The sequence below is a fragment of the Rattus norvegicus genome, chromosome 16 (assembly GCF_036323735.1).
Source record: "Rattus norvegicus strain BN/NHsdMcwi chromosome 16, GRCr8, whole genome shotgun sequence".
Taxonomy (NCBI): domain Eukaryota; kingdom Metazoa; phylum Chordata; class Mammalia; order Rodentia; family Muridae; genus Rattus; species Rattus norvegicus.
Window position 1 is genome coordinate 7274188 of NC_086034.1, and position 55934 is coordinate 7330121.

At 46.6% G+C, this 55934-nt stretch overlaps 2 protein-coding genes and 1 non-coding gene across 10 annotated transcripts; 1 reads left to right on the top strand and 2 right to left on the bottom strand.

Moving 5' to 3' along the window:
- Positions 1–20392: 20392 nt before the first annotated feature.
- Positions 20393–25809, bottom strand: Dph3 (diphthamide biosynthesis 3). 2 transcript variants are annotated; one of them, NM_001134850.1, is given in 3 exon segments: positions 20393–23359; positions 25128–25202; positions 25610–25809. In NM_001134850.1, coding segments are annotated over 3 exon segments (249 nt in total). In that variant the 5' UTR covers positions 25718–25809; the 3' UTR covers positions 20393–23293.
- On the top strand, positions 25568–54637 carry Oxnad1 (oxidoreductase NAD-binding domain containing 1). Of its 7 annotated transcripts, none has more exons than XM_006252624.5 (9): positions 26107–26247; positions 29763–29869; positions 30863–30997; positions 31302–31365; positions 34160–34266; positions 35408–35549; positions 49827–50069; positions 51816–51924; positions 52976–53914. In XM_006252624.5, the coding sequence occupies exons 3-9, from the start codon at positions 30885–30887 to the stop codon at positions 53128–53130; spliced, it is 933 nt and encodes a 310-aa protein (XP_006252686.1). In that variant the 5' UTR covers positions 26107–26247; positions 29763–29869; positions 30863–30884; the 3' UTR covers positions 53131–53914. The 7 variants fall into 7 exon arrangements, with proteins under 7 accessions (NP_001100765.1, XP_006252686.1, XP_006252687.1 ...); XM_006252625.5 differs by having other exon boundaries at positions 30877–30997; NM_001107295.1 differs by lacking the exons at positions 26107–26247; positions 29763–29869 and adding an exon at positions 25568–25766 and having other exon boundaries at positions 30877–30997; positions 52976–54637.
- Positions 42917–42989, bottom strand: Trnav-aac12 (transfer RNA valine (anticodon AAC) 12). Its single transcript has one exon. It is a non-coding gene; the product is annotated as a tRNA-Val (tRNA).
- Positions 54638–55934: the final 1297 nt, after the last annotated feature.

The following is a 55934-nucleotide window of genomic DNA, read 5'->3' on the forward strand; positions in this document are numbered from 1 at the left end:
ACACACACACACACACACACACACACACACACTGGAAATGAGCAAATAAAATCTTTTTTAAAAATCACAGTAACAAAACTCTGATGCCTGGCTTTCTTTCTCTAGAAGGAAGGCTTGCAGAGTCCAGGTTCTGGTTAGAGAGGTTAAGGACACACACTTTCCTAACAAGACAAGGCGTTTTCTTGGTTGGTGATAGATGGGAAGGGCCCAGCCCACTGTGGACAGTGCCATCCTGGGCGTGTGGTCTGGGACACATAATAAATAAAACTGAGCAGGCCAGGGCGCAAGCCAGTAAGCAGCACTGTTCCCTGGCCTCTGCTTCAGTCCCTGCGCTGACCTCCTCGCAGCACGGACTGTAATCTCTCCAAGTCGCTTTTGGTCACGGTGTTCATCCCAGCAGTAGAAACTGAATGCGGACGGTGAGTGGTGTCTGCCTGCTGTCACTTCAGCACTCTGGAGGCTGATGAAGGGAGGCTCGAAAGTTCCAGTCAAGCCTGAGCTACATAGCAAAACCTTGTTGCTATAGCGTTGTTGTAAATATAAAAAATATAAAAAAGTATTGTTGTCTTTTACCTCGCTTGGTCCAGCACCATGGTGCCCCAAGATGTCTGCTAGATATCTTGGCAGAAACACATCCCAACTCCTCGGCGGCCCAGCATCTCCTGCCGCTACACACTTTCCTACACTCAAACTGTCACTTAAAAGAACACAGGACACTGGGGGTTGGGGATTTAGCTCAGTGGTAGAGCGCTTGCCTAGGAAGCGCAAGGCCCTGGGTTCGGTCCCCAGCTCCGAAAAAAAAAAAAAAAAAAAGAACACACGACACAATAATCTTAGATCTAATTGATAAGCTATAATTGCCCACTTAAACATACAAAGCCCGATACCATCCATCCCTTAGGAACATTGATAACAACCTGTAAATATACAGAGAGAGATCTTTACGTCAGCCTCCGTCGTCCTGCCACGGCTTCTCTCTCTCCCTCTCCTCTGTTCCAGTCTCCTCCTCTTCCTTCAAACTTCTCTCCCACCCATCCTTCCTTCTCCTCCAATGACAGGCTTCCTTCTATCCTGTACCTATCCCTCACCTGTACTTTACAAATTCAATGGGGAAAAGGTTCTGGTGAAGTCACCTGATTCCTGAGTCCTTGACTAGGCAGCTGTCCCTGGGGCAGTGGAATTAGCATCAAAATACAGACAACTCCAGGGCAAACTACAACACTATAGTTAACCTTTAAAATTATTATGTTTATTTATTTGGGGCGTGTGTGTGTGTGTGTGTGTGTGTGTGTGTGTGTGTGTGTGTGTGTGTGTGTGTCTGTCTGTCTGTCTGTCTGTCTGTCTGTCTCTCTGTGTGTGTCTGTCTGCGTGTGTGTCTGTGTGTCTGTCTGTGTCTGTGTGCTCAAGCTCTCAGTCACACATGTGTTGGCCATGGCACAAGTATGTAGGTCAGAGAACAACTTGTGAGAGCCAATTCTCTTCTTCCACCACCATGTGGGTCTCAGGGATTGAACTCAGTTCCTTGGGCTTGATAACAAACCTTAGCCATCTTGCTGGGCTTATCTTGATTTTTCAACTTGATTGGATCAGGAATTAACTAAGAGCTATGCTCTCGGAAGATCTTCAAGGGTATTTCCAGGAAAGATTAACTGGGTGGGGAAAGACCCTCCACCAGAGTGGCTAGCACATCTGTCACAGCCCAGATACAAAAGTTTTCATAGGAAAAAATAAAAACAGAGCTGCTTTGACTTCTCGCTGTTGAGTGCATTGCTGCTGCTGCCGCCACCGCCGCCGCTGCTGCTGCAGAAGCCACGGTTGCATTGCCCAGCCCACACCTGGTAAGCCACTCTGATAAACCCCCTTCATAAAATATACTCATCCCATTCACTCTAATCCTCTAGAGAACCCTGATAAACGTCTGTATCTAAATAAGCAAAAACAAAGCATCAGGGAACAGCAGTAATAAGGAAGAAAGTGTTGTTAAGAGGCAAAGTGTAACCTGGCATCAAGCCCAGCCGAAAGGATTGAACTCCACTAACAGGTTCAGGTTGATGCTTTAGTTCTTACTGTGTGAGGACGTCCACAGCCCTGCCCACCCACACAATCCCTCTGCATTTAGGGCTTGAGGAGATCAAATACAAACTGTTACGTGTGCATCATTGTAAAAACCCTGGCATCCAATTGAGCCAGATCTCAAAACAGAGAGTCAGAGCCCAGCCAAGAAAAGGGACTTCAACAGCAGGGCTTGAAGCCAGGACCACATAAGGCCAAGCTAACTTCACCAGCCCCAGACTATACAGCGTGGTTAATGGCCAACCGTGAAGTAACTGCTGCCTGCTACATCCCAGCGCAGCATGCCTCTTCAGCTGCCAAGGTACTGTCCTCTTCCCAAACTCACAGCCAGCTCCAAAGCAATCCAACCCCATCTCCACTGCTATTGTACCCTTGCCAATGTGACAGACATCTTGTGACCTCCCACTGACATGCATATGCAATAGATGTTAGAGATCTGAGGACTCTAGGGAAGCCACATGTGAGACCTGTCAGACTTTTAGGCTGGAGAATTTTGTTTTCCTCCATTAGATGCTCATTGTGGCAAATGGAGGCCCCTATTCTTACTACTCAATGGGGGAACCCTTCCTTGACCACCCTCCATGGAAGGTGTAGCACAGCTCTAAATGGTGGGCTGGTTTACCTGGTGATGGTTCTGAGTCTGTGCCCTTGACAATGATACCCCTTCATAGGGTTAGACACTACCCTCATAGCTGGTCAGGTCTCCAGAACTCTCCTGTCATCCCCTGTCACCCCCACACATAGTTTCCTAAATAGCTGTTGCCTTACAGATGCAGTTGGACACTTGGTACCTGTTATTCAATGATTCACATTGAGACATGTAGAGGAATTTTAATTCAGCAACATGGCTGCTCTGGCAAGGGATCACATCCAAATAACTTCTAGGTCTGTATGATCCAACTGGAAATAGAAACTTTTAATCCCTCTGGCTGGAATACAGACATGCCCTTAGTACACCCCTTTAATACCAAACAATGAAGGTAAAGTTGGTTTGTAGAAGGAAGCAGTCATGTTTGAAAGTGACATCTAATTGGACAGACAAAGTGACAAATCAGAGAAAGATTTGACAGAATGAGTCAGAGATAGTATACGCCCAATTCTCTCAAGAACAGACAGGAAAGAGAGGTGCAGAGAGCACCTTAAGAGAGCAGTGCAGAGAGAGGGGGAGGCAGTTTTACTGGGACAGCTTTACACAGGTTGCAGATGAAGACAGAATGAGCCATAGAATGAGAAGGAGCCAGAAAATTAAACCAAATTGCCAGAATTAGTTTGAGACCAAGCAGAGCAATTCAGCCAGAAGCCAAGAGAAGCCAGTTTGAATCAGTCAGCTTGGAGAAGAGTTTTGACCAAAAGAGCTGAGTTGAACCAGCCAGCCAGAGTTCAGAAAGAGTTAAAAGGGGTGAGCTTATTCAGCAAAGGTCTCTGAGACAACAATTACCTCTGCCAAATAAAGGATACTTTTACAGAAACCATCTTCCAGAGCAGGCAGTAAGCTTCTTTTCACAAAGACACAGACTATGTTTCCTTAGTTCCACTTTGGCACTCACCAAAGGGTTGACTGCTAGACTTCATAGAGTCTGCCATGGAAGAGAAAAAAATGACATTTCAAGACTTTGAAGAAAAAGTCACAAGGGAAAAAAAATGAAGGTATCATGGTTGAGCCACAGATGGCTTTACTTTTCTGACTAAACATCCGTACCAATAATCAGAAAATATATAGATAGATAGATAGATAGATAGATAGATAGATAGATAGATAGATATAAATATCCAACATATATATGTATATATATACATATATATGTGTGTGCGTGTGTGTGTGTGTGTGTGTGTATGTGTGTGTGTGTGTTCCTATTATTACTCCCATTTCACATTCTCTATTTTAGAGTTAAATGTTCTGAAGACCATTCAACTAGAAGGTACTGGAGCTGGTTCCAAGACCTTCACTACGAAACTCCTCACTTAACTGCCCTCCTTGGATTCACAAAGAAAATAAAGCAAAAAACAGATACCCTCCAAATAGAAATGGGCAAAAAATAAGTCCCATGTTGTTTTAGACGCAAGTAACAGAATGACCAACTGGGACTTAAGGAACACCAGTGGCCAGCTATGCTCAATCTGAAGGTAAGTAACCCCATACTTGGCACAATGGATCACAGATTCCTGTGATTTAAGCTTGTTTTGCTCATTTTTTTACCTTTTTTTGAGGGTCTCCCTCTGTAGCTCAGGCTAGCCTAAAGTTCACTATGTAGCCTAGGCTGGCTTTGAGCTTCCCAAATGCTGGGGTTATAGACACAAGTCACTACACACAGCTATGCGTCTAACTTCCCATTCACCAGCCCTGTTGGCTTTTGCTTTGAGGCTCTATCTCTTTATTGTGGCTGGGATGAGAATGGCCCTCATAGGCTCATATATCAGAACGTTTAGTCATCAGGGAACGTTACTTGAGTAGGATTAAGAGGTGTAACCTTACTGGAGGAAATGTGTCACTGAGAGTGGGCTTTGAGGTTTCAAAAGCTCAAGCCAGGACCAGTGGCAGGCTCTTCCCCCTGCCTGCAAATCCAGATGTAGAATTCTCCCTGCAAGCTGCAGTTCCCCAGCATGGTGATAATGGACTGAATGTCTGAAAATGAATGCAAGCCTCAAGTTAGTGCTTTCCTTTATAAGAGTAGCCAAGGCCGTGGTGTCTCTTCACAGAAGCAGAACCATAATTAGGACATAACCCAAGCATGAAAATCAATCAAACTCTATCCCTGTTTCTATACGAGTCCTAGAACAAACACAAAAACAAGCAATCAGGGTTTACAAAATAGGGGAGGGGTGGAATTATGGTTCAGTGCTTGCTGCTCTCACAGAAGACCCAAGTTTGGCTCCCTGCACCCATATCAAACAGTTGTAACTAACTCCGAGGGACCCAATGCTCTCTTCTGGCCTCTGAGGGCATATGCACTCACCTGTACATACAATTTAAAATTTTAAAAAAATATATAAAAGTGAGGGAGTTTCACTGGGAATTTTGATGGTTTTCTTCTTTCATGATATGTACCTAGAGCAAATGACTGAAGAATTCACTTGAGGATCTTCCTTAAAATAAGAAGGACAGACTACTAGGCACTGTTTGCGTATAACAGGAAGAGGGCTGTTCCAGGTCATGTCCAGGGACCTCTGGATTTTCTCAGGCTTCCCCCATAAGACAGGTTACCTAAGATAAATCTTCCAAACCTTCAGTTCTAATTCTCCCCTTCTATGTGTTGTCATAAACGGCAGAACACACGACACCTGCCTGGTCCTAGAGGATGTGCATTGTCCTGCAGTCTCAATAGCTGTGCCATGGGTGGTCTGCAGAGCTCAAAGTCAGGATTCTAGATGATAGAGTTAATGTCAGCAGCCTGGGTTGTAGTGCTTTTCCAGAGTGAACTCTAGTTCTGGCGATGGCTTTCCAGATTACATAGCAATGACGACTTATGAGTGTCTCTTAGGCACCAACCGCGATCCTCGGTCTTTGCCCCTTGTACTTCCTGTGTCATTGGCTTGGAAAACCTAATGAATCACCCATAAATCAGAAAATTGGAAGTCTCAATCTTCAGTGCATTTTCTGTCAGGGCAAAGTGAGAGAGAACTGAATGTGTATTCTCTGGTTTCTGGGGGCGAAGGGCTACTTCAAAAACAATTCCAAGAAAGCAACTAAGTGAGAATATTCGTGCGTTTGCCAAGTGAGATGCAAATATCTCTAGACTTGTAAACAGTGATTATGTTTCTAACGTTGTCCTGAGAGGATGTCTGGTAGGTATGGGAACCCTTAAAGCACGTCTTTGTGAAGTAACCATCTACCCGCGTCCTGGTTGCTCCCAGGCACCGCATGGACCATGCTGGCACATCTTTGTGATGTAACCGTCTACCCGTGTGCTGGCTACTCTCATGTTCAGTACAGGCCTTGCCCTTGATTCACACACTGAAGCACTGCCACTCTTGCTGGGACCCCTGTGGACTGTTAAAGTCTTTCTCCCTGGACCCTCTTTAATGACTGCCCACCACAGTCAGAGCAGGGTGGGTCACTGAACCTGCTTGCCTACACACCCTTCCTTTCTGTGCTTGCTACTTTTTGTTGTAAAACACCCAACAGGGACAAGCTAGAGGAGAATGGGTTTATATGAGAGCTTGGCCCATGCTTGTCTGACTCTGTGTTCTCATGAGGAAGGCTCCAATGGCAGAGGCATGTGGCAGGGGACAGCTGTTTGCCTCAAGGCAAGCAGGAGTCAGAGAAGGGGTACAGGAGGGGACCAGAGCAACACGTAGCACCCGAGGACACACTTTCAGTGGCATGCTTCTTTCTAAGACTTACAGCCTCCTAAAAAAGACCCTGTTAGGAATCAAGTATCAAACATACGAGGTTAAGATAGACACTTGACATTCAAACCATATGACCACCCAAAACTCCACTCTCCTCTCAACACTCAGGGCATCATTCTGAACTAGAGCTTGCTCTCATTTTCACATACTTCTCTTGTCTGTTTAGCTGTTCCGTGTCCTGTGCCCACAATGTCCTTCGCCCATCACCATCTTCTCCGTCCTTCTCTGTGGTGGTTTGAATGAGAATGGCTCCCAGAAGTTGATATATTTGAATGCTTGGTCTCCAGTTGGTGGAACTGTTTGGGAAGGATTAGAAGGAGTGGCCTTGTTGGAGGAGGTGGGGCCTCATTGGAGGAGGTGTGGCCTTGTTGGAGGAGGGTGTGTCACTTTCTTTTGTATCTAGAATGAAGTAGAATGGAAAGGGAAAAAGTTACAGGACTGGGTTCAGACACCAGAGGGTTCTTGTCTGAGATCAAATTTTAAAAGCTTTGTCTCGATCACTTTCCAGGGGTATTTAGAGTCTCTTCGTGTGGCTGAACAATTCCAAATCTCATGTCCTTTCACTTTAGCATGGGAATTACCTATTGCTGTGTGACAAGCTCCCTTAAAATAATTGCTTCCTTATCATGGCTCCCAGAGTGGCTGTGTTTGGGCTGATTACTCTGATTCGTGCAGTACCAACTGGTATCACTTGGTGTTGCCTGGACGATCTAGTCTGGAAAGGCAAATGAATGAGACTCTTGATGCATTTGCTGATAGAAATATCCGGAATGCTAGGTGCAGCTGGGCCCTTTCTTTCCCATCTTCTCGGGGCGTTTCCTTTGCTCTCTCTAGCAGGGGAGCCCTGTTTCTCAACACAGTGGCTTGACATAACTAGAGAAAACAGCAGTCCTCTCAAAGACCCCAATGGAAGCCACCGTCCTCTGATGTAGTCTTCTATCTTCTTCTGTTGCCAAGGCAATGAAAGGCCAAGCCCACATCAAGGGGAGGGGGGAAAGATCTCATTATCAAGGAGTACCAAGTGCACGCAGCCTGCTTTAAGTCACCTTTACGGAAGCACCCATAGCTCACGCTGTCTACATCACAAATCCCTGCCACAGTTCAGTCACTCTGACCGAGCAGCCTGTGCCTGCCCTGAACAATGTCTAGGACCAGGAGCTTGAGAACTTTTGGTTGGAGCTGGAGGACAAACAATTCCAGTCAACATTATAGCTCAACGATTCTGTAGGAAGGACACAGAGGTAAAGATAGGCAGTGGTGATTTGAATAGGAATGGTCCCCGTAGACTCGTGTTGTGTTGATGCTTAGTCCATTGGAAGTGGCACTATGAGGAGGCATGGCCTTGGCTGAGTAGATCTAGCCTTGCTGATGGCAGTAGGTCACTGGGGGCAGGCTTTGAGGTCTCAGGAATGGCCAACACGTCACAATCTCCTTCAGCTGCCTGCAGATCGAGATGTGCAACTCTCTGCCCTTCCCGCACCGTGTCTGCCTGCACACTGCCCTGCTTCCCACCACGAAGATGAGAGACTGAACCTCTGAACCTGTAAGTCACCCCCAAACTAAATGTTTTCCCTTAAAAGAGTTGCCATTGCCATGGTGTCTCTTCGACAGCAATAAAAACCCAACTAAGACAGATGGGGAGCTGTCTTCACTTGGAGTAACCTAAGAACAGAACCTACAGAGGATAGGGATATGACTCAGTTGATAAAGCACTGGTCACACAAACACGAAGGCCTGAGTTTGATCGCCACCATCCACATTGAAAACAATAACTAGGCATGGTAAACCCTGCCTGTGATTCCAGCCCTGAGAGAGAGGAGACAGGAGGATCCCTAAGGCTTGCTGAATTTTTGAGCTCCAGGTTCAATGAGAGACCCTGTCTTGAGAATTAAGTAGAGTAATTGAAGATGTCCAATGTCAACTCTTAGACACCACATTTACAGGCACATAGTGGGGAAGGGATGGAGCCTGTATTAGTTATTTTTACATCTCTGTGATCATAATACCCAACAGAAGCAATGTAAGGGAGGAAAGATTTATTCTGAACCATGATTTCAATCCACCATGTCAAGGAAGGCATAGCCAAGCAGCTCAGCTCGTGGCAGTTGGAGTGTGTAGCAGAGGCCGTTCACATCATAGCAAACCAGGAAATAACAAGCGAGATGAATGACCTTCAAAAGCCAACTCCTAGTGACCCACTCACACAGTTAGACCTCCCCTCTTAAAGGTACTAGAACACCCCACCCCCAAAATAGCACCGAGAGCTAAGGGACATACGTTACAAACAAAATAAGCCTCACAGAAACATTTCAGAGTCAAACCATAACAGAGTCTGAACAAGGGGCTGGAGGCAGGTGGTTTATTTGGAAGGCGATTTCAGGAAGCAAGAATGAGAGAATACGGAGAATGGGATGGCGTGGGGGGTAAGAAAGGCCAATGCCAGGGTGTTGTGAACATTGTACCTTGAGTCTCTATACCCTAAGATTTCACAGACCATGTGCCAGAACTAACCAACCAATGAGCAGCAGGTTAGAGCGCTGCCCACCCACCTCTTAGCCCTTTTGGCTGAAGGCCAGTATGCCTTACAGCCTACACTTGCAAGGAAAGGCAGGCTTCAGAAGCTTCTGTGAAGGCTCCTTTGTAGAGAAGAGGAGAGGCTCAGTTCTTACCTAGACCTCACGTCAGCTGAGTCTAAGCCCCCGGGGAAGAGTCCTTCAGAGCAGAGGCTGAAATGAGGGGAACGAGGACAGAAAGATCTCCTCCAGTTAGGAACCAACCAGCAGGGGCACCCAAGGAATGCTTCTGTCCCTCCTTGTGTCTAGTTAATCAGTACCTGACTACCTTCCCCGGGGTACACATCCACCGGCCAGTACCACCAGGAACACAGCCGATTATTGATCCAAGTTGGGCTTGTTGGTGCTGGAATGAGGGCGACCACACACCATGGGGTACTGTGAGTATCTCATAGGAAGGTTTCAAGGGAGGTGCTCAGAGGACCGTTTGTGTTTGGTGACTTCGCATCATAGCAAGGGTAAGGATGAATGGTCTTGCTCTGAGTTCCGTGCTGTGCAACGGAACAGTTTTGTTAAGATAATTATCATCTTAATTATCTTAGTCTAGGAGGCTGTGGGAGAGTAGAGTGGGGCTAGACCCACAATTAATTGGGAAACACCATTTTTGTTTGCCTGCAGAATAAACTACTTATAGTTAGCCTATGTTCTTGCTTTTGTCTTTGCTTAGATGTTGTACGGGTTGGTTTTTCTTGCAACCTGACACAATTTAAATTTGAAAAAGAGACCTTAACTGTGAGATTGCACAGATCAGACTGGCCTATGGCCATGTCTGCAAGAGATTATCTTGATTGATGCAGGAGGGCACAGCCCACTGTGGGTGGCACCGCACCTAGGCAGGTGGAAGCTATTGAGCATGAGTCAGTGAGCGAAACGGTAGGCAGCGCTCCTCCATATTTCCGCTTCCATCTCCTGCCTTGAGTTTCTGCCCTGACATATCGTCCTGATGGACTGACCTGGAAGTGTAAGGCAATAAATGTTAAAAAAACAGAGTGGTTCACTGTGATAGTGAGATTTTCACCTGACAGAGTCAACTGAAAGGAAGAAAAGTTTATTGCAGTCCAAGGCTGGTTGGCTCTGTTGTTTCAGTCCTAAGGTGAAGCACAGTCGCATGGTAGAAAGACACAGGGGAACAAGGCTGCTCACCAGATGCTGGCCAGGAAGCAGAGGGGCGGGGCTCAGGACAAGAAATCAATCCAAGGCTGTAACTCCAGGGCCAATCCCCTTTAACTAGCTCGTGCTACTGTGCTCAGGAGATACACATCTCCTGTGGGTCTGGGGCACACCACCCACCCTGGGACCCATTATAATATGACCATATGGTTTAGTATAAGCAAGTTCCCAGCACCTTCCGGCAGGTCCTGACATCGTGAAGCCATGGATGAAGCCAGTCTCTTCCTAAAAGTCCCACTCTGGCTACTACTGCTGTGGGGACCAAGCAGCAGGAAGCAAACTAGGCATTATGGTCTCTGTGTCAGTCACAGCACAGCCTTGATGGATGTCAATGCAGTCGTGTTAAGTGAGGACAGGGTTTCAAAGCCACGCCCAGTGGCTGATGCCTTTTTCTTTCTCTGGGTTTGTCTGAGGCGGGCTCTGCACCCTGGCTAAGGTGGCAGACATGCACGTTAGCCCTGCCAGGTGACTCTAAGCAACACTCCACTCCTGGAGCACAGGGGGCACAAGAGTAGGGGCAGATCAAAAGTCTCTTCTGTCTCTAGAAAAGCTCTTTCAAAATCTGGCTGAACCATTTGGACAGCCTCTCTCCTTCAGTGACTCATGGTTGAACTCCAGAGCGATGCCAGTAACAAGGGAACTGACGTGGCTCACCCTACGCTTCCTGCCATTCATGCGAAGGCAACAGAGTTTGATGGTGACAGCTCAGATAACGAGTCTGGCCACAAGAACCCTGCTCAAGCTAACGGAGCCTGGTTGCTGGGGAGGAGAGTGACAAATAAATCTGAAATGTTACAAAATCTGCTGCTGGCTGCCACCTTTCCCAGGACAACTTTGCATATTCAGAATACACAGAGTGGTTCTGTGACAGCATTGCTATCCAGCCAGCACGATGACTAATGGCATACGAAGGCCAAGTTAGGGCACAAAACAGGCATCCCAATGCCATTGGGAGGCCAGAGGCTAAAGGAATTGAGCACAAGTGCACAGCGGAGGTTGGCTCCGGTACCCTGTGTCCTTGAGTAGACCATCAAAGTAGCAGGAGTATGTGGCAGAGGAGCATGTCCACCTCTCTACCGACAGGAAGCTGAGGAAAGACTTCCTCTAACTCTGCCGTACCTCCAATTGACCCTGAGGCTCTCCCCAGCTTCACCACCAGCACGCAGACCACGCAAAGTTTATCGAGGATCCCTACACCTCACTGAAAGCTCAGCTTTCACTCCCGCTGCAGACTGGGTTTCTACAGAGGCCTCCATTCTGCACAGGAGATGCACATCTCCCTGGGTCTGGGGCACGCCGTCCACCCTGGGACCACGCCATTTATAGTATGATGTGGTTTAGTAAGCACAGCAGACACGGAGGGCAGCACACTTCCCGAGCTTCCTCTGTTGGCAGTTCGGCCGCTGAGTTCCACGCTGGCTCAGATTTCCTCGAGGCCAGAGCCAGGGGTTGCCTGTGCTCAGCCATGGGGGTGTTGAAGGCAGAGCAGTTCGTGCAGTAACCGTGTTCCGCAGGTCTTCACTGCTGTGGCAGAATACTTGAGAAAGCCAACTGAAAGGAAGAAGGACGTATTTGGTTTCAGAGATTTCAGTCTGTGGTAGACTGGCTCCGTTGTTTCAGTCCTGTGGTGGAGCAGAACAGCATGGTAGAAGGGCACAGGGGAACAAGACTGCTCACCATATGCTGGCCAGGAAGCAGAGGGGAGGGGCCCCGGGCAAGAAATAAATCCAAGGCCGTAACTCCAGGACCAGTCCCCTTCAACTAGTTCGTGCCTCCTGAGTTCCCAGCGCCTCCCAGCCAGTCCTGACAGTATGAAGCCATGAACGGATTAATCTGTTGATGAAGCCAGAACTCTCCTAAAAGTCCCACCTCTGGTTACTACTGCCTTGGGGAGCAAGCCTTCAATACACAGGCTTTTAGCAGACACCCAGTCTCTTTCTTTCAGCTAAGGTGATTCTGGATGCATTCTGTGTACTTTCCAGGATGGCACAGCAGAGCTGGATAGCAAACCTTAATGATATGGCTTCTCCTCTGGCCCTGATCATTTGTCCAGTCCCATACTCCTGCTACTGAAGCTCATCTCCTGCCCTCAAACCACCGACTTCCAAGACCTCACCCCAGACTGCTGTCAGGGCAAACCCAACCTCAACTACAGATCAGCGCAGCCCTCCTTGACTGTGTCTCTCCCCCCAGCTTCACAAGCCGATGCCCTAGCAGCCGTTCTCCTACTGGGGGCCACACTTCTCCACTGGAAGCAGGGTACAGCTGTCCAGGTGCCTCTGAAATCCTGCCACACGGCACCGGGTCCACCATAGGGCTGGTCTCACCCTAACCTCACCAGTGAAGTCTTTCCATTGTCTGGAGAAGTGGGAGGAGCTCCCGGGAAAGGCCTTCTTGCTCAGTTGTCAGATTTCATTGCTGCTTTGATCGCTGTGGCCAAAGCCCTGACAAGAACACGTTAAGGAAGGAGGGGTTTATTTTGGCTCCCGGTTTTGGAGAGTTCTGCCCTGCGTGCTTGGGCAGAACATACACACAACACAGTGTGCGAAGGAGGGGCTGTTCACCTCCTTGCAGACAGGGAACAGAGAAAGGGGGTTCTAGCGAAGGGTCAGGGTCAGGGTCAGGGCAGGATGTAACCTCTACTGTCCCCACTTCTGCTGTCCCCCTCTCCATGACTTCCTGATCGTGCAACAGTCGTCAATCAGGTGGAGCTCTCAGAACGTACTGCCCGGCCACTCAACCCTCCGTACCGACACTGTGGGGAACGTTTCATATTTAAATCATAACAGAAGTCTTCTCTAAAGCACAAGATGTGGCACAGTGAGGAGCACGGACACCCTGTCAGCGTAGCCTTTGTCCCTTTGGAGTAGAAGGGCACGTAGATCCTAGATCGCAGTGAGCGTGACAGATGGGATGGGGGCTTTGTCTGCGCTTGCAACAAGGGCAGGTTTTTAAGTGCTTCCTTCCACCAGGTTAGAATTCACCCCTGCACATAGGAGGTATCCTTGGGTGCTGACAGCTAATGTCACCTCTTCTTCGAGGCCATGACGGTAGCATAGCTTCTCCAGTGCACACCAGGCACCAACCTTAGAGTCAGGTCTCCTACTCTGGGATGAGGTGATGAGTGGCAAAATCACTGGATTGTTGGGAGCGATGCCCTTGAAGCCCTCCATTATTGATGTTATTATTATGGTTAGAATTAAGTATGACTGGGTTCATGGAAAATCCCCAGCCAGCTGCAGAAGACTAATACAAATCTGGTGGTCAAGATAAATAATAATATGATAAAGTTCTCCTGCTGACTAATGATATGACAAACCTATGACCTTTCTGACATCCTATCAACATCAGCCGATTCCCTGACCACACGAATATTGTGTCCTTGGCCTGCGTAAATGTTTCACACTTCCCCCCTCCCTCTGTTACCCCTGTTATGGTATAAATTCAACCTTGGGGAAAAATAAAATTGTCGCTTTGATCAGACTGTTGTCTTGGCGTCCTTCTTCGAGTCTCTTGTCCCCCATTCTCTTCCAGGTACCCCCAGCCCTGTCGTTGACACTGGATTCCAAAACAACAGAGAGGTGCCCCTCTATGTGTGTGTGCATGTATGCGTGAGTCTGTATTTATATGTGCGTGAATTTGGGTATGTGTGTCTTTATGTGTATGTGTGTGAATTGGTGTGCGTGAATTTGTGTGTGTATTTACGTGTGCATCTGTATGAGCGTGTATGTGTATGTGTGTGTGTGCATGTCTATGTGTGTGTGTGTGTGCATGTGTGTGTGCAGTAGCAGGGCAGGACAGAACTTTCTGAATCTCTGGAGTGGAAGGATGTCAGTATTAATAACACAGTTTCTCCTAGCGCCTATTACTGTGCTCCACATAGTAGGTGCTTGTGTTGGTAGACTTGTCTCTGTGGTGAACACTTGAAACAGTTGAAAAGAAGGGGAGATCTTTGGTTCGTGGGTTCACAGGGCTTGGCCCATGCTCATCTGACTCTCGTTCCTGGGCCTGCAGGTAAAGAAAAGAATCGTGGCAGGACCGAGCTGATCTGCTCATGGCAGCCAGTAAACCAGGAAAGGAAGAACAAGACCCTCTTTAAGGTCAAACCTCTAGTGTTCTTCCTCCAATCACACTCTACCTCCCAAGGTTTCCATGGCCTCCCAGGGAGAGGGTGGCTCCTGCAGCCACAGCAGCCGCCACAAATCACGGCGTATGAATGTCTACTTGAGTAAGGAGGAACTGATGTCTTAACATCATTTGAGTGCTTAGGGTCACCATGTTGGGCAGTGCCAGTTTATAAGGCAAAGCCCTGATAGCCTTTGGGACATTGAGACATAAACATTGGCAGATAACACTGAAGCCAGTAGTAACTACCGGGCTGTTTGCTCCAGGCCTCAGGATGAAGGTCCAGCGAATGTCAGTTGTCCCAGGCATTCACATTAAGTAGGCTGTCCCTTGGGAATGAGAACACATAGGCCCAAAGATATTTTTGGGTGTGTAGGTCTGGTTGCCAGTGGGCTGGCCTTGAGCCGCCAACACAGGAGTCCAGTGGAGCTCTGCCTCCCTCTACAGGCCATAGTGAGATTGCATCCACTTCATTTCCTCCCTCCCTTCCCCCTCCTCAGGCCGCCACATCAGACAAGTCAGAACAAGGTCCAAGCACGGAAATCAGTTGGAAATCGCCTACTCAAAGTCACATCAGAACAGAGCAGAGAAGGACTTTAAATCATTTCTTTGGCCCTCTTATTACCATTTCACAGCAGAGAAACCAAGGCTGATTGAGGTGACCAGTATCTCTTTGGCTTCTTCGCCCCTGGCAGTGACCTACTGAGCCCACAGATGGGCTAAGAGCATGTGGGCAGCAAGAAAAACAGGAACCAACCGGTCAAGGTCAGACCCTCCTTCTGCTTCTTCTTTTTTTTTTTTTTTTTTTTCTTTTCTTTTTTTCAGAGCTGGGGACCGAACCCAGGGCCTTGCGCTTGCTAGGCAAGCGCTCTACCACTGAACTAAATCCTCAACCCCACCTCCTTCTGCTTCTTATGACCACATGGTAATTTCTTTAAAATGCTGATGGGTGAGGTGAGTGAGTGGTCAAGAGAACTGGACAGCCGTCCACTAAAATCCACAGAGAATGGGAAACAGGAGACCTGCTAATGATCCACAGAGAACAGGGCAGCCATCCCCTAACGATCCACACATATCTTTCGGGCACTCGTCTAAAAATACCATTCCAGCTTTATTTATTTTTAAATATTTCTGTGATAAAATTCTAGTTTTTGAAACCTCTCCTTCGGGGGGGAAAAAGTAAATAGTGAGATTCTGTCAGGAAAATGGTAAAATACAACAAGGCTGTGAATGGTGGTGCACGCCTTTAATCCCAGCAGGCAGGAGGCAATGGCAGGCAGGTCTCTGAGTTCCAGGCTGGCCAGGACTATACGGTGAGGCCTTGCCTCAAGACAAGCACCCAAACTGTTCCCCTTCTCCCACCCCTCCACCCTCCACCCTCACACCCATATACGTTAGGCTTAGCTCTTATAAACAGTAATGAAATGTTTTCTGCTTATTGATTGACTGAATGGATACTGCTTATCTATTTGGGAGTAACTAATAACATCCGATACTTTACCAAGCAGAAAGGTCTCTTTCATGTCCAACCTCATTCATTTTCGCTCTCCCTAGTCCCATAACTCAGTATGGAGGACACTTAGCCAAGCCAGATGGGCCAACCACTAGAAAGTCACACCCTGCTAGGAGTAGCTAAGCTACATGCTGCAAACTTTGTTCAAGGTCAGAAGTTCAAGACTTTACTGATGGTGGTTTCTTTTGCATCAACCTGTAAGTGAGTGGCTTTCCTGGTAGTATCTGCTTAGTTTGTTGTTGGGCACCAGTGAGATATTTCAGGGGATCAATGGCAACAAAATCCTGGACACGAATCATCTCAGCAACTAGGACGCAAACATAGCAGGAGCATGGTCCGGCCCCCACGTCCAGTCATGAATACTTAAGATAGACATTGCAGATGGTGACTTATTACTAGTGTATTGTGACGTGGTGCCCAGCTTTGTGCCCGTGTGCATGTGTGTGCCTGCCTGTGTGCTCATGCCTATGGATGCAGAGGCCAGAGAAGGACACAGGGTATCTTCTTCTATTGTCTTCTACTTTATTCTCCCTCACGGAGCCTGAAGTTCAACGTTTTGCCTAGGCTGGCTGGACTTCCTATGTCCCCATCACTGTGGTCCCAGGCACACATGGCCATGTGCAGCCTTTATGTGTGTGCTAGGGATTCAAACTCAGGTCCTCACACTTGCACAGCGACCTTACCACCTGAACCATCTCTTACTATAGAAAACACAGCCAAAGTTTCACTCATTTCGAAGCGAAAATGAGTGCCACAGTACTCCATACCATCTGCATTAATAGCTTTTCTCCACTGCCAGTTCTCAAGCTGAATTAAAATATAAAGGCAGGTTCAGTGTAGGAGAGCATCCGGCAGCGACAGGTGCTAACACAGCACCTCAGAGGAAGCCAGTGGAATTACCTGTATATTAACAGGGTTAGGGTTACGGGGCCTGGGTTTGAAATGCAACACACATGACCCTGGGTGACCTGTGATAGCCATGTATAAAAGGCCTGAAATGCACCTATGGCTTTTTCTCTTCTTCGTTACAACCACAACAGTGCCATCTAAGCGTGAAGTGTGGTCCCAAGCTTTTACCCAGCAGAGTCAGGCGAGGATGAGGTCTCGCGCACTCCAAATTGTCAGCTCTCCTACACTCAAGCATTTGCAAATGGTTCTGTGCTGCTCCTTGAGACCTCTTAGTCAGTACTGTCCCTGACTATTCAGACTCCACTCTGTACTGAAGCCCTCCTCCCATCACACAGATCTGTCATATGCCCAGCAGATTGCCTTCTTGTAAAAGAGATTGTCGGCCGTAGAAAACAATACAGAGGTGAAGGAGGAGGAGGAGGAGGAGAAGGAAGAGGGGGGAAGGGGAGGGAAGGGGCGAAGGTTGGGGAGGAGACGGGGAGACAGAGAAGGAGCCAGAGACAGGGAGGGGGAAAGGCACACAGGGTTATCAGCATTTCTACTTCTAGTTATATTCTAAAAAGAAACAAAAGCAGCTAGAGAAATAATTTTAGAGCTGGTAAGATGGCTTAGTGGGTTAGGGCATAAAGATCTGAGTTCTACCCCAGGGACTCACATGACAGAAGGGAATGGCTCCTGCTTCCGTGTGTGTGTGTGTGTGTGTGTGTGTGTGTGTGTGTGTGTGTGTATCTCAGAAGTCTACTGACAGCTGTTTTCCTCTGAGTTCTGGGTCTCCTCAGCAAATGTCTCTTGTGTCCAGAAAGGTGAGATGCTTCCACTCCTACTTCCTGCCCCCATTCTGAGCATTTTGACAAATTACAGGATGGTGGGTTGTTTTTTAAAAACTGCGATTATTTTTTTCTTTTCTTTTTTTCGGAGCTGGGGCCTTGCGCTTGCTAGGCAAGCGCTCTACCATTGAGCTAAATCCCCAACCCCAAAAACTGCGATTTCTTATTTATATATTCTTTGTTTTAAACTATTAACAAAAAGTAATTTGTAAAAATGGTTTCATAGTTAAATATAAAACCAGGAGCAATTTACTTAGTGGCAGACGAACTTAAGTTAAAATTCTTAATCAATTACACCAGTAGAAGTTGTCACTTTGCAACCTGTGTAATTAGTAACCACAGCAAATGCTAGGATGTGGAATTGTCTGTTTAAATAGAGGACTGGGCCCGAGGCTGGCCAGCCTGAGACCCTCCCACCGTGCACATCAGCCCAGTGTGAGTGATTCCAGCTGGCTCTTTGTAAAGGTCCATTCAGGACAATATGTGAAGTGTGTGGCTGACATGGGAGGCCATGTGATTGCTCCACATGCAAAGCAGGTATGACCATTTAAAAGCACATCCTGGGTTGTACGGACAATAGGTAGCTGGAGACAGACAATGCTTGCTTATTCCGATATGCTATAAATAGATGGCTGTCAAAAGCATCAGAGATCCACATGACATTTAAAATCATCTCATTATTAAAGGATGTTTTGACTGTGAGATAGTTCTGCTCCTGACAGTGCCCCCACTCCACTTCAAGGGAGACGATGAGCATCAGTACCCTCCACCTAGAGTTGCTTCAAGTGTGGCAAGCTAGCCACCGGGGGAAATGCCCAAACTTTATCTGCAGACAGAATGCTATCTAAAAAGCACAGACGCAGGATAGGCAATTGCTAAGTGTCGATACCTGCACCGACATGACACTGAGATCTGGGCGTAAGCCTGCAGGATTAAAAAACACACATGTGCGGGTCATTCGTGTTAAGAGAGAATGCCAATTCTGTAGCTTTATTCACCAAATATATACCTGAAGTTGACCAGGTGGAAAATTCCAGGAAGCACAGTGGGAACACCCCCCCCCCACCTTAAGGCTTCAGTAACAAAAGACTGAATTTGTGCCCCAAATTTACTGGGGAGAAATCCAGGAAGACCAGCCTAAGTCCCAGGAACAAAGACTGAGAACAAAAGACAGGAACGAATGGACCAGGTGTATGCCCAGGTGTGTTCCTTTGTTAGGAACAAAGGCTTCTGCATTCAGGGCTCAGCAGGGGTCAAACACTGCAGGGGACCCAGGAAGGTCCAACAGCTAAGCTCTGCCAAGTCAGGGTAAGCTAGTCCTTCATAATTCCTGCTTCATTTAAGGTCTGTCAGATGTTCTGGGATGGAAGGCTGTGAATGAAGATAGACACTCCAATGTTATAAGGAATATTGGACTGGTCAAGCAGTAAGCAATCTATGTTGCTTCTATGATTTTTGGGAGCTGGGTCCCTGTGCTTCCTGAATACTCAAATAATATTTATTTGTTCTCAAATGATAGGGTTGCAGACTACATAGTTATAGTCTCACAATTAAACTTGAGGTGTTCTAGATGTTAAAAGATGGTTTTAGGATGGTAGTCCAAGTTAAAAATCAAAGATGATACAGATGATATCAAAGATGGTACGGAATTGTAAACTCATTAAGTTGGGATAGATGATAAAATACTTTACATTGCCAAATATAATGGACTAGACATTATAAATATATATTATACCTCATAATTGTTATAATTGTGTTCAATTTATATGAGAGAAAAGAGCCTTTTATTGGACTAGAAAAGGGAATTTTTGAGGTTTGGTCTTTTGTTTAATGCTAAGACCTGGTTGCCACACAGACAAGAGTCTGCACAAGAGAGTCTACATGTAGACCCAAGTGATACCATATGACCCTGCCCCCCCAATTACTACTGATTGGTAAATAAAGATGCCAACAGCCAATAGCTGGGCTGAAGAGACATAGGCAAGTTTTCTGGTTCCTGAATCTAAGGGTGCCGAGAGAGAACCACAACAGAGAGAAAGACACCATGGGTTAGGAGTCAAAAAACATGGCCCTGAGGCCTGGCCAATTGGACTTAAGAGCAGTCCAGATGAAACATAGTAATAACTCAGGGAAATAGATTTTAATAGCATAGAAGATAGGTATTTGCCCAGCTCTAGTGCTGATTAAGGCTTATTATAAACATAAAAGTTGTGTGTGTGTCTTTTATCCATGAACAAAATGGTCAAAGTCAGTGTAGAAACCCCGGACCAGGATTAAACATTTCCACCACACTCACTACCCTGCAACTATGACAACATGGCCTGAACCAGTTTTGGGTGCACAGTAAAACAAGCTGTCCTCCAGCGAACTCTCAGTGATAATCCCCTATTTTACCATCTTAGAACTACAGAGCATTCAGTGTGGGAATGATTAAAATCACATACATCTGGGGGACAAGCACAGGAGAGAAGTGATTATATAATTTAACCTGTCAATCAAAGCAGGGAATCATCCAAACTGTTTCACTACTAACCAATGTCCCCCTTTTCAGACCCTGTGAAAAGAAGCCCTCACAATAATCTGCAGCTCCTGGGTATGTTGTCCCAAGTGGCCTCCTTCCTAATCAGGACAATGGCGTCCCTGCTGCTTTTGCAATGAGCCTTTATTTCAGTTCCTTGAATAAGAGGCCATGAACCTGGAAATCCAGCCTAGATTTCAACCAGTTTAACGCCCAGACTAGAAACCTATTTACGATGAAAAAGTTAAGAGTTCTACCTTATGTAAAATCGTGACACCAAAACCTTTTAATGTAAAATTTTAGTATTTGGTGGGATAAAAGCTTCAAGAAAACATGAATTTGCATGGTCTCATTTTATTAGCTTGGCGATGCAAGTCATTCTAATGAATTGATTCATTACAGTACTACAAAAATCATTGGCTGTGCCTTCAGACACATATGTGAACACAATGATGTAGGTCTTCTGTGATCAAAAGGGAGCAGAGTCCCAAGTTCAAGCACCTCAGGAAAGAAAAGCATGAGCATGAGAGGAAAGAACCCTTTGAAGAACTGACTAGAAACTTCACTCTGAAGTGTGTTGTTGTGAAAGAAAAATGAAGCTTCTACTCATGATAGTTTTGTGTTCTGACAAGGAACCACATCTAAAATGAGAACTGACAGCTGAGAGATCACCTGACCCCGTCCATCACTTTGCTGTACAGATGAGTTATCCATCCACAGGCCCTGTCAAAGACGACAGAGCTCACAAGCAGAGCAGATACTCTTACTGGTTCTCAAAGGTGTTCTGGAAGCGTCTGGGACTCCAGTCACATCTGAAAGACCTTGGGTTTTTCTGTTTAATACGGGGCTAATAGCTGGTGCTTCTATAAAGTTGCTCGGTTGCTTTAAGACAAAATCACATCCACCCCACCAGGCACTCACCACCAGTCTGTCCATGCTTTGTCTCCTGAGGTGTTTGAACTTGGACTCCTGCTCCTTTGTGTTCACAGAACACCTGCAACAAGACATCTGCTGTGGAATGCAACAGTAGCAGCAAGAAGGAGGAGAAGGAGGAGGAGGAGGAGAAGGAAGAGGAGGAGGAGGAGGAGGAGGAAGAGGAGGACGACGACGACTGTTAGTGGACTCTCCAAAACCATCGATCTGAGGAGCACAGACAATCTGTGTCTCCATGTAGCTCCTTCTCACCAGAACCACCTTGCTCCGCCTGTTTGAGTAGCGGCTGTTTTGTACGGTAATTTGGGAGACACCAAACAGCAGTGAGATTTCCTATGAGAACTGTCCGCCGGAGATGCAGCCCTGCACTGGAGCATTTGCCCAGCGTGAGCCAGGCCTTGGGTTCAACACCTTCCCACCTCCCCCAAAGAATGTACTGGACAACACACTTCAGACAACTTTTAACTTAGTCTCAGCCTAATGGTTGCCTAGAACCACACACTTCTCTATGGTTAAAAAACCTGGTTACACATTTTAATTTAAACCTCCAATGAGTGGATACAATGCATTTATTGGCCATTTCTTTTTTTTTTTTTTTGGTTCTTTTTTTCGGAGCTGGGGACCGAACCCAGGGCCTTGCGCTTCCTAGGTAAGCGCTCTACCACTGAGCTAAATCCCCAGCCCCCATTTCTTTCTTTTTAAGTACATTTTTCTTTAGTTGTATGGGTCTTTTGTCTGCATGTATGTCTCTGAACTATGTGCATGCCTGGTATTTAGAGGTTAGAAGAAGGAGTCAGAGCCCCAGGAACTGGAGTCAGGCGGAGTTGTGAGCTGCTATGTGGGTGCTAAGAATTGAACACGGGTCTTCTAGAAGAACAGCAAGAGATCTTAGCCTACCAGCCATCTCTCCAGTCCCTTCTGGCTTTTTTTAGTTGCAGGAGCCATACCCCAAACAATCTGCTGGATAAGCAATGGATTTTCAAAACTTTATGCATTCACAGCAAAGCTGTGTTTACAAGGGAACTTTTTAAATTTCTGAATGGGTGAATCTAACTTCTTGATGCTCTCAGACTGCAGTGGAGAAAGACTAATAGCCATCTGACATACGTCTCTTTCTTCAGGGGAAGAATCGCAGCAGGGGTACGTGTTGACTTGGGTTCTGTTATGTGCAGTGTTCCTAGGTGTGCATCACGGGCGTGTCTGTTAGAGCTCACCCTGTTGTAGTCTGCACTCCTTAGGCCTAACGCCGACACAGAGCTGTGCTACGTTACAACTACTGCGTATGAAGATCAGCCTCGCCCGTCTGAGATGGATCCCATCAGGCATTTCAAGAAATCAAGGCCGTGATACAGAAAGACTTGTTCCCACTGGCAACTATTCACGTACTTCCACTTGCCGAGTTAGCAGGCCTTGCGCCTCTCGCTGCCGCCAGGGGTACCCTCCGTCGGCTGTTTCCTTTACATTTGTCCTGACATAAGGATGCACAGGGCGTTAGGCAGCATTTCTTTTACCATTTCACTTCAGACGGTCTTTCCTTCTGCACTAACTGGAAGCTACGGGGAAACCGTGGCCTCACAGTCTAACAGCAGGACTGTACTCTGTGCATGAAAAGTAACAGAAGTGACCGAGCACAGGACAATGCGATCACGGCGAGCCCAGGCTGACTGGGTGTGGGAGGAACTGGAAGTGCAGCACTGGAAAGGCAGGCTGCCTCATCTGAACCCACCATGGGCTGGAGAGAGGGGTCAGAGGTTGGAGTGTGTAGTGCTGTCAGGGAACCAAAGTTTGGGTCCCACCACCCATGTCAGGTGGCTCCCAACTGCCTGTGACTCCTGCTCCAGGAGATCCAGTGCCTCTGGCCATCTTGGGCAACGATTCTCACATGATTCTCACATGCACATACCCACACACAAATGTACATATACACACAATTAAGAATAAAATCATAAATCTTAAAAAATAAAAGAACACTCTCAGGACTGAGCGGATGATGTTATTTTCAGAAAATGAATTTTCAGATATTCAAATGATGCAACCAATTGAAGGAAAAACCATCAGTTCACAGGGCTCTTCCTTAAATTCAGATGGACAGAGAGGAATCCTGCCAGTCAGGTAAGCATGGAATCCAGGGCTGATGTGTCACAGGCTCACTTCTTCACGCCGAGGTCAGTGGCTGATGTAGATCACACCCATGAGGCCATCCACAGGATAGTTGCCCACTGAGGAGGTTGGTAACTCTGCACCGGATCCAGCCACCTGGGCTCAGCCCCCGCTGTTCTGGATGTGGGTTCTGAGAGCGTCCTCAGCACTTAACTAACCCTTTGTTGGTTGAAGGAGCTGGGACTGTTTCTCCACACATGAACTGATCCTAAGAAGAAGAAGAAATGCTATTGGCCACCAGCTCTTTGTGCCACAAATGCATTAGCATCACTTTCCTTTGTTACAGAATCAATCTGGCTATAGTTTTCCCTGTTCTGTCACCTTACTTTCTTTCCTTCTTTCTTTCTTTTAATGCTAGCAATGAAAAAAAATCAAGATGTGAAAATTTGGGGAAAAATCCATTCATAATATTATAAAAATGCCAACAAACTTAGATTACAAAGTTTAAGTCTTATGTACCAAGAACTAACTGTTGTTCAGAGATGAGCTGTGTGCTGTATGATTGTAGCCCTCGATCTATCCAATAGATATCAGTAGCTATCCCAGTTGGCACAACTGGAGACAAAGGAACATTTTAAAGACTTATTTTTCTTTTTTACTTATGTGTATGCGTGTACCCCACATGTGTGTGGGTGCCTGTGAGGGAAGAGGAGGGCACCAGATTCCCTAGGACTGGAGTTGCAGGTGGCTGGAAGCCCCCATGTGGAAGATGTAAATGCCCACTCCTTTGGAAGCTCTTAGCCACTAATCCATCTCCCCAGACCCAATAACGCTTTATTTTTGTACAGAGAACTGGTGTCTAAAAGTATGCTGGTGTTTAGCCCTAAGGCCACTAGTTAATAAGCAGTGTCACATAAATATCTTAACTAGGGAGCCACCAGTTCCCAGAAATAAACATGTCACGCCTTCCAAGGTTTTACATTAATCAGTTCAATATCTGGTCATTCAAATACATAAGCTCTTCAAATGAGTAATAAAAAGAATGTCTCTGTGTTTCCCAACACAGACCTCCAATAGTAATTATTTGTAAATGAAGTCCAGGCTCTGATCTTTCATCCTGGCTTATTCCAGCGACCACAAGAACTTTCCCAGTCACTGCACATCTCCTACAGAGTGATCCCCCACAGAGTCAGCCCCTAGCCTGTCCCTGTTGGTCTTTGTCCCATAAACCATTTTAATATAAAAATGAATCATTACATTTTATTGTCTAAATTAATAACAGCTTCTCCCACAAAGTTCTGTGTTTTGTCCAACACTCATTTTAGAATTTACCCTTCAGACTCCAAAGCTCTACCTAAACTTTGGGTGGGAAATAAAGGCATTTACCCCTTTCCTATTGCCATTCTTACTGGATACAAAGGAACATGAAACTGTAACACTGCATCCAGGAATTATATCTCAAACTGGGTAGATTCTATACATAAGCCAGGCAATCAATATCATGCAATCTTCTAAAAATGTCCTAGAGCTCTGAACAAACTAAACTAAATATTAAATGCACGAGAAATCTCAAAAGGAAGAACATCAATGAAATAACCTTCATGATAATTTTTTATTCCTGATTAAGTCGCCAATTTCATTACAAAGCAATTTCTTTATTGCTCCTTCCAAAGTGATCATAAGTTACATAATTTAAACTTGAACAAGATTAGCAAACAGTTACTGGCAATTTTTAAAGGCTTTGTAAAAATAGCCCTTCGTTTAGCACAGGGTTAAGAAACACTCTTCTAGGCTGGGTGTGGTGGTGTATACCTATAATCCCAGCTTTTGTGATGCAAAGCAGGCAAATCTCTGTGAACTCAAGGCCAGCCTGGTCCACATAGTGAGTCCCAGTACAGCCAGGGCTACATAAAGTCCCTGTCTCAACAAACAAACAAACAAACACCCAACACTCTTCCACACTTTTATATCAGACAGGCTGCTTTAGGCCTTTGTCATTAGCTCACACCACCCATCCCTTTTAATAGACCCCTTACTTTGTCATAAATCACTTTTATAATGAGTGAGCAGCTAGGACACGTTGCCACATCTTCTCCATTTTCCAAATCTTCCTACAACGCAATCAAACAACATGTAGTCAGCATCGCCTTTCGTCAACTTCCCACAAACCTCTCCTACGTCTATGTACAAGTCTTTGGTTAGGTAACAGCACAAAAAACTTTCCCCCAAGTCTCATCTAGGGAAACAACAAGGGAGATTAGGTTGGTTCGATCGCCTCCAAAACCCTGGGGTACAAAATCGAGTTCTCTTCTTTAAAAAAACCTCCCAGGAAAAAAAGATTCTAAAGGTGGGGCTAGGGAGAACAGCGCCAGTAACCAGACCCTGTATCCTTGACAGCTCAGGTTACTACTTTAGGGGCGGAGGTTCAGAAGAACACGTGGATGACTGAGCCTTCCCAGGGACGCCGGAAGCGAAAATGCGCAAGCTCTAGGAGTCGCCGGCCAGCCCTTTAGAGTACCTTGGTGATGGAGAAGTTATCCCCACAGGGGCAGGGGTAGAAATACGTCTCTGTGTCCTCGTCATATTGAAAGTCCTCGATCTCCACCTCGTCATGAAACACCGCCATGGTCACCCGGTCCGGACCGCATCAGTTTGCCTAGCTGCGCCCAGGCAGGGTAGGCCCGGGCGGCCCTCCCTGGAGCAGGAACAGTCACTTCCGGACGCACAGGCGATGACGTAACTTCCACCGCCGCGGCCAAATGGGTGACCTGGTCGCGGTCACCATGGAGATAGCGCTGGAAAGATGGCGCTTCCTGCGCAGCAGGGTTGCGCAGTTCTACGTCCACGGCTGCCAACGACCAATAGGGTGAAGGGCTCCCGCACATGGGGGCTACGTCACTTCTGGGCCCGGGGAGTTTGGGCTTGGGATATAAACGAGTGTTTTATGCTGGTGGTGTCGTGTCCTCCATCGCTGACTTCAGAGAACATTTAAAGAGTTGATAGAGGCTACTCCCTCTTAAGAGGGGGTCAGTGAGACTCAGGGAGCCACACAGCGTCCTCTCCAGTCCTCCTCGACACACAGCGCTCCTGCAGTAGCGTTTCAGGCGACCTTGAGCTCTGAGTGACGCCTGGCCTGTTATGAGTTCCTGCCTGCAGGTACACCGCTACCTCTCTCACCCCAGCCACCTTCTGATACCCCGATTGTGTTGTAGAGGACCAAGATCTGCAAGACAGGGACGAGTTCTAGCCGTATTTTCAATATTCACTGCAGTGGCGGGTGCAGTAGCCATAGAAACATCACTTTTAATTATTGGGGTTTTTTTTTGTGGGTCGCCTATGCGTTAAATGTAAGTCTGTTGATCCTGGGGTTCAAAAATCCATTTTATCCATTCTTAACATAGATTCAGAGACTGGCATCTTGCCCCAGATTACATACCTAGGCCATAACGAAGGACTTGGCTGTCTCTAAAGCCAAGTTCTTTATGTGAACTTTAGTTCTTGGTAAAAGGAATGGTGTCCCTGGTAGTGTAGTCAGCGTGCAGCCTCTTCTTAGAAGCTAGAATCGAAATGCAGATGAGAAGCGCTTTGTTCTGAAAGCTGCGAGGGCTTGTTTGGGTTATGGCCAGGGACTTTAGAGCATTGTTGTAATTATTACTAAGCAAGTACTCATCTCACTGGAGGAGTGCAGTGTAACTGGATCAGAGTCTGACGTGAAAGGCTAGAAAATTACGGTTTTTTTGGTTCTTACTTCCTCTTCTGAGAATAGATCCTTTGGAATCCAACATTTGCACAAGAATTAACAGTTCAGCAATCACCTTTAGCTTATGTAGTTTACATTTCTAATGGATGCTGTATTTAAGTATGTACAGTTGTTTGCATGTTACCAACTTTGTGCATGTTGAAAGGACACTATACTTTGAAGCCTTTTTGAAGTGTGAAAACCTAAAGGCAGAAAAGCCTTTGGGAGGAAAAATCCAGAACTTAAACAAGTGTATGGAAGGTTGTCTCAAAGATCTCACTTCCTTTTTTTTTTTTTTTTTAACATAATTGGAGATCTACACAGCAATTAGATATTTGTAGCCTGTCTGAGTAGAAGAGAAATCCGGTGGAAGTCTTGTAAATATAAATACTTCACAGGTAGCCTCTGGGACACAGGAAGGAAACTGATTTTCTAGTGTCTATTTTCTGTTCAGATGATCTTTAGTTCTTCTGAGCCATTCTTGAATGTGCAGAAATGGATGCAGCTGTTGGTAGGGAATGGCTTGGCAAGTATATCGATCTGTAACCCTGCACTGATGCAAGCAGGGACAGAGGCACAGAGACGGGTGGATCCCTGGAGCACAGTGGCCAGCGAGTGGGTGAGCTCCACGTTCGGGAAGAGGCTATCGCCACGTGAGGCTCATAGTGTGTATAAGTTGTTAGGTCTTTTATTTAAAAAGCAAACACACAAAGGGCTGAAGAGCTGGGTCATCAGTTAATAACACTGGCTGCTCTTCTCGAAGACCCACGTTAAATTCTCAGCACGTACACTGAGGTTAGTTATGCGTCTAACTCCAGTTCCAGGCCACCCTTTTCTGGCCTCTGAGGGTACCAGGCATGCACATGGTGCACAGATGTGCATGCAGGGAAAATACCCATGCACATAAAATAATAATCATGGTAATAGCAATAATGAGTTAGAGAACTGGCACACTGGTTGATGGCACTCGTTGCTCTGCTAGAGGACCTGGGTTCGATTCCCAGCACCCACATAGAAGTTCACAACTGTAACTGCAGTCCCAGGGAATGCAACTCCCCCTTCTGGCCTCCACAGGCATCAGGCCCACACTCGGTACACAAATACACCTGTAGGCAAACACTCAAAATAATAAAAAGATTTAAATGATAAATTCTAAAGACATTTCTTTTGACCAGGATAGGAATCCAAACTTGGACCTTCTGCATGCCAGATGCATGCTCTCCCAGCTTAATTAGACCCCAAGTCCTGATCTAAGCAATCCAGACCCATCAAAAACAGTGTTCCCGGTCATCCTAAAGTCCGAAGTTACAGCCAGCTAGCTTTTCTTTGTAATTTCTCAACAAATCATTTGTGTGTGTGTGTTTAAAATAGAAAAAGGAAAACTAATGAGCCATTTGTTTATAGTAGCTGACACTGGGTTCTGGATAACTCTTAGGTGTATTCTGTCATTAGAATAACACAGTGGAGAACAGATGGGGTATGTCTTTAGCACCAGGAAACAAGGTTTAGGGACTAAAGAATTCGCTAAGGCAAAGCTCAAAGGCCATGATGTCAACTTGGGCCCCTTTAATCCTAGAGCCAGACCCTTACTAAATGACTCTGCTGTGCATAGTCTGATTCTGGCAGAATGAGAGCAAGCCAGCAGGGCAGTTCCCTCAGTAGGAACCTCTCAGCAAGTTGTAGGGACCTCATTCCCAAACGTTCTTTACACTGTCCTGCCATCGCTGGCTGCTGTTCTGCCAGAAGCTTAAACTAGAGTCTTGACTTCCTGCTTCTACTTGGGTAACCATTTAAAATACGAAGATCACGTCCTTGTTCTGAACTTCCTTTAGGTGCTTCAAGTGTTCTTCAGGTAAATTTCGTACCTGCACATTGGCCTCCTGTGACCCAGGACACATACACAGCTTCCCGTCCTTCTCACCCAGCTCCTCCCACTCCCCAGGGTTGTTTCTTGCTTGGGCTTTGTCCTTTCCAAGATCTCTGCTGCAGTGTTCTTCACGTCTGCCTGGCTGCCTCTAGGGCTCTGCCCTCAGCTCAGCTGCCATCACCCCCAGAGGCCTTCACTGATGCTCCCCGTAGTCCCCCATTACCCCTTCCTCCCTCATCATCACCATCATCTGTAGCCACCCGTTTACTGTAGTTCTCACCCTTCTTCTGGCCAGATGCTCTGGTTTGGCTGCAGGCACCTTCATCTACTGCACCAGCTTGCCAATCTGATTTATTTATTTTTAATACTTGGTGTAAGAACTAGAATAAAGTTCAGAAGGCAACAGTTTTATAAAAATACCTTTACTTACCTGTTGTCTCTCTTGGGCATGGTACTGTTATCAAAAATCAATCTTTGCAAACGAACAGCTTCTAAAAGTTAATTTTCCTTAGTTTTCAGTTCAGTTGAGAATGCAAAAATGTTTATTTTAGCAGGAGTTCTAAGACAATAAGCAGAAAGTGTCCACCTTTCACTGGAAGATAACTCAGTAGGGGATTTGGTCCAGAACGTCATATAAAGTGAATCGTCTTTCTAGGGCTTTCCACAGCACAGCACCAGGTCAAGCTGGGCAGAACCATAATGAGAAGCACTTGTGGCCAGTCAGGAAGGACAGCCACAGACAGCACATTGCAGCAGTGAGGGAGGTATTTCATGGGCTGGGTAGCCTGTGTCACAGGGGTTGACTCCGGCCAAGGGAAATCAAGGGGCAGCAGAAGAGCAATCAAAAAGAAACATCCGCACGAGGGAAGGCTTAATGATGGAGAGGAATTGGGAGTGGGGGCCTTTGATTGTAATGAGGCCACTCCCTTCGATTGGGGCTGGGACTCAGACCCAGGGCCTGTGTGCGTGCCAAGTAAGCTCTCTACCACTGGGCTTCACACTTTTAGTTCTAAAGGAGCCTTTTCTTTTGCAAGTAAGACTTGAGTTACTGTCTTCGTACTGCAGGAACTTTGTGGGAACTTCTCTGTGTTCTGGCTGGTGCGAATCTAGAGGTCTCAGTACAGCACTGTGTCAGCCAGCTGAGGACTCCCAGAACCTTATGGGTTTCTAAAGTAAGTTCTGCTTGCTTTCAGTGACTAACACACTGGTTTTGGGTTAGCACATTTAAAGGGGAAAAACTACCTTAGCAGTCTCAAGGTTTCCAAGTGCTGGAAAGATAGGCAATGTCCCATCGTGCCAAGACCAAATCATTGAGCAATTTTACTTTAAAATGTCATTGCAAGGGGTTGGGGATTTAGCTCAGTGGTAGAGCGCTTGCCTAGCAAACGCAAGGCCCTGGGTTCGGTCCCCAGCTCCGAAAAAAAGAAAAAAAAAAAAATGTCATTGCATTTATTTATTTATTTATTTATTTACTGTCTTAGGGTTTCACTGCTGTGAAAAGACATCATAAAGAAAAATGTTTAATTGGCGCTGGCTTCCATTTCAGAGGTTCAGGCCATAATCATCACAGCAGGCAGCATGGCAGCGTGCAGACAGGCATGGTGCAGGAGGAGGAGCTGAGAGCTCTATATCCTGATCTACAGACAGCAAGGAGGAGACTGGCTTAGCTTGAACATTTAAGACCTCAAAGCCTCACCTCCACTGTGACACACTTACTCTAACAAGGTCACCTCTCCTAATAGTGCCACTTCCCGTGACCAAGCATTCTCACACATGAGGCTCTGGGGGCCGGCCCTATTCAAAGCACCTCAGCTACTTACTGATTTGTGTGTTGGAAGTCAAAGGGCAGTTTGTGGGAATTGTTTCCTCCTTCCACCATGTGGGTGGGTGTTTTGTTTTCATGTCTGTGGGTGTTTTGCCTGTGTTTGTGTAACATGTCTTTGTATCTGCAAAGATCAGAGAAGGGCATCAGATACCCTGGAACTGGAGTTACACATAGTTGCGAGTTGCCATGTAGGTTCTGGGAATTAAACCCAGGCCTCTGGTAGAACAGCCAGTTCCTTTAATCACTGGAAAGCATCTCTCTAGCCCCCAAACTCTTTTTTACCTGCCCTTAACACAGTCTGGCATTTCTCTATTTGTCTGAAAATGATTTTAAATTTCAGTTCCATTTGCCCAGGCAGCACCATGGCCCATGTCTTGATTCCTGGGTTGTCTCGAGGCTCTGTGGGAGCCATCTGCACTCAGGCTGCTTCGTGGGCACTGCCTACCAGCACTCTGCGTTCCCTTACCTTAGCCAGGTGAGTTGTCAGCCTTTGGGGTCACGTGGGTTGATTCTCAGAGATCTGATGTGCTGATGGTTTGGGGGTGGGGGGGTCCTTCAAACTCGAGAGAGACAGATGGCATGCTGACTGCAGTGTGCATGCCATCAGATTGGAAACTGTTGGGTGTGCAACTTATCACTGGTAGAGTTTCAGTATTTCGTACAATCCACAATTAATGGTATTTTCAGTAGCCATGATTTGGCGGGGTGGCAGGGGAAGCTGGTTTTATTATTTTATAAGGATAATGCTTAATAACCTAATTTTTCCTTCTTTTAAAAAGCGTAATGAGATCCAGAAGGAAAACTGACCACCTAGAGAGAACCGCCACTGTCCTCCGCCGGGAGGTTTGTGTCTGTGGGGCATGGTGGGGTTCCTGGCTTGGCTGCTTACACACTGACTGGCTTATAGGAGAGGCTTTAGGTGAGGCTGGACCCCATGAAGGTCAGTCAGGGAGATTTTATCCTCCTGAGCGGAGCATTTGTAACTAATTAGAAAGCAACAGCTGAGTAGTACTAAGGTTGTCTGCTAAGTTTGGCATGAGTGAATGTTTCAGTGAGGGAGCCCAGCCGTGTCTAGGCCCCCTCCTCACAGATCCACTGAGGTGTGCTACAGGAGAGGGAACTTGTAGAGCCTACACATTGTGAAGGGCTTACCTGTTTTTCCTTTTTTTGCCATTGTGTGTCAAAGTCCTTGTTTATCCTGCTTTGGAAGCACCTTCTAGCTCGTCAGAGCAGCACTGACATCTGAGACAGAAAGGTGGTTGAGCTCATTGCCCCTCCCCTGCAGCCTGTCAATCATGCCCAGACTGTAGAAAGCTAAGCTGCCACCTGAGGGTGCCGAGGCCTGGGAAGTAGAGGATCCTCACCTTTATCCCAGTGAGTAGCCGTTTCCATTTCAAACACGTTTCTCACACATGCAGGTGTGTTTACTTTAGTGTTGTCCATCTCTGTAAATCAGGGAAAATCCTGTGTATGTGCACTTCTACAAACATGGTCAGAAATTATATTGTTGCCATAGTTTCATTTTATGTTTCAATATAAGGAGACACTTTAACAAACAGGCTTTTAGGCCCTACTATTAAAACAATTTTGCTTCAGAGAATTGCTTTGGTACTAAGGCGATTTTGGTTTTTTTTCTTTTTGAGACGTATGTAAAACTGATTCAACCGAGTAAGTTAATAGGCATATAGGAAATAGATGGGCAGAAGTGTGGGGACGTGGAGGAGGGTCCTGTGATCCTGGTGCAGGACGGAGAGAGGCTGCTGTAAGCTCTGAGGTGTGATTGAAAGGGAAGCAGCTGGTACCGAGGAGTCAGGAGTCCAGGACTACAGTTCTTCTCCTGGTGCTGTCTTGAGGGGAAGACATTTCCAACCTCATTTCCCCCTCTTTATGTCTAACTTTTACTTTCCCAAACAGAACGAGAAGTGGGAAGAGGGGGAGGAGCTAAGGAAACTAGATGATTCCTGGGGCAAGCACCTCAGCATTGTGGGTCAGGGGTGACCTCAGTCCCCTCCAGAGGGTCCTCCCAGCCACAGAGATGGGGTAGTAAAGCACACGGTAACAAACAACACACACTTGCTGTGGACCAGCAACGCTAGAAGTGCTTCTGTTTGTATTATCTACCTTAGTGCCTCTAGCAACCCTCTGAAACAAAGGTGTCACTGGTTCAGTTCAGAGATGAAGGCAATGAGGGCATTAGCCTGAGTTACTTGGTGGCCATAGTGCCAGCGTTAAAGTCTGGACTGCCTCACTGTGGCGCCCACTCTGTTAGCAGCTGTGCTCTGCTTCTTTGTGTAAATACTTCGGGGCTGTTCAAGGTAACGCCAGTGGCATCATATGCCATGTCTGATAAAACAGGAAGGTACTAGAGAACTGAACAAAAGGCTGGCTGGTAATGCAGACTATGTCACAGATAGAGGTTGGGATCGGGGGTATAGGTAGAAGGGACATTTCCTGGTGACGCTAGTCTGTAGGTTACTAAGGCGGAGGACAGCAAGCTCCAGGCAGCTGTGTAGGGAGACCCTGTCTTTTTAAAGCTTCAGGCATAGGGAGCTGTCATGAGGCTCACCCACATGTTCTCCAAGACAGGAGGAAGAAGGGTTAACAAGGAACAGAGAGAGAGGCAGGGGGTTTACAGCAGAGGACCGAGGATGAAAGTTCAAGGGCTATTTGACGTAGTAAGAGTTTTTCTAGTGGGATTTTTTAAGTGATCTCCCACCAAGAGTTGGTTTAGACCTGGGAGTCCTGTTGAGGAAAAGGCCAGACTGCGCTAGCTTCAGGGTCAGGGGTTTCCACAGCGTCCCTTGCTGGAGCTGGCTGGGGGCCCTCTGGTGAGGGGACTGTGTTTGATCAGCTCCTGCCCAGTGCCACAGGTGGGGTTGAACAGAAGGAAGTTGAGGGGAGTCATGTCTGTCTTCTGCCCTTGGTAATGCCCAGGTTTTGGAGAAGGAAGAAGACAGAGCAGAGTTGGGGAGAAGGACATGGAGACATCTTTTACATTTGATGGGTGCTAAGGATGGGATGACCTTCACTGAGTAGTTCCCAAGCCACTCAGCAAAATCATCCCAAAACTCCCAGGAGGAAAGGGCTCTGGGGTATTATTGTTTTAAGGTCACGAATGCTTACATTTTAGAAAAATAAAACAAATTAAGACATAAGCACATGAACCAACATGGCAGCACACATATTAATCACCGTTAGGGAGCGAGGGCAAGTGAGTTCAAGGCCAGCCTGATCCACTTAGTTTCAGACCAGCCAGGGCTGCATAGTGAGACCCCAACTCAGAAAACAAAAGGCAAGAAGGAAGCACATGAGTTCAAACCCAGTTTCCTGTTTCTTTGCTCTTTAAAAAGCGCATGATGCTTTCTGTGAACGTCTGCTGTTAGCCACAGACTTCTTAACTCAGAAGCAACTGCGGCCTCCCCTGGCCACTGCTGAAGGGGACTTCATCACATCACAGACTCTTACATAGTCCCTGGGAGGACACCTGTACTCAGAGTGAGACAGCACTGGAGTCTGTCAGTCTCAGGAAGTTCATTCAGTTTGCACACTTGGTGCACAGCAAAGCCATGTGTGCTGTGCCTTGTTGGGATGTTTACCAAAACCATGTGTCTCTAAGCCCCAGACCTCTCTGCCTCAGGTCATGGCTGCAGCTAAGGTGTGTGAGATCACTCACGAGTCTCCATCAGTGAAGAGCCTCCGTTTGCTTGTTGCTGATAAAGACTTTTCCTTCAAGGCTGGCCAGTGGTGAGTGCAGTGTCCCTTGTCAAGTGTGTGGTGTGTATATATGAAAGTGCTATCAGGCAGGAAGTATACTTTCTTCTGGAAAGGACTTCTCCACCAGCAGAGAGGAATTCTGGGTCATTTCTCTTTGGACATGGACAACTTGATTTCTTTTTTGGTTGGAACCCATGTGTCCCTCTGTCTGTCTGAAACCTACCTTTTGTAGTCCAGTTTCATACGAAGCAAAGTGCTGATCTGGGGAACCATAGCTTGACAGTTGTGTCTGCAGATAGTCACACTGATCTGCTCCAGTTAGGGTTGCTGGGCACTGATGCATTTCCAAAAATCAGTCTTTGTTCAAATAGAATAGACAGAGTGGCTGAAAAGGGCCCTGGCCTCAAACTTGGAGGTCTGTGTGCACCACCACGCCTGGCCACCTTATCGTTTTGAGAATCATCCCTCATTGAACCTAGCACTCAAGTTGATTAAAAAACAAATGAAGGGGCTGGGGATTTAGCTCAGTGGTAGAGCGCTTACCTAGGAAGCGCAAGGCCCTGGGTTTGGTCCCCAGCTCCGGAAAAAAAAGAACCAAAAAAAAAAAAAACAAATGAAGATAGACGTTAAGCTAGCCTTGCATTCTTGGAATTTCCTGTCTTTATTTAAACGGATATTGGTCCTGTTTCTGTTCAGTGACTGATTATCAGGATAATATCAGCTTCATTGGAGTAAGTGCCACAGTGTCTTGTCTCTCCTGTTTGGGGTAGTTTCTCAAGGGTTGCTTTTGATTCTACTTTAAGTGCATGTGGCAACTCCCCAGTGGTGCGGCCTGAACCCAAGTTCTTACTGTGATGTCTTATAGTTCAGTTCTTTGAGCTTGTGTAGATCGGATCAGGTTTTTCCATTTCTTCTTGGTGCATCTTTGATAGTTGATATCTTCTTAGTAATATGTGGTTCATCTAAATTACATCATATAATAATTCTTCATAATATTCATGAAGAATTTTTTAATTTTTGTAAGATTAGTTATACTTGTTCATCTTTTATTAATTTAGCAGTTGATGTTTTTCTTAGTCTAACTAAAGTGTTACCAACTTTGTCTCATCGCCTGCTGCTGACAGGTTTTAAATTATTGCAACAGTGATGGTTTGTTCGTCCGTCCTTCTAGGGTTGATTTCTTCATCCCAGGAGTTTCAGTGGTTGGTGGGTTTTCAATTTGCTCCAGTCCCCAACAGCTAGAACGAGAGAGAATAATAGAATTGGCAGTGAAATACACGAACCATCCTCCTGCTGTCTGGGTTCACAATAAGGTGAGCAACCACCTTAAACATAACTTTTTAGTGTGTGTGAGTACTGTACCTGCATGTTTGTTTGTGCACCATATGCGCGTCTCTTTCCCTCAGAGATGGTCAGATTCCCTGGAATTGGAGCCTCTGATGGTTGTGAGTTAGCACTCGGGTGTCCGGGACTAGACCTGAGTCCTCTAAGAGGGACAAGTGCTCTGAACTACGGAGCCATCTCTCTAGACCCTCAACTGACTGTTAAATGTGGAGGTCTGAGCACCTCTGCCTCTCACTAAGTTTGTGTTCTGCTCAGTGGGTTCACCTGTAACCTGAACCTGAGGAACAAGGGTCCTGAGTGGCGGGTGTCGAGTGGGAGGACCAGGGATGAGAAATAAACTTAGGCCAAGGTCTGCTGTCGAGTCTGTTAGGTACAGCACTGTCTATACTGATTGAAAGGGGGAAATGCCCCAGGTCAGCATCGAGCTAAGCCGGACACTGTTGGCAAAAAGGACACCGGATACCTCATACACAGCTGCCTGAGGACTGACAACCACAGCCCAGGGGGAAGAGTCAGGTTACAGAAACCACAACCTTGCCTCCTCCCAGGCACTGGCTCCAACCTCAGGCAGGCCCTAGCAAATTCATTCCTGTACAAGGACACAGAGTTAAGTTCCCTTTGTCCTTTCATCAGGGCCTCTGAGAACGGCTTGGGTCAGTCTGGTCCCAGTACTTGGCATGGGATGCACAGGGTGAAAACTCACACTGAGCTCCCCAGGAAAGGTGGGGACGCAGAACCTTGTTGGGGAACTGATTTTAAAGGATTGGTAAAAGTTTTACCTAGCATTCTATATGTGCTGAAAATGACCTTTGTTAAGTAAATAATCTTTCTGTGGCCATCCTAAAGTAAGGAACCCCGGCTGTTACAGACAGTAGAGCTGAGTCTGTGGTGCTCCCTCTGCTATGCCGGCCTCTTCACAGCCGGTTCTGAGAAGGTCCAGATCTCACCCTTGCTTATACACGGTGCTGTATCCCGAGGCTTACCCTTGACCCTGCACACAGTGCCCTCCATACCTGTTAGAACACCAGGGACAAAGTGAACTTCACATTTGACCTTCTTTCTTTCTGTCCCCCCTTGTTCCTTACCCTAGATAGCGTGGCTTATGTGTACATATAACCTCCATCCTATTTCAGCCCTTGATCATCTCTGTAACCAAAGTGTGCCCAGAAATGCAGCTCTGTCTCACTCCCCCAGCCCCCAGGAGGTATTGACAGTCAACAAAAAGAGAACAGAAAACAAAAACTAACTTTATTCTCATCGGCGTGTTTTGAGAGGTTGCAGAGAATTCTTGCTTGTGTGGGAACTTCGTGTAAGGAGAGGAAGGAAGCCAACAGGAGCAGATGTTACCGGAGCAGCAGGACAGATGCGTGCTGGGGGACGTGGAGCATCGTTCAGCAGAGCAGCTGGGAGAGCAGGTTGAGTGTACTGGCTGCAGTTCAGCTTAGTGAGGAGAAGAGCTACCCAGAGAATCAGAAACAAGCCATATTTGTAGCAAGTAACATGCCCTTGTTTTGGGCACTGAAACTTGCAAACTAGGTCACTCTCTTGATCCATCCTCCAGTAAGAATCATCAAAAAAAAAAAAAAAGTTGTAAAATTATAAAAGTTCTTTTACCCTGAACTAGCTCTGGCACCGCAGCGCCCCAAGATATCTGATTCTCCATCTCAGTCAGCAGAGACTCTCACCTGTTTGCTCCATCTCGTATCACACGCCGATGGCTTCTCTCTGAGCCCGGCAACAATCTCTCCACCCATCTAGTTCACCCTTTTTGTCTAATTAAAAAAAACTTTTCTCTCAGATATAAGCTGAGCACAACTATTATCATTTTGTAATTAAAAGAATAAAATATATCTAACACCTAGTCCAACATTTTATCAGTTAAGCAGAACATTTAGTTATCCATTCCAGCTTAAGGAAGGCTTAAAATCTGTATTATATCTTGGCTAGCTTGTATACTATCTGATAAGTATCCAATAAAATATGTATTTTCAGAGTTAAACACCCTGATAGGCTATGAGACTACAGTCTTCAACTCCATCAGAAATCTGGGAATAACCAAATATCTATACACAAAGGAAGCCTAACACGGCTTCCAGAACTGAGAGGTTGTAGAGACAAATCTCCACTAGCACAGTCCTCTGTTAGCAACATGTGAGGGCAAGTCTTCAGCCTTCTGGCCCAAAACCAACTGACAGACTGTTGAAATACAGAAACCTCGAAGAGCTGATAATTCTGACTCGGTAGAGATTATCAGTTAACAACTATTCTGCATAAGGTGTCCCTATTTGGACAGTGTTAGTCTATAGGTGGAATGGGCAGTTTCTGCCCTGTGGCTACGTAGCCACAAAGTATTACCTCACCTGGAGGTGGAGGTGCTCAGTTTGTTAAATCCGCCAGAGGGAACTGTTAAGAGCAGAAGTGTCTCATCCAAAGATAAATAACTTTAAACCTCATACTTTGTGGATTTCTGATGTTTTTGAAAACCACCTATCTATATAAGGTAACCTGGACTGTTGTCCGTTAACTATCTTATTACCTTGAAGCACTCTAACAAACTTAGAGCCATGAATTTGCTATTTGGCCCTTAACTCACATGTGTAATCAAATCAGAAGCTTGTAATGGCATCAATAGAAGGACTGGCTCTAAACCTTGTCCCTTTAAACTTTTTTTTTTTTTTTGGAGCTGGGGACCAAACCCAGGGCCTTGTGCTTGCTAGGCAAGCGCTCTACCACTGAGCTAAATCCCAACCCCACCTTTAAACTTTTTTAACAAATAAATTCTATACCAAAGTGCAGATATGATTTTAGCTTAGTTACCAAATGAGATTATGACTATACAACTCAATCTAGCTAATTCCTCCCTGTTAAATTACAACCATTTCTAAATTTCTCATAAAAACAACCTTAGAATAACCACTTTCAGTCCCCAAAAGCCCAGGGAATCGGGGTGATGACTCTTCAATAACTTCTTCAAGCTGTACATGGGCGTTGAGATATCCTTGGGGGTAGGCGGTAGGAAAAATGGAGCAAATGTAGCCTGAGGTGCCTGTCTTGACTGGACCCAGCTGAAAGGCCTTGAGATCAGGAGTCCAAGCAGGTACATTCTCCAATATATAATTCTCAAGATAAAAGTTTAGAATAGAGATATCTTTTTGTTTGATTCTCTTGAATTTAGTTCTTCAGGCAGTCTCCCTCGCTCAAATCTCATCCGTATGACTCTGAGGTTTCCTGAGCTTAATCACTTTTTAAAAACACAAAGGCAAAAACTTTCTCCCAGGGAGGGCGGCAATGGGGGGAGGATGGGGAGGGGAACACCCATGAGGAAGGGGAGGGGGGAGGGGGATGTTTGCCCGGAAACCAGGAAAGGGAATAACACTCGAAATGTATATAAGAAATACTCAAGTTAATAAAAAAAAAAACAAAAAAAAAAAAAACCAAAACTTTCTCCCAAAGTACTGTGTTCCTTAGTCTGTAACCAGAAAAGCTTGTATATTGCACTCTCTCCCAGAGCAATAATATAACCATAAAACTCAAAAGTCACACCCATTATGAAGGTTAAACAATTTTTTTAAAAAAGGAAGTAAGCTAATTAGTGTTAAACAATGCGCCTGATAGGCTTTTGTACTTTGTGATATCAGGAAATAAACCCAAAATTCTGTGGAGCCCAAGTTAAAAGAATCTGAGCAGGGTTGGGGATTTAGCTCAGTGAGCAAGTGCAAGGCCCTGGGTTCGGTCCCCAGCTCCGAAAAATAGAAAAGAAAAAAAGAAAAAAAAAAAGAATCTGAGCTTCCTGTTGTGGTAAATAACAAAAATAACCACAAACCCTCGCTAGCCGGCATCAACGAGCCATATGGCCTTTAGCGGGGTAATTCATAAAACAAACTAAACACCTTCTATCAATTCTAATATCAATAAGTAAGCAATTTATCAAACCAGGACTTTAGCCCAAAATATATTGATCTGTCAAGCTCTCTACCAGTAGCCTCAGATTTTTATATATTAATAACTTCTATGATATATGTCTGCATTCACTCTGCCTGGTGTCAGGTTGCCATCATGCCAGAAATACGCATCCCAATTCCCTGGCGGCCCAGTGTCCCCAGCCACCACACACTCTCTTGAACTTAAATCACCACATGAAAGAACACACAGCACAACATCCTCTGATCCAATTGATAAGCTATAATTTGCTCATCTAGACACACACAGCCCTGTACACCTCCATCCCTTAATATTCATAACAACCTGTAGAGAGGGGAATCTTAACATCCGCCTCCATGCTCTCTCCTCTGCTTCTCCCTCGCTCCAGTCTCCTCCTCTCTAAAACTTTTCTCCCACCCATCCTTCCTTCTCATCCCCTCATTCTATCTTGTACCTGCCTTCGCCTGTATGACATCATCCTACATTGAGACCTTTTGGGCAGTGAAAACTTGCAAACTAGGTCACTTTCTTGGTCCATCCCCCAGTAAGGATCATTAAAAACCCAAGCAAACTGACCTTCTCCACCCCGCATGGGTCAATGGAATCACGGCAGACAGTGCTCTTGGACTGGGAGACCCAACACCAGGAAGGCGGGTTTGTTGTAACGTTGAACAAGAATCAGATACACAGTGACTCTAGGGTTTAGGAAAGGCTCTAGCTGGCCCGAGAATGACAAGCATGGCTCTGGCAGGTTTCTCCCGACCCCTACTCCTGTGCTTGACTAGAAACCATTCCATTCCATTCCTAAAGTTACCCACCGAGGTCTGTTCCCTTATTTGGCCACTTCCTCCTTCTGAGGCTGATTACCAAGGTCCAGCTAGTGAAGTACTGAAGTCCAACAATCAAAAGTCCCCTGATTAACACGCCCAATTAAAATCAAACACCTCATCCTAACTCAGGATTTCCCTCTTCACCTTTATAAACTGCCATTTTCTCGCGGGCTGTGTCTGTTTTCTCTATCCAGAGACAGTCCTTTGTCCCACCCCTTCAGAGCAAATGAACCTTCCCCTTCTCCTTGGTCCTCTATCTCCTGTATTCGTCTCTTGTTCCCTGCTCTCTGTCCCCCTGGGGCAAATCAATCTCCTTTGTGCTGAGAACTTGGTCTTAGCCAGTACTGGTCCTTTCAATGTACTTGGCAGGGAAAGAACTAGAACAACTTTGAACCAAGGACAGGACAGGGAGGATGCGGATGCACACACGTGCATCTCAGCTGCAGGTTTATAGTTCGGGGCTAGCCTGGTCTACTCAGTGAGCCCTGTCTTAAGCTAACAATAACAAGAAGAAGATCACTTAAAATTTTAGGAGTAAAATAGCATAGTGATAATCAAAACGGTACAGTAAAGGGCAGACACAGAAGGAGCTCAGGAAGAGACTGACGGGCGCCACCATTTCAATTCGAGCCAACGTGCTAAAGAAGCAGGTGGAGAAAGGTTAGCTATTCCAGCAAGAAGGAGTTAGACCCCCCTAGTAGTGTTCTTCTCTGAGAGCCACAGTGACTGAGACGTCTTAACTGTAGACCCCGATGGTGTGTCATGGCTTGTCATGGTGGCAGTCTGCTGGCCCAGTGCCACACTTGCAGAAGCGACTCAGCTTAGTGACATGGGGTAAGCCTGTCAGATCCAGTGCTTCCATGGATCTGGAACCATCTGGGAGCAACATTTATAATTATAGGAAAAATACATAAAACTGAAAGGAAGCTCCCAGAATCACAATTCTCTGGCCGAAAAACAGAGGGGGAAGAAGGAAGGAGGGGACCCATAATTAAAGAATACTTCTAAACACTCAGGTCTGGGCATGTGGAAACACAAGATAGAATGAAGCACTCAGAGGACTTTATAAGCAGTTACCACAAATAGATATGGTCTGTAAGTGCAGCTGACACAGGGGACAGAAGGACACTCATGTCACCACCTAAGCTGTGATCTCCAGGACAGTGAGCAGAGCCCAGGGCCATGTTCCCACTACTTAAATTCTGGGGGGGTTCAGGTGAACTGAGGTCTGTGCAGGGCTGTCTGAGCTGTTTTGTGAAGTGACCCATTGTTAATCTTGATTGTGAACTTGATGGAGAAGAGAGTGTAAGACCCACGAGTAAGGCTCACCTCTGGATGCGTTCTGAGGCCATTCCCAAAGAGGATTAGCCAAGGGTGGAATAGACTCCCTGAATGTGGGTAGCCAGCACCCCATGGGCTGAGTGGGGGGAAAGATACAGTGCAAATGGGAGAAACCCCCACCTGGGCATTCTCTCTCTCTGCTTCCTGGCTGCCATGTGCTGAGCAGATTGGCTTCTGTGTCCTTCTGTCCACTCTGCTTCCCCACAGCCTAGAAACAGTGGTTCCGGCTGGTTGACCATGCACTAAGACCTCTGAAACTGGGAGCTAAGAGCAAATATTTGTACCTTTTCAGTTGTTTTCTCAAATAGTTGTTCACAGCAACAGAAACATTCGACTTAACAGATTTAGTCTGTGGCCTCAATCATTACAAATTGGCTTTTCCCATGTGAACAGTCTGTGGGTCACTCCGAGGTCATCCTGACCATCCTGTGCCTTGCAATGATGCCTTGTGGGTGACCTAGAGCTCCGAATCCTAAAAAACCCTCCGTTGTATTATGTGCAAATGTCTGTGTTCTGAATATTCCCACAGTGGCTGACTCCAAACTGCCAATAAAGAACAGCTCACAAAATCCCTGTAGATTTAGCATCAGTTCATTAAGAGCCAGATCCAGGAAGCCATCAGTTATATGGGACATCTAGCCCTATCCTCTGGGTGCCACTTAAGTTCCCAAATCACTGTGACAATGAAAAAAATGTGTCACAGGTTTCCAGAAGACTCTATCGAGGCATCTGGAGTCAAGTGTGCTGTAAGTGACTGTCCCGCGCGACCTCGCCAGCAAGAATACACAGGAACACACGAATCCTTCTGTAGCCAAAATGCTTATTATTTATTAATAATAGAGGGCGCGGGGCGCCAGCATGGTGCGGCTTATATACACCCTAGCGCGGCGCATCCACACCTGATTGGTTGCTTACCCATGATCTCATTAGGCACGCCCCGGAGTGGGCAAAGACCTGACACGAAGCCACTCTTGCACATGCGCACACAGTTAACTTCCTGAAAGGAAGTCGGCTGGCGCGGCGGAGGCCAGCGCCATCTTGTAATGGCGAAACTATCCCGGCCTTCCACGTGGGGCGCAGTGGAAGCCAGCGCCATCTTGTGGTGGCGAATGTTATTGCGGCCCTCTACATCTCCCCCTTATTATTTTATTAATTAATAACAATAAATTATTGTCTAGGCTGGTCTAGGTCCCTGCAGTTACGTCCATCTGCTGTGGCTCCTGTCTTTTTTTTTTTTTCTTTTTTTTGGAGCTGGGGACCGAACCCAGGGCCTTGTGCTTGTTAGGCAAGCGCTCTACCACTGAGCTAAATCCCCAACCCCTGTGGCTCCTGTCTTAGGTCGTTCCTCTATGTCACAGCCTTATCGAAGGGTAACCCTATCGCCACCGGGCCCCGTGTACCGTGCATGAGGAAAGTTGTCCGTCTCTGGATACCGCAGTGCTGTGTGACAGTAACTGTTAAATGACCTAGGGCGAACTCTAAAAAGAGGCCAGCCAGAAAATGAGTTAGTGGGGAAATCATGATCACCCTATCGCGTGCAATGAGGAAACCTCAGTGATGTGGAAGGGCTGATCAAAGAATCATTGAGTCTCTCTCATCCCAGTGCAATGGATCCACGGATCCATGGGGTGCAAGAGCAGAGAACTCAGATACCGACTAATTTTTGAAGATAGATAACCAAATTTCAGGGGAGGCCCCTTGTTCAATGGCCACAAGTGCTTGAGTGACGACGACCTTGTCACGTTTCTGTTGAGATCTGAGTTTGCAAACCAACCATAGCATGAACACTAATCCACAGCATAGGGCTGCACCAAACAGAGCCACCCCCACCCATTCTTTGAAGTACTAGGAATCCAAATCCAAAGAGGCAGTGTGAGGGCTAGAGGTAGTTTCCGAGGGATCCATCCAGGAGTCATTTCCAGGCATCAGAATTCTCCGTGTCAGTCATTCCGGTAGCCAGAATGGGTTGTCTTCTTCCTGTGGGAAAACACAAACCGCTCCCCTGGATCTTATTAAAATAGGATCCGGGCCTTTCCATAGACCAGTTAAAACATCTTTCCATTTTACCATCTCTTTTGGTCTATCAGGCTCTGAATAGTGACGTTCGGCCGCAGTATGGCCTTGGGCATCAAGATTTAAAAAATTAAGGGTGAAGAGTGCCATGGAAACAGCTACTTTGGTACTGAGGGTAGAGCCTCCTCGACTCCCCCTTTTTGTTTAATTAAATAGGATTTGAGAGTGCGATGGGCACGTTCTACAATGCCCTGTCCCTGAGGATTATATGGGAGACCAGTCAGATGAGTCACATCCATCTGGTGGCAGAATTGTTGAAATTTTTGAGAAGTATAAGCTGGTCCATTGTCTGTCTTAAGGAGTTTGGGTTTACCCCAAGCACTCCACGCCTCGAGGCAATGTTGAATTGCACGCGAGGCCTTTTCTCCTTTTAGAGGTGTAGCAAACATGATGCCAGAGCATGTATCAATAGAAACATGCAGATACTGAAGTCTTCCAAAAGAAGGGATATGAGTAACATCCATTTGCCAGACCTGTAGCGGTCGGATTCCTCGTGGGTTAACTCCCACATGGGGTACAGGCAGGAATTGACAACAATTTTGACATTGGGTAACTATCTCCCTAGCTTCTTTTCTAGTCAAAGCAAATCGGTGGTGTAAAGTTTCAGCCGTCACATGAAATTGTCTGTGAAATTCTTTTGCTACATCTAATTGAGGGGACAAGGCAACTGCAATCACTCTTGTAGCTTGGTCCGCTAGGTCATTTCCGCGGGACATTGGACCAGGAAGGCCCGAGTGAGCTCTAATATGTGTTATAAATACAGGGGATCTCCTGCCGAGAAGGGTAGATTGAATTTGTTGAAAAATTTGAGCAAGTTTGCTGGAAGGCCTGATTAATCCAGCCACCTCAAGAACCTTAACTGCATTAACCACATAGGAGGAATCTGACACAATGTTAAGCGGGCCTGGGAAGGTATCGAGGACCTCTAGCACCACTAAACATTCCACAACTTGAGGTGAGGTTTCATTATACTGCTTAGATACTACCTTACTATTGACCACATAAGCACCTATACCAGTTTTTGACCCATCTGTATACACTACAACCCCATCAACAAGTGGTTTCTGAGACATTATGTGTGGGAACACAATGGCTTGGCTTAAAGCAAATTGTAGGATCAGGTGTTTTGGATAATGATTATCAATCTGTCCAGCAAAGGAAGTAACTAACACTGCCCAAGCATTTGAGGTAGCAGCTAATGTTTGAACCTGAATGGCTGTATATGGTACTATCAAGGTTTTGGGATCTTTCCCAAAATGAGTAATAGCTGCCTTCAACCCGCGGAGTGCAAGCTGAGCAACCGCATCGGGATACCAGTCAATAATCTTAGCAGGAGATGCATTGGGATGGATCCATAATAAAGGCCCATCCTGCCACAAGACAGCTGTTGGTAATTGCATAGTTTTGAAAACACACAAATCAAAAGCCTTGGTTTCATCAATGCGCTGCAATTGAGCATCCTGTAAGACTTTTTCTACAACTTGTAAGGCCTGGTTTGCGGCTGGCGTCAATGCTCTCGGAGAGGAGATATGAGAGTCCCCTTCCAAAATATCAAATAAAGGTTTCAACTCAGCAGAGGAAATCTTTAAAAATGGTCTCAGCCAATTTATATCTCCCAATAATTTTTGGAAATCATTTAAGGTATGTAAATGATCTCTGCGAATCTCTAATTTCTGGGGAACTATTTTTTCAGGATAAATGACCGATCCCAGAAATGAACCAATTTCTGCAATTTGAACCTTTTCTGTAGCGACTTGTAGTCCCCATTGTCCCAATGTTTTGATTAAGATGGGATATGAGGTCTGTAAGGTTGTTAAATCTTTATCACACATTAAAATATCATCCATGTAATGAGCCAGCAGCAAAGATGGAAATTGCTTCCTTATAGGTTCAAGGGCTTGTTGTACATATAGTTGGCAAATAGTGGGGCTATTGGCCATGTCTTGAGGCAGGACCTTCCACTGAAATCTCTTATCAGGTTCAAGATGATTAGTAGCTGCTATAGTAAATGCAAACCTCTGTCTGTCTTGTGGACACAAGGGGATGGAAAAGAAACAATCCTTAATGTCTATAATTATTATCTTCCATTGCTTAGGTAAGGCGGAGAGTAAGGGTAGGCCTCGTTGGATCGAGCCAAATAAACGCATCTGTGCATTAATGGCTCTCAAATCATGGAGAAGTCTCCATTTTCCTGATTTTTTCTTTATCACAAAAATAGGAGTATTCCATGGTGAAATGGACGGTTCTAAATGACCAAGCTGTAATTGTTCATTAACCAATTTAGTGGCAGCTTCTAATTTTTCAGAGGATAGATGAGTATTCCATGGTGAAATGGACGGTTCTAAATGACCAAGCTGTAATTGTTCATTAACCAATTTAGTGGCAGCTTCTAATTTTTCAGAGGATAGATGAGTATTCCATGGTGAAATGGACGGTTCTAAATGACCAAGCTGTAATTGTTCATTAACCAATTTAGTGGCAGCTTCTAATTTTTCAGAGGATAGATGCCATTGAGGAACCCATTTTGCCTCCTCCGTGAGCCAGGGTATGGGCATAGAACCCTCAATGGCACCTAGGAAAAACCCAGGCCCTGCCTTCCTATATTACCTTCTTGTGGAACCAGTTCTAATTTTCCTTGTTCCTTTGTTCCTAATCCCTTCCCTTCCTCGTAGCCCATTCTCTTCATAATCTCGACAGCTTGTCGAGAGTTCTCGTTGGTCAATGTCAGACCTAGACCCTGTAAGACATCCCTCCCCCAAAGGTTAACAGGAAGAGGGAGGACATAAGGAATGAACCTTCCTGATTGGCCTTCTGGAGCATGCCAGATCAAGGAGCGTGAGCTGACAGTGGGGCTGGCCTCATACCCTAGTCCTTGTAAGGAATGGGATGATTGAGTGACAGGCCATGCCTTAGGCCACCACTTAGAGGAGATAATGCTCTTATCAGCCCCTGTATCTAGAATTCCCATAAAAGTTTTCCCTTCTATATTCAACTCTAAAGAGGGTCTGGAATTAAGGTCCATCATTAAATAAGCAGAATCAGTCCCGGAAGAGCCAAACTTCGAGGTGCCTCTAGGGACCCTGGAAGAAGGAAAATGATCATGTACGCTTGGAAGAATAATCAACTGAGCAATCCTGTCACCTGAGGAGATGGAAAAAACGCCTTGAGGGCAAGAGCAGAGAACTTGAAGTTCTCCTGTGTAATCTTGATCTATTATTCCAGGGTGAACAATAAGTCCCTTTAAGGTTAAGGAGGATCGACCCATAATAAGGCCGACACTTCCCACGGGTAGGGGGCCTTTGTAGTCGGTGGGGACAGGTTGCACACCCATCAGTGGCATTAATATGAATTGGGTGGTGGAACAGAGGTCCACTCCTGCTGAGCCTTTTGTGGCTCTGTGAACCATGGTGTCCGTCTGTTGTAAGCTGGAGTCCCATATGTTTTGGGGCCCTGAGACCTGGGACCCAGATACCCGTTTTTTGGAGTGTTTTCACCCCCTTCTGCCTGGGGAGGCCCGGGTTGAATAAGCCTGCCTCTGATATCTTTAACTGAGCGACACTCACTACCCCAATGATAGCCTTTCCCACACTTAGTACACAGTCCTGGTGCTCTCTTCCTTGTGCGGGCTTGACACTCCTTTTTCAGATTGCGATCACCTGTACCTGAGCACTTTTGGCCCTGTAGGATAGCAGCCTCGAGGCTGGCATTAGTAAGCGGGCCTCCAAGTTCTTGGCAAACTCTCAGCCAGTCCTGTAATCCTTTGCTCTTCCTAGGTGTAATAGCTGCTCTGCATTCCTGTGTGGCTTGCTCATAGACCAACTGTTCCACAAAAGGCATTGCCTGTTCAGGGTCTCTAAAGATCCTGCCTGCTGCCTCCATCATCCTAGCCATGGAGTCTGAGAATGGCTCCTGGGGGGCTTGTATGATTCTCATTAAGTGTCCCCCGGACTCTCCCTTCTTGGAAAGTGCCTTCCACGCCTTAACGGCGGCAGCGGAAATTTGAGCGTATGCTCCCCAGTCATAGTTAGTTTGATTATTGGCATACTGCCCTTGTCCTGTTAGCAGATCAAGCGTCCAGTCTCTCTGATCGCCTTCAGCAATGGCATTGACTTTGGCCTGTGCCTGAGAGGCGTCATACCATAAGGCTTTCCATTTCATACATTGTCCCATATTAGGGAGCGCAGCCTTCACTGTTGTCTGCCAGTCTCCTGGAGTCATGGCCAGAGTGGCAAGCCTTTCGACTTGAGCAATAGTAAAATTGGCACTAACTCCATAGTTATGGACCGACTCGGCAAGTTCCTTAATTTGAACATATTCTACTGGTGCGTGAACACGGCCTCCATCGGCGGCCTCAAACACCGGGAATGCCAGCTGTATCTTTTTCTGTTCCTCTTTAGTGAGGAAGGAATCTGAGTGGAATTTCTCCAGATAAGATGGAGGGGCGCTGGGGCTTATAGGCCGGGAAACCGCATGGTTTCCGCCTTCTACTTCCTTCTGTTTACCCAAGCTGTTAGCTCGTTGTTCATCTGTATCCTCCTTCTTCATAGCGAGCTGCCTCCTCTTCTAAATCCTCTTCCTCAGAGGAGCTAAGCTCGTCTGTCTCTGAGCTATCAAGCTCTGAAGCCTTTAATTCCTTTACCGGATAAAGACTTCTCCTTTTCAAGACCTTTTTTTCTCCCTTCTCTGTTTTATCTCTCCCGGGGCGTTTTTTCCCCAATCTCTCACCTCCGCAGATCTGAAGTCTTTAGAGGGGACTGTCTGCTTGTTATCTTTTTTCCTTGAGCTCTTTAATTTTTTACCCAACCCTGTTTCTGACATGCCGCCTTGCACCTCCTCCAGCGCTCTCTGCTTTGCTATTACAGCTGGGCGGCTCCCATGCGACCTCCGACGCTGTCTGGCGGTAGCTAGAAACTCAAAGGCCAATAGAGAAAGCCCGAGGGCTGCCAAAACGATAATAAAACCTTCTGCCACATCTAGCAGGGGAGTGAAGTGGAAAAGGTCAAGGCTAAGCATGTCTCTCAGGAGCTTACCCGCGTCCTGCAGCTTTGGATTCTCTCCACGTACGGAGGATCTCTCGGCGCCTGGCGATGGTGTGGCGTCCTGGGTTCTCGGCACCAAATGTCCCACGCTGTCTCGCCAGCAAGAATACGCGGGAACACACGAATCCTTCTGTAGCCAAATGCTTATTATTTATTAATAATAGAGGGCGCGGGGCGCCAGCATGGCGCGGCTTATATACACCCTAGCGCGGCGCATCCACACCTGATTGGTTGCTTACCCATGATCTCATTAGGCACGCCCCGGAGTGGGCAAAGACCTGGCACGAAGGCACTCTTGCACATGCGCACACAGTTAACTTCCTGAAAGGAAGTCGGCTGGCGCAGCGGAGGCCAGCGCCATCTTGTAATGGCGAAACTATCTCAGCCTTCCACGTGGGGCGCAGTGGAAGCCAGCGCCATCTTGTGGTGGCGAATGTTATTGCGGCCCTCTACAAGTGACCTCACTGATTACTGGTGTATTACATGGGCAGGCCGGTGTGACACGTGGCCTGCATGTACAGCCTCCTACTGCTTTTCTGGCTGCTAGAGGGAGATGTGTGCAGACAGCTGTGTGGGCCAAGCCTGCACACTAGTCTGACTGGGTACGCTCAGCTCAGGAGGGAACCCCGGGCCTTACAGTGTGAGGGCACACCAGTTCCATCTGGTCTTTCTCAGCTCAGAACATGGGAACGTGACTGAGGAAGGGATGCCTACCCCAGAGGTTGTCCTGCCTGCATCCACAGCGGTTTTGTCACCTCAGCCCCTCACCTGTGATGCCAATGGCAAATCTCTGAAGCAAGCCCCCTTGCTTAGACCAGAATGGCTATGTCGTAGGGATCACCAAGTTGGAGCGGCAAATGGCACACATGCTGGACAAGTAGAATCAGGCCCCAGGGCTCTGGGAGAATTGAGAACAAGCTGTGCAGATCATCCCAGACACTGACAAGCAGGCAGAGAGTCAGCCCGTGGTCTCACGTACATAGATGTTTAGTCTGACACTTGCCATGCACAGGACCAAAGGATCTTTTCTTTCTTGCTTCAGTGCACACTTGACTCAGAAGTGGCTCTCAGAGTAGGTGGAGAGTTCTTCTTTGACCCTCAGCCCACAGATGCCCCTCGAAACCTCGTCTTGATTGCTGGAGGGGTTGGGATTAACCCCCTGCTTTCTATCCTGCGCCACTCGGCAGATCTCCACCGGGACCACAAAGAAAAAAGGAGAGGCTATGATATAGGAACAATAAAACTGTTCTACAGCGCAAAGAACACCAGTGAACTCCTGTTTAAGGTAAGGTGGCAGATATGTCTACCGTGCACTCCATGCCCGTGTGTGAAATCGGGTAGTTCATAAACAGCAGGTGACATGACATGACATGACGGGTGCAAAGGGGGCTGCTGGGCTGAAGGCTGATGAGAGCTCGGGGCAGGAGGAAAGGAGTGTGTGCGGTGGGGTGCGCAGCCAAATTAAAGTGCATATGAGAAGGCAGTAATGAAACCTGTTACATTGTATGCTAATTAAACACTGAAAAGTCATACAGGTCATAGGACAAGGAGGCATGAGACCTAAGGGACTGACTGAAGTAAAGGGAGAAGGGTGGGGTGAATATGGCTGAGGTGCCTGATGTAATACCAGAATGTATAAACCAATCATCCAATGGAAATGTCTTCTATGAAGCCCATCACTGAAGAGTGAATATGTGCCAATACAAAGAAATAAACGTAAATGGGAACATGTTTTCTTCTGTAGGTTCAGATTTCTCTGCAAAGGTTCACACAGAAGGCTTAGCAAGGCTTAATCAATTCAAATGATAATTATTAGATAATAGTCCACCCAGGACAGTTAAAAAAGTCCCCAGCTAAATCACAATATAAGATGAGATTTGGGGCGTCGCGGTTACTTTTCTATTGCTATGATATAATACTGTGACCAAGGCAACCTGTAAGAGAAAGTTTAACCTGGAAGTTCTGGTTTCAGTATAGTTCATGACCATCGTGGCGGCAGGCAGGCAGGCAGCACGGTGCTGAAGGCTTCATCTTGACACAAGCAGGAAGCAGAGAGGGTAACTGCAGTGGGATTTGTCTTTTGAAACCTCAAAGCCCGCCCCGATGACACACCTCTAACAAGGCCACACCTCCCAATCCTTCCCAAACAGTTCCACCAACTGGGATCAAGTAGTCAAGCATGAGCCGGTGAGACCCATTTTCATTCAGTTCACCAAGTGGGATAGAATCTAGAAGTTAGTGGAACAGAAAAGTCACTAGGGCCAGGCATGGTGTCACACCTGTAGCCCCAGCCCTTGGCATGTGTCTTAGTCAGGGTTTCTATTCCTGCGCAAACATCATGATCAAGAAGCAAGTCAGGGAGGGAAGGGTTTATTCAGCTTACACTTCCACATTGCTGTTCATCACCAAAGGAAGTCAGGACTGGAACTCAAGCAGGGCAGGAAGCAGGAGCTGATGCAGAGGCCATGGAGGGATGTTACTTACTGGCCTGCTTCCCCTGGCTTGCTCAGCTTGCTTTCTTATAGAACCCAAGACCACCAGCCCAGGGATAGCACCACCCACAATGGGCTGGGTCTTCCCCCCTTGGTCACTAATTGAGAAAATGCCTTACAGCTGGGTCTCAGGGAGATATTTCCTCAGTGGAGGCTCCTTTCTCTGTGATAACTCCAGCTTGTGTCAAGTTGACACACAAAACCAGGCAGTACAGCATGGCAAGGCTGGAAGTAAGGTGTTTGTGGCCAACCAGCAGATTGACTGCTAACTTGACTACGTGAGACTCTGTCTCAAAAACGGGAGGAGGAGGAGGAGGAGGTGGTGGTGGTGGTGGTGGTGGTGGTGGTGGTAGCACCAGGTTGTGGTGGTTTTGAGACATTATCCCTGACATTTGCTGCGTAGACCAGATTTGGCTTGAACTCAGAGAGAGCCACCTATTCCCGCCTGCCACATGCTGTGCGTAAAGGCTGTGCCACCATACCTAACTATAGTTTATTTTAACTGTAGCTTGATCCAATCAATATGTTTGTCATTTCAGAAAAATATCCTCGACTTAGTACATGAGTTTCCTGAGAAGATTGCCTGCAGTTTTCACGTTACAAAACAGACGACCCAAATCAGTTCTGAACTTAAGCCTTATGTCACAGGTGAGTCCTCTAAAGATTTATTTATTTATTATAAGTACACTGTAGCTGTCTGCAGATGCACCAGATCTCATTACAGATGGTTGTGAGCCACCATATGGTTGCTGGGATTTGAACTCAGGACCTCTGGAAGAGCAGTCAGTGCTCTTAACCGCTGAGCCATCTCTCCAGCCCCCAGGTGAGTCCTCTAAAGAGAGGTTTATTTTTTGTCGAGCTGCACAGTTACTGGATGGACAAGCCAGCTGATTAAGAAGAAGCATTTTTACTGTTAGAAATCCCCTGCTGGGAATCTCATTCTTGGAGAATTGATATGTTCAGACTTGGGTTAACTTATTATAGATAGGTTTCCTACTATTCATATTAAATGTGTATTTTTCACAATTTTTAGAGGTCCTTGCTGTCATCGTTTAACATATAGTCAAAAAAATAATAGTCGGGGTTGGGGATTTAGCTCAGTGGTAGAGCGCTTGCCTAGCAAGCGTAAGGCCCTGGGTTCGGTCCCCAGCTCCGAAAAAAAGGAAAAAAAAAAATAATAGTCTTGCTTTGGTTGAGTCAGTTCCGTATGCTAGTAATCGCTATTTAAATTATTCAGTTTTCCTATTTGGAAGGAGTCTTCAAAGTTATTTTATTTACCTTTTGTTTGTTTTAGATTTTTTTTGAGACAAGGTCTTACTGTGTTTCCTCAGCTAGCCTGGAACGCAAAAAGATCCACCTACCTCCATTTAAATGCTAAGATTAAAGGTTTCCATCGCCACAGTGTGTGTGTGTGTGTGTGTGTGTGTGTGTGTGTGTGTGTGTGTGTGTTCCACACACATGTGTACACACAGGTCTGTATGAAGACCAGAGGACAGCATTTGGAGTTAGTTCTCTCTCTACCCGTGAGTCTGAAGGCAGTTCTCCTCTCCAGAGGGGGGTAAGCTCTGCTTACCGCAGGCCTGGGAAGCCCGGAGGGTCTGGGCTCACGGTGCTGCCTGTGAACACCCACACCCAGCTCTGGTTGGTCAGCATTCAAACGTGCCGAACCTCATTTGGTGTTTTTCTGGTTTTTTGGTAGATGGAAGAATAACAGAGAAGGAGATAAGAGAGCACATTTCGGCAGAGACTCTGTTCTATGTCTGCGGCCCACCTCCAATGACAGACTTTTTCTCTAAGCATCTGGAAAGCAGCCACGTTCCCAAGGAACACATCTGCTTTGAGAAGTGGTGGTAGGAGCAGGCACAGAAGACCTGAGAGCCGCTCAGGACAGTGAGAACCAGCAACAGAGTCACACGAGAAACTTCCCGCAGACTTCATTGGTGGCACTATTTTTCACTATATTGATTTTTCTTTCATTAATTATCCTATGATAGTTCATTATTACAGAATTTCTGACCTTTGGGGAAAAGACCATGCTCAACCCAATTGTAATTAAAAGATTTACTGATGAGCTGCTGGCAGGAAGACAGGCTGAGAGCCAGATTTGAGATGGCCATAAATAAAAGAGGGTGGGGGGAAAGGTTTCCCAAAGGGAAAACCATGGGGAGGCTCACGGTATCTATGCAAGCAGGCAGACTCTGGCCTGTTCTGCCAAGATTAAGTGGGTAAAGCAACTGGAAACAATCTGGGTGTCTGCACACGCAAGTTACAGAAGCTGAAAACGGCCTCCATAGCCAGGAGAAGCTCACAGCTGTGCGTTTCTGGGGACCCCTGAGCCAGGGCTGTTTTCTGGGACCCCGTCTTTCTGGAATTTTGAGTCTATGGCGAGCAGTCATCAGTACTAAGATGGAGGGAGGCCTAGAAAAAAATAGTTTCTCGAGTTGGCCTTTACACCACGAACTGATTAATACAGGTTTTTCTTTTGCCCTTTGGGGGCAAATTAGTCTAATTATGTTAATTAAAGGAAAGTGTGGGTTTTGTGTGAACTGTATACTTCTCTAAATAATTGGACAGAAATTCATAAAATTTATGTTTACTGAATTTATAATTTTAAATACATTCTTTATTTTGAAATGTCTTCATGTTTATTGCTTCGGTTTTCTTTCACTGTGAGTGGCCTGATGCGCCATCAGGGAATGAAAAATCACTAGGAAAACAGCTTGGGGTTGGGTGACCATTTTGTTTTCCTTGGTGTCGATTCCCTGAGTAATCGTTATTGTCAGTTGTTCTATAACGAAGCCTCTCTGCACCCTGTGCCCTGCCCTACCGCTGAGCAGGTGGCGTCTTGTTTGGGGCAAAGGTGTTGGTGGCTGCTCTTTCCTTTGAATCCGCTTCAGTGTCTGGGCCGGCTGCCTGCTGAACTACGCCTAGGACTGGCTGTGGGGACAGTGCCATTTCCAGGACCTGCACCTCTGCTTTGTTGTGTTTTCTTGTTGTTTGTTGTTGATGGTGGTTTTTGAGACAGGATTCTCTGTGTAGCCCTGGCTATCCTAGAACTGTACCTGTAGACCAGGATGGCTTCAAACTCTAAGATCTGCCTTCCTCTGCCTCCCAAGTGCTGGAAAACACTGGGTTAAAGGCATGCACCACCACCAAGTCTGGATGGAGGAGTGGGTTACCAGAAGCTCATCCCAGCTGCACTGATAAAACTGCTAAAGGAAGAACGTTCTGTCTGTCTCTATTTAGATTTGGAGAGAGAAAAAGCCTAAAGTTCATACACTGATTGAAGCACAGTCTTGGGTCTGTGGCCTCAGCCCAGGGAAGTGAAAAGACCCTAGGCAAGCCCAGTGCTGGAGACCCGGGAGGCCCAGTGGAGATGCTGGCAGACTGCCCTTAGCCCTGTTAATGCACACAGCCTAGAAGCCTATGGGCCTAGATGTAGTTCAGTCACAGGACTTAAAGAGAAGGCATCACCATGCAGCCTCTGCCTTACTTTGAGTTTTTCAGGTTTAAGCAGACTGAACTGAAGTTATGTCACCAATGGCTGCGTTCACTCTGAACTGTGCATTTAGCATTGTGAGGACATTATAAAGTCACATCACAAACTGAGGTGTTACTAGGTGATGTCTTATCCCTGTCACCAACCACACTACTGACACTCAGTGCACAGCCTTGTTATAGCTCATACCGAGTAGGAGGGATGGGGGCTATGGGTCTGAGGGGAATGCTGTTCACCCCAGGAGGTAGTCATCGGCCTTTGGGGAAAGAGACCTGTGAGAAGCTCCAAGCTGCCTCAATGCTGTGCTTTACTGATCGACCCCCAAGTGTCTTCTGAAGGGTGGACTCAGAGCTGAGCTCTCAAGAGACGGGAGGTGCTAAAGAGATGGGTCTGCTTAGGAGCATGAGCTGCTCTTCCAGAGAACCTGGACTCGATTCCTAGCACCCACATGGTGGCTCACACCCGTGTAACTCCCAGGTTGTATGACACCCTCTTCTTTCCTCCTTTGGCTATGCATTTATGCGGTATACAGACATGACGAAGGCCCAACACCCATACACATTAAAGTCAGTTCTGAAAAGGAGGCCCAGGATCGTACCAGTGAAATACAGGAGTGTGAGGTTAGCAAAGGGCTCCTGCCAACCGGCAGAGGTGGCGTGCAGTGGAGGGGGCAAGGGGGACAGAGGAAGAGCCCATCCTAGGCCTCTGGCACGAGTGGCTGCATGAGATGTCAGCATAAGGGTCCACCCTGCCTCGGGCCCACCAGCACCCTGTCGATCCTGCTGTTGTCTGGAGGCCCCAGCTGTGCCTGACACCCTGCACCGGCTGTCACTGTTGACACCCTGCACCGGCTGTCACTGTTGACACCCTGCACCGACTGACTGTCAGTGTTGGGAAGGACTGAGGTGGGCCAGGCTAGGGTTGTTTGCCTGCACTTGTCCCCTCTGGTTCTTTCCTGGTGCTAAGTCCTGAACAGCATATTCTGGTCTGCTGGCCGAGAACGCCTCAGTGTCTTTGCTGCCAATCAACATCTCTGGTATTCAGTCTGAGCAAACCAGCCATGGCAGTTTGCAGTCTGGAGTGCAGCAGGCGTGGAGACCAGGGAGAATCTCTGTGCTGAGCTGCTACAGATCTCCTGGGGAGTTGACGTTGACCAAGG

Coding starts and splice junctions, on each gene's coding strand:
- Oxnad1 (NM_001107295.1), top strand. CDS start 25,703: ATGAAACACCGCCATGGTCACCCGGTCCGGACCGCATCAGTTTGCCTA. Junction 25,767..30,876: donor CCTAGCTGCGCCCAGGCAGG/GTAGGCCCGGGC, acceptor CCATTTGCCCAG/GCAGCACCATGGCCCATGTC. Junction 30,998..31,301: donor CGTTCCCTTACCTTAGCCAG/GTGAGTTGTCAG, acceptor TCTTTTAAAAAG/CGTAATGAGATCCAGAAGGA.
- Dph3 (XM_006252668.4), bottom strand. CDS start 25,717: ATGGCGGTGTTTCATGACGAGGTGGAGATCGAGGACTTTCAATATGAC. Junction 23,360..25,609: donor ATAACTTCTCCATCACCAAG/GTACTCTAAAGG, acceptor TCTTCTTCTTAG/GATCAGTTCATGTGTGGAGA.